The sequence below is a fragment of the Thamnophis sirtalis genome, unplaced genomic scaffold, assembly GCF_051295495.1.
Source record: "Thamnophis sirtalis isolate CommonGarterSnake01/CBP01778 unplaced genomic scaffold, rThaSir2_p1.2 scaffold_11, whole genome shotgun sequence".
Lineage (NCBI taxonomy): Eukaryota > Metazoa > Chordata > Lepidosauria > Squamata > Natricidae > Thamnophis > Thamnophis sirtalis.
Genome location: NW_028261391.1, coordinates 40,014,817 through 40,066,126, shown reverse-complemented (window position 1 = coordinate 40,066,126; position 51,310 = coordinate 40,014,817). Strand labels below are relative to the sequence as shown.

Sequence of the window (51,310 nt, the reverse complement as noted above, 5' to 3'; positions counted from 1 at the left end):
AACTGTTGCAAGCAGGCTTTCCTCTTATTTGTTTGGCCCAGACTACGACAGAAGTGTTAAGGAGATGAAGTACAAATGGGAGAAATCAGATATGCTACTTTTGAATGTAGGGGAAAAACGCTGAATAGAAGTAAGAGGGGGGGGGGAAGCAAGTATTTTAAATAATGAAAAAGGGCGAGTTCCATCCACCAACCCGAAGGGCAGGAGACAAACATGGTTAATGTACAAGCAGTGCAATTATTGTGAACACAAATAATGCCCAAGTAAGCTATCAAGGGCAACAGTTCAGCGGATAAGCCCTCCGTGGAGCGGAAAACAAACCTCCCCGCCTGCCTGCTTCAACTCCGGAGACGGCTTACAACTAACCCTTCCCCTGCAATGGTTGCACAGCTTGTGCGCCGTCGTTAAAGGGCGTGGCCACGACGAGGGGGAGGGAGTTAGATGGTTAAGTCCCGCCTCTGGCTGCCGCTCTCCGCGGGGAGTGGGATGGAGATGATGGCGCCTGCGCCTGGAGTCGTTGTGGGAAACGCGTCGGAAGTTCCCAAGCCAACCTTAGCCAAGAGACCTGAGAAGTCCGATGGTTGTGCGGAGACCATGAAATTGACTCGTAAAGCGGTTCTGTCTCGAGCGAAAGCTACGAGCCTTGCAGGGGTCCGCAAGCTCAATTGCTGGTGAGGAGGAGGAGGAGGAGGTGGCGGCCTTTTATATTAACTGCAGTTTTCGGCGTTCCTCGCCATTGGCCGTGGCGGCTGGGATGCTGGTCGCTGTAGTTTCAGCGAGGACTTGGAAAGCTTCTGCTCCTCGCTTTTGTTTGCTTCGTTGTCTTGCAATGGCCACCGAAAGGTCGAGATAGTCGACCGAGAGGTCTAGTGATGAGAAACGTGTGGCTTGCAGAATTATGATAAAGGCTTTGCCCAGCGAGAAGTGAATTCCTGAAATCGTTGTAGTCTCTCTTCTGATTTCTAAATCCAGAGTGGTTGAAAAGGGAAAGAGTTCCGCCCCAGTAACCATTAAAGCCACTGTGTAAACATTAATTGAAATGGGTATTATATCCCAATTCAGTATTTTTATTTTGTGTTTTGCAGGATTAAAAATCACAATTAATTATCTGTTTATTCATTTTTTTTCATTACTCTTTGCTACTTTTTAGTTCCTAGCCTTCACTTCACCACTTCTCTTTCCCTTGCATCCACTGATCAAGTGTGTGGCATAAAAAAAGATAGTAAAACTTGACTTTGGTCCATCCAAGGAGAAGCTTTGGCCCCCCAAAATAAGTCTCTGTGCTGTGTTTTGCTTCTGGGTTGCCTCCTAATAGTATTCACCCTGCAAACACCCTAACAAATACTTTTTTTTAATTAGATAACATACATGCTTATTACTATATCTCTTATTTTTCTTTTCCTCCTTTTTCTCAACAATAGTAGTTCTTTCACTTCCTTCCAAAAATATTCTGAAGTTATCATTCAGAAATATCCTTCACTTATCCCCACCTGTCGGTTTTGTTTTCTTCTGTCTGAAATATCGTAGATTCCGAATTGTTACATAAGACATTGTAAAATCAGTCAGAATAGAGACTTCTGCTTTCATTCATTCAAATTATATGTTTCCTGGGCATAAGGACTAGAGTGGCTGCTCTGCTGTGGTTACAGCTGTTGTCTGTAGATCCTGTTTCTGTTTAACATCTATCCAGAAATGTGGGGTAATAGCTCTTTCCCATTATCATGCACACACTTGTTGGCTTAGCTACAGTGTGGTTACAAATAGTTTGACTTGCACATAGATAGAAACTCTTTTACAGAATAGATAAATTTCAAAGGCTTTCCAGTTGCATGGAATAGTATATGTACACCTACGAGCACAGACATATTGAAGAGAAGTCAACAAGATGTACACAGCAGGTCATAAGTAGGCTACGCTGTCTTTCACAGGCTTACTAAAAGCACAAAAGGCATTTGTAGAGGGCTCAAATTGTTCTTTCCTATATGGCTTTCCATAGTGTGAATATTGCTGTAGTTAATATACTATTTTATACATCCTTTTTAAATGTGTTCTTCTTTTTCAGGGGAACCCGTATCTCAGATGTAAGTACCATTTCTAAGTTTCTAATATGTAAGAAATGGAAATAATTGTTGGTTGTCTCTCATAATCTGTTCCCAGCAGGGGATTGTAAATGGTTGTCAGCTATTTTCTGACTTGACTGAAATCAAAAGATACTAAATCCAGGGAAGAAGCAAAGACTCATTGGTTGGTACTTTGCCTCTTTCTCTTTGGAAAAGTAGATATTAGAGGGCTGAGGAGCTGGCAGTGGTGTAATTTTGAGCTTTAGCCACACATACCTCATGCTGAAACTGCCTGTGAGAAGAGATATAGGGGGTTGACTCATCATTTGGAGATGTTATATCACTGTGATTTATCTTGCTTGATTGACAGAGAGTTTCAATGGACTCTCAGTTGCACTATATATCTGAACTGTCATTCAGGAAAGCACAAGTCATAATGTATGTTTGTTTGGAACAGGTTCAAGCCCTAGGATATAAAGGATTTTTTTTAAATCTGCTTTTATATTTGAGAGCAGTTTCTTAACCTTACCATTCTTAAGATGCATAGACTTCAATTCCCAGAAGGCCTTAGCCTTCCCCAGCTGATTGGGGAATTCTAGGAGTTAAAGTCCACACATCTTAAAGGTACCAAGGTTCAGAAACATTGTTCTAAGGAATAACTATTCTTGAAATTCTGGAAAATAGCACTCAGTAATAATGTAGGTTTCTTTGAAATAGAAAAACTATAAATTCAACTGATCTCTGTAGATATTTAGATTCAGTGCATTTTGGCCTCAATTGACATAAGAATGTCGTAATATGGAGCTTTTGTTACAGATGCTTAAATACAGTATTTCTAATCAATCAATTAATTACATATATTTGTTCCTTCTCCTTGCAAGACTGAAGTTTTGCTAATATTTTGTTTTCTTTTCTTTTTAATTATCTAGATCTCAATCTGCCATCAGCTTCCTAATGTTGAAGTGGTCACGTTCAGGTGTGTATTAGAAGGGTGGCTGACTAAATAAAAGCCAAGGAAAATCAGTGGTCTTTCTTTCAACGTGGAACCTGAAAAGAAGTCCTTACTATCTCTTAAGCATTCAGGCAATGTGCTTTTTAAATCATTGTGCCTTTATGTATCATTTTTAAGCTTAGCAAAAATTTCAAACTTCTTTAGCAATATCTATACATAATTGTTCAGTAAAAATTCATACAGTGGTATTATTTCATTTTTGGATCATGCATGTGTAGTCTCATGTTTCTACATTATGTGCCTAACCTACCGCTCCAGCTATACTATACTCTCTTTTCTAGGCTTTAAATTTAAGCGACCCCCAGGGGGAGAGCCTTCTCTGTGGGAGCACCTTCCCTCTGGAATGAGCTGCCCCCGGAGCTTTGTATAATCCCCGACCTCCGGTCCTTCCAACGCACCCTAAAAAGTTGGCTTTTCCAGCAAGCCGGCCGGGCCTGAACAAAATAAAATAAATGATTCATTATTGTTAATTTTAATTGAATTTTTAAATGTTATTGTTAATCTTACTTGGGTTTATTTTTTGGATATTCTATCTATTTTTTTTAACTTTTGTAATATGTGTTTTTTTTTAATGTTGTACGCCGCCCTGAGTCCTTTGGGAGAAGGGCGGCATATAAATCAAACAAACAAACAAACAAATTATTGTTATTTTTATTTAATAACACCAGATCACAAGGAAGGAAATTACAGATCTTCATTTTTCATTTCATTAACTGTACATCATTCAAATCATTCTTGAGCACCCTACCTGTTTATCTATTATATATATATATATATTTAGTGTCACAACCCCTGGTATGCTCCAACTATGGGAGGAAGCTAACTGCTTCCATTTCTGTCAATCGGCTCGTCACAAGAGTCCATCACGACAGAAACCCAATATTTTTACTGTTGCCTTTTGTACATTTGTGTTGTATTTTTGCTGATAAATAAATCCCAGTAAGGGTATGGCTAGCTGATGAGAGCTAAATAGCTTGAAATAGATCTATACTAGTCTCCCTTGATTTATTTATCAGCAAAAATACAACACACATATATAGCTTGAAATAGATCTATACTAGTCTCCCTTGATTTATTTATCAGCAAAAATACAATACAATACAATACAACACAACACCACACACACACACACACACACACACACACACACACACATATATTTGCTGTCTATGTGTGTATGTACATATCATTTCAGGAATTTATTTTTGACCCCTCTCTGATCTCTCTCTATAAGTGCACATTATCATAACTCTGTACTTTGTATCCCAGATTTATCTTCTTTCACTTTCTTTCTTTTTTCAATGCATTTTTAGTTACTGACCCAATCTCTACTCCTAGGTTCAGTAATAATAGCACTCAAGACTTGTATTCTCTTAGGAAATGGGTAATTTTGAATATCAGTGTGTACAGTCTGATGCTATAATTCTGGTTTCAAAATGTTGAAAATGTAACAGACAATGTAAATGTAATAATCTGACTATTTTTCTTTGTCCTCTTCTTGTTCATGGTTTCAGATGTTCTATGGAACCATAAGAAAGGGCACAAACACACATTTATCCACCTGCCCAAGATTTTGGTGTTGCACAAAGAATTGTAGTTGTTAATGCTGCCCTTGTTTTTTTCTCTAGTGCAAATAATATCTGCAGTCTGGAACCTTTTAACCAGTGTGAGAAGCTAACTGAGCTTTACCTCAGGAGAAACTGTATTTCAAACCTCCATGAGCTGTTCCACTTGAAAAAACTGCCCCGCCTGAGAATCCTCTGGATGTCTGAGAATCCCTGCTGTGGCTCTGACCACCATCGCTACAGAATGACAGTTCTGCGTAATCTTCCTAGTCTCCAGAAGCTTGACAATAAGAGTGTGTATAGCAGCACATTTCTTGGTGGTAGTGTGTGAAACACTTAAGAATTGTGTGTCAAAATGAGATTTAACTTTGAATTAATATTTCTTTGAACTAATGATGGGAGGGTATTAATTTATTGTTTCATATGAAAACAACTCCTTGCCAAGAACAATTAGATATCCCTTTAATATCCTGATGAGCAACCATTGAGCAGTATGCAGCCCTCCCCAGCTTACCGTCTATAACCCTCAGAGAAAATGAATTTTTTTCAGTCTTTCCTGTGGGGAAGTTTTGGAGCAGGACAAAATGAACGCCACGGAGCTCGCATTATATGGAGCTCAAAAGAATATTAATGTTCTTTCAGTTAACTTATAATTAAGTCCATGCTATTCTTGTCTTGTGTAAATAAATATTTGCTGTTGAAATGCATATTTAAACTTCAGAAAATTAAAAAAAGTGGCAACAAATTCTGGCTCCTCATACTTTATTACTTCTCTAGTTTTATAAAATTTGGGACCCGTTTATTAATGGAAAAGTATTTTTGATAAATTCATTCTTAATATATTCTTAGTTTCAAATATGAAAAAGCAGTTAATTTCTATAGTTATCAATTCACAAAATAGCAGTAGACTTAACTATATTGGAAGAATGGTATATAGGTAAAGGTTTTATAATCAAAGGAGCCTTTCTTCTTGTACTAATAAATACATCGTATAATATATAGGACTATATCAAACATGCTATAAGTTTCAATTTAATATGAAGAGCCCTGAGGATGCAGTGGTTAAAGTGCAGTAATGCAGGCTAACTCTGCCTACAGCCAGGAGTTTGACCCTGACGGGGTTCAAGAGCATGCTGTAAAGCACTATGAGGTGCTATATAAGTGCTATTGCTATGATGAATCTGCTTGGAATACTTTTTATTTTTTAAAAAAATTTTTTATTGCTGTATACTGTTGAGAGTTCTCTGGGGTGGGATGGATTATGAACAGTGTAAGAACAAATAAGTAATACTGCTCCCTCTTTGGCTTTTGTTTGATTTGTATAGTGGTGACAGAGGAAGAACTGTCACATGCACTAGTACAAGGAGAAGAGATAACAGCACCCCCAGTTACAACAGATGTAGACAGCTGCTGCCAATACTCTAACACTGAGTCCAGCACGACAGAGTGTACGACAGAAAATGAACTCATGAACATCAGCACTGAACTTGAGGAGACAAAGTGAGGAGAGTTCTGTTATGTGTTGTTAGCATTTATTTTCTGGACTTAATTTATGAAGAATACTTTGTCCAACATGTGATTCAATCAGGAGTGAAAAATACACTCACTTTTGTAAATCAATAAATTGGAATATGAGAAGGGATTCCATGATTTTTAAGTATGCAGAAACATGTAATTTTTTTGTGCAGCATCTATGTGTTCCTCTTTAAATATAGTTCGTTGCATCTTACATGTTAATAGAACTTTGCATGAAGTCATTCTTTTACTTATATTCTTTCTGTGCAGTAAAATCCGTAAGCAGCTTGGTATGAAGCCTGTTGTTCCGAAAGATACATTTTCACCCAAAGAAGTAGATGGTACCCGCCCAAGATGGGTGAGTAGAAGAGTCTTCACCATCCCAAAAATCTGTATTTTGAATCATATGATGTATTTGTCTTGCACTAAACGTATAAAACTCAAGTAATAATCAGCTTAGCTCAGCTGCATTGTTAACAGTGAAAGAATTGAGAAGACAGCAGCAGAAAATTAATGCTGTCTCTGCAAAGAGGCTGAAGAAACAGTGACCACCTAGTTAGCTGTTGCAAGACAACTCGTTATAAACCCAATGGCATGACAAAGTAACAACAGTAGTGCAATGGAATAGCTGCAAGAAATACCACTTGCCTACAAGCAAGAACTGGTGTAATAGAAGTAAAGAAGAAGTAATAGAAAACGAAGAAACTGAAGTGCTCTGGGACAGACAAGTACCTGCCACATAACATCCCAGATTTAACAATTGTCAATAAGTAAGTCAAAAAAATCCAGACAGTGAACTAGCAGTACTTGGAGACAGCCAAATAGAAGAGAAAAAAACTGAAGAAAATAGCAAAATATAAGGATCTGCAAATACAGGTAGAGTGATTGTGATAAAAGAAAGCAAAGATAGTATCTGTTGTAATAGAGCGCCTTGGGTACAATCCCAAAGCATCTGGAGCACCATACGAATACCATTGGAATGGACAAAATCTTCATTACGGTTGATTGCACAGTCAGACAGATGTTTAGACTGGTTTGGGTATTTTTATCCACCTTCATGTCCTTCCCAAAGACATGGGATAGAGATGTTGTTGTTTGATGGTGTTAAAGTTATTATGGCAGGATGTAAGCCGTTTCAAGTAAACTTGCCCTTTGCAATTGACTGATGGTAATGATGTCAATAACAGTGTTCAAGTGGTACTCAATATTTTTTTGGGGAATTGCACTCTATTACTGTTGGTACCTAGTTTGCTTTCTTTTGCCATACTTGTTCCAATTATATGGTGCCATTGATAAATCTATCTTCTGTGAAATTCAGTTGTATTCCTAGAATAATTTGTTTGAATATGTGAGAACAGATTGGAGGAAAACGGTAAGGTACAGGTAGTCGTCGACTTAAAAGCATTCATTTAATGACCATTTAAAATTAGAACACTACTGAAAAAAGTGATTTATGAACTGCTTTTCACATGACTGTTCCAGCACCCCCCTGGTCATGTGATCAACATTTGCTTACTTGGCCTCTGGTTCATATTTATGATGGATTGCAGAGTCCTTTTCTGACCTTTTGATAAGCAAAGTCAATTGGGAAGCCATAGTGACTTAGCAACCATGTTACTAACTTAACAAGTGCAGTGATTCACTTAACAACTATGGCAAGAAAGGTCATAAAATGGAGCAAAACTCACTTAATTGTCTTTTAGAAACAGACACGTTGGGCTCAATTGTGGTCATAAGTCAAAGACTACCCATAGTAATAATAAGAGGACTAGGTAGCATCTGCACAGTAATTAATTCTATGATCTGCTCTGATTTTGTTTTTTGTCGCCTTGATTAACAGAATAATATCCTCAATGCCATCATGTTACTTCTAGAAGAGCTGGATTCAGAGGGTTTAGAAGTCATCCATCAAACAGTTGGAAACAAACTCCAAGCCTTGCAGAAAAAGGAACTCCATGAGGACCGATAGCACATCCAAGGAACTGTTTCTGGATCAGCAAAATTTCACTAGCTCTACTAGGATCCTTTGTATATTGTTGGACTTCCCATGAGAATGGATGATTTTGTACAGAAAAACAAAACAAGCACATCTTGTGTTGCATGTGCTTAGAACCATGTTTGACAGTAACTTTTTCACCTACAATTTATGTGCCTGCATTTTACAACTATTATTCCACCTTCCACAATGATTGGCAGCAGAGATTCCAAATAAGCAAGTATAGATTATGTCTATTTGTAGACAAAAAAAGGACTTATCATTTGGAAGAGGATGTACTTCATGTCTTGCTAGTACCTTCCTGCTGGAAGAATCATGCCTAGACGTGTTTACCCATGCCTTTGTAAGACCAAACCTGTGATATATCTGACTTGGTTAGACCTGGTGGCCTTCCCTAATATCCCAATATTGGAGCAAGTCTAAGCTTCATGACTCTTCCTTTTCCTCCTCCATTAAATAGTGTTTGACAATCCTGGTCTCAAAACCAGAATTTCATAAGTTAAAATTCATAAAAAGAAAATCATTGAATGTTTAAATTAAAAGCTAGAAGCCAAGTCTTTGCTGTCATCATTTCTCCTCCATTAAGTAACTTGAAATTTATTTGGGGGGGGGGGATATCCCTTGCAACTCAGTTTCACTTACATTCCACTTAAAGGTAAGGTAAAGGTACCCCTTGCACATATGTGTTAGCTGTTCCTGACTCTAGGGGGCGATGCTTATCTCGTTACAAAGCACTGTCTGAAGAAGTCTCTCTGGACATGTGGCCGGCATGACTAAACACCAAAGGCACATGGATCACTCTTACCTTCCCACCAAAGGTGGTTTCTATTTTTTCTAATTGCATTTTTACATGCTTTCAACCTGCTAGGTTGGCGGAAGCTGGGACAAGTAACGGGAGCTCACTCCATTACATGGCATTAGGGATTCGAACCGCCGAACTGCCAACCTTTCTGATCGACAACCTCAGCGTCTTAGCCACTGTGTCCCTACATTCCATTTACATCTTATAAATATGAAGGTTTCTTTCAGTCTATGAAGTAAAGCCTTCTAAAAAATAAAGGCTTCATGGAGGGGAAGAGGATACACCACCACTGTCAGCATTAAACTCTGCTGAGCAAAGTTCAGTATTATTTGAGATAGTGGGTCCTTTAGCCGCTCTAGTCTGTCAAAATATGTCTAGTGCAGGAGACCCACTATGCCATGAAATAAGTAAAAATTCCTTCTATAATATTAACATAGTTTTGATTATTGACTGTGCTTAAAGTTATGTACTTTTTTGCTGATTATTTATAGAACACTGATCCAGATCAGTGTTTATCTCAGGATGTATAGGATTATCTGGCCCTTACTAAAACTTGGTTTGCAACAGGTTCCATTTGTAACTTGGGATTTCTTGCTTCTGTTAAAACATTTATGGGGTGATGTTACAACACATGAAAATAAATTTTACTTTTCAGTCTAAAAATATTAAGTTGGTGGGAAAATGGTGCCTGGTTTTTTTTTTGAGCAGCTTCACCTATTTGATTAAAACTGCTGGCAAAAATATTTGTAAGCTAAGTGACCGAGTGATGTATAGGAAATACCATGTTCTAGTAACACCTAAAAGTTCAGTTTTTCAGATTCTGATGTTTCAATCCTCAATAGTAATTGGGCATCCAGTGTTTTAAGTATGCAAAAAAAAATGCTAAGTCCTTTGGTTTTGTTATGACTAAATGTGTGTATATGTCCTCTCTAGCACATGCTTTAAAGCCAGTGCTTCCTATGATCAGGACTTTAGGATGAACACTTGCATATTGTAAACCATGGGTATCAAACTGGTGACACGTTGCTGTCATGTCACATTTCTTGACGTTTTCCCCATTTGCAGACCTGGGTGGGTGTGGCCTGTGCGTGCCGCATCTAGCCCATGGGTCACCAGTTTGATACCACTATTGTAAAGTTATCTCTGACCATTACAGCTGTGCATCACTTTGTTCTGGAAGCATATAATCTTGTAAAAATTGGTTATATTGCAATATCTCTATTCAAACTTACATAGGAATCAGAATTTTTGCTCAAACTGTGGTAAATAACTATGGCTCATCAAAATAATAGTAATTCAGAGGTTGTGGAGAAGATAGCATTTGTAAAAGTATTAAATAAAAAGACATCTGTTATATTTGAATATTCTCATATAGATAGCAAGGAATTGTTTAGTAGAAAAAACTGGGCAGATACCAACCAACTGCAATGTTTTTCAGAAAAGTGGAATTGCTTTCATTTGAGAACTGAACTATAAAGCGAAAACAGCATATAATTTTGTAAAAATTGGTTATATTGCAATATCTACCATAGAATATTTTACTGTCAAAGAAGTGTGGACACCAAATACACTATATTGCCAAAAGTATTTGCTCACCTGCCTTTACTCGCATATGAACTTAATGTAAGCGACATCCCATTCCTAATCTATAGGGTTCAATATTACGTCGATCCACCCTTTGCAGCTATAACAGCTTCAAATCTTTTGGGAAGGCTGTCCACAAGGTTTAGGAGTGTGTTTATGGGAATTTTTGATCATTCTTCCAGAAGCGCATTGTGAGGTCACACACTGATGTTGGGACGAGTTTATGTGGCCTACCACTTCATGGCTAAGTTGCTCTCGTTCCCAAACCCTTCGAGTTGTAAGCCGCCCTGAGTCCCCCCAGGGAAAAGGGCGGCATATAAATAAACTCTCATAACTCATAACTAAACGCTTCCACATTCTTATAAAACAGCTGACATTTGTCTGTGAAATATTTAGGAGCAAGGAAATTTCACGACTGGATTTGTTGCACAGGTGGCATCTAATCACAGTTCCACACTGGAATTCACTGAGCTCCTGAGAGCAACCCATTCTTTCACAAATGATTGTTAAAAGTCTACATGCCTAGGTACTTGATTTTATACACCTGTGGGCATGGAAGTGATTGGAACACCTGATTCTGATTATTTGGATGGGTGAGTGAATACTTTTGGCAATATGTCATCTAACTATATTTAAGACATAGTTGGTGAAACTTATATTCTCAAAGGTATTATATTCCAGTGAAAAAAGCTTAATGGTCAAACATAAAAGATTGAAATAAGGAAAAACATGAAATATGCCACACATCAATAAAGAAAACAGTTTAATATTCACAATTGTTTCTCAAATCACAAACTTTCAATATTTTCCTTATTTTAATCTTTTATGTTTAACTTCATTAGGCCAAAATTCTTAACAAGGCTTTAGCATGTACACCTGCAGCTTGTCTTTTAGAAAAGCTGTTAGAGCATGGAAATCAGTAATAAGAGCAGTTTTTAATATAGAATGATTCATGTCTAAAAGGATTTTGTCATTTTCAAAGACATTGTCCCAATACACAGACACTTAAGAAAATAACCATGTAGGCACCAGTGTGACTGACATATTTAGATTGAAATATCCAGTGGGGAAGACCAGGCTGTAGTTAGTATTCAGTGGGTGGGTGAACATAGTCCAGTTGCCACCTTTTAGGCTAAAACACACCTTGACATATTTTATGGTAGTGTTCTGAAGATAACAATGAGAAAAGACTATATTGGGAACATATCCTAATAAAATGTAATAGCAATAGGGTATATGACAGAAATGGTGTAGTTAACTATCTAGATGACAGTAGAAAACTCAGGTTGTTTCAGAACATGAGAAGTTTGTATTCCACACATTGTGTCCTAAAGCTGCTAAGAGTGTTTTTGCCAAAGTGTTTAATCATCTAGGAATTATGGTAAATTTATGATGTTTTGCTGTTTTATCACAGCACATTCTTTCCTTATCTTGAGCTACTTATTCTTACACAAGCCCAGCAAAAAAAAAGTCTTGAACTATGCAATGTTTTTTTTTCCTAATTGAAAGAAATTATGGTGTTTAAGTTCCTAGATTATCTTCATGAATGCAAGCCTAAATAAACAATGATATTTTTTCCCCATCAAATCAGGGATAGCACTTGTGTAGACAAGCAACGAAAACCCTCAAGGCAGCCGAGATGAACTTTCCACAGAGTGGAACTGCCTCAATGCCTCGCTTCACGTCATCAGTGCTTTTCATGATGCTATTACAAATAACTCGTTATCCTCAGAAATTGTGCAGTTTGATAACGTTTGACATGAACTCTATTAGTTGTTTAGTGAAGTTTAGTCATCATTTGTTACAGCATGAGCAACTGAACCAAACAGCTTCCCCACCCAACATTTCCCAAAACTGCTTCAACACTAGCTTGCCCAATAACTTTGCTATAATCTTCATAGAACTTCTCATTCTGCTCTATTCTTTATATCCAGGTCCTGAGAAGTGCACTATTGTTTAAAGTATATATTATCTCTCTTTTTCCCCTAGACCCCTTCCTCAAATCTATTACTGTTTAATTCAAATTCTCATAATTTCTTAATTCTCCATGAAGCGAAGTTTTTCAGTTAATAATCAGGTATGTTGTGAGAATTGGCACCTATCTTATTGGATTGAAGATGATTTGAGATGCAAGAGGTTATGTGTTCGTTGCCTTGCAAGGCAGTGTCATATTAACATATGTCAGAGCATGTGTACCCTTGCATTTTCAGCTAGAAGGATCAGATGTAGTAATGGGAAACATCAATTTTTAAGATTGATTTTTTTAACTTCCATTTAAGAAATCAAATAATTGAATTTCGAACAAAGGCAGCATCTTAAATTCAAATGTCTCTTTGTATGAAAATTTATATAGTTATACACTAACTTATATAGTTATAAGCTATCCTGCCTCCTGTCTTATTCAACACTACCTAGAAAAGTTATTCTCAGTGAACAATTAGGTATGAGTAAGACTGGAATTTAAAAACTGTTTAATTTATCACATCTTGCAGATCTGAGGCCAGTCTCCAACCAAAAACACCATTTGAGCATAAACACAGTTGATTCAGTATGTATTTTAATATCTCTACAGGACAGAAAGCAATGCCACATACAAACAGGCAATATAGGACAGTGGATTCACATAAGTGCACCAGAAAGGTAGAGACACAACAGAGTCAAGAGCTGTGCCATCATCACAGACCAGCCAGGGATAGACACATGAGCCAGATAGAAAGAAGAAAGGGATTCTAAGGAAAGTGACGGCATATCAGCAATTTCTGCTGAGCACTTAGAAATGCTACTTTTTCCCAGTCAGCACAAACTACCTCTCCTAATGTTTGCTGCTGTATTGCAAGCAAGTCCCTTCTGCCAAGAAGGATCTTTGCTATGTGTCAATAGTAGGAATTCTTGGTTGTTTTAGAGAATTTTCCCAAGGAGACATTTTGGGAAACTATTTTGTCCAAATTACAGGAAGGCCCTTTCTCAAAATTTGCATTCTTCTTGGCACCAGGCCAATAAGACTCTAAAGTAGCACACTGTCTATTGGCAAGCAGTACATAATTCTTCTAAATACTGTAGGGATGCTTTTAAAACCCTGTGAAATAGGAACACATTCTGTCCGGCATTACATACCCTCTACTTCATGGAGCAACAAAGAGACTTGAGGAAGGATAAGTGAACCCATCCATGCTCCTTAGTGGGCAGGAAAGAATGTAAGAACCTGTGTGGGCATGGAGTAATTCTGCAACAAAGGCAGGCTGTCTTTTGGCCACACTCTTGTTGGCTCATAGTAGCATCAGCTTTGCACTCGAAAGGCATGAGAAGACCAGAAAGGGAGAGAACTACATAGATCAGAGACATGGCTAAGGGAAGACTAGCTAGAATCCTTTCTCGATGCTGAGTGTACGCAGAGTGACATGCTCGATCTTTCCAGTCACATATTCAGTTAGACTGATCTGGTAGTGGGCCAGCATCTTCAGCATAAGGCGTAAATTCAGCCACCACTGCTCCTTAGGAAGCCTATGTCTGCAGAAAAACACACAAATTCTGAATGAATACCAGTCGGGCACAGGTGGTTCAACCACAAAGCGGCTTTGAATATATGCATAACATGTCTCTCTAAAAAACAATCTCAGAATATCTAAGTTATAGGACACAGCTACAAGTTTGACCTGTACATTCCCTCAGGCTGAAGAGAAAAGCAGATATAAATACCTAGAAGTACCACAGCTCACTTTTAGATTCAATATATGTAGTACCATTCTGAGATCTTCAAAAGGAATAATTATGTGTCATGTCTACATCAGCAGACAGAGAGGAAATTGACCAATGCATGAACAAATTATCTGACATCATTCTATATGCCATAATTTCCAGCATATCAGTGTTCCTTCCTCAGAATTTTAGTGATACTCCACCAATACACTTACTCAAAATCGGTGACTTTTTTAAGCTCTGTCACAGGACTAAAGGACACAGTCTTCCTACGCAGGCCAATGACACAAGCAGATTCTGCAGAATTGGCAAATACTCGGCCTAGAGAAACAAGAGTATCTTTACTTGTAATGCAAGAAAATCATCTCATCACATAAATGCCTGTGTTTTACCTGAGGTAATTCTGGATATTGCAAATGACTGAAAGCTTTCTAAGCTATTGTACTGACAAATTTCAAGGAAAATAATTATGTAATTTACCCATTGAAAACAAACTTCATGATAATCATTCTGATAAAACTGATTAATCAATAGCTTTGTTTGAAAGCAAGTATTTCCACAAAATAATTTTCAAGGTGATTAGCATTATACAAAACAGAAGCGATGGGCAGAGATAGGCAGCATGGACAAAGCAAGGAACTGTAAATGCTGAAATACATCCACCCTATATGCCATAAATTTGGATGTACTTCAAGTCCACTTCATCAAAGAATATTATAAATGATAGAGTTCAAAATTTGATTTAAGTTCTTCATTCCCTTTAACTGGAAGCAAGTGGCCAAGCTGTTGCTGGAAATCTCTAGAAAATAGATGGCTAAGAATCAGAGCAACCAATCACAGATAAGTTGCCTCATAATATAACACAACACATTCCCTACAGTAACCATTTGATCATTCTCCTTCAGTGCCCTGCTATTCTTCTAATTAGAAACAAAAACTAAGAAGCAGGCCATTGGGAGTATGCTATTTGTTGCGTATTGTTTCACCTCCTTCTGCCAACAGGTTCTGAGCATCTTCTCGTTACAGGATGCAATGGCATCAACATCTTCTATCACTGAGAGATAATTATGACCCACCTTTGCGGTACACATCCTTCAACTTTTCTGACATCCATAGAACAGCTTTCACACCCAGCTTGGTACCATAGTTGCGGTCAAAGGGGGTTGGAGCACCTCCCTAGAGAGAGATAGGAAAGTGAAAGTAGACCCAAAAGATCAGCCATGCCAATCCTGTTGTAGGAAGAAGCTGAGCTGATGTATAGTTGGCTGGAACCATTTAACCCAGAAGCCATTTTGCAAATATGTTCTACAAAAGTGGGAATTGGTTAAAAGCAGCAAGGTCTAGGCAGGTCCAAGATGGGAAATATCTATTAATAGTATAGCCCTGAACGGAGGAAGCTCTTGCCAAATATGTATTTTTTGATGACAATGGACACCAATTGTTAATAAATTGTGGTGGGCCTGGGATGAAGAGAGTATGGCTCTCCTGATTCTACTTGATCTGCCAGCAGCCTTCAGTGCCATGAATCATGGTATCCTTCTGGATTGCCCATGAAGGCCTGGGATGGAGTTACTACTTAGTAGATGGTTCAGTTTGATAATTGCAGATGAAACAAGAAGTGTTTAATAATTATGGTTTATACCGCATTTTTAACGCCATCATATAAATAGCAGTGTAATCCTCTCGGATTTATTTTTACTGGAACTGTAGGTAAGCATTAGTAAATGCATAAGGACTTCTTTATCAAATAATGTCTGCAATTATTCCCTCCACTAAAATTTTTAATCAATTAGCTTATGCCTCCTCAAAGACATAGGCATTTGCATAATGCAATATCATGAAGTTTAGGTCTACATACCTGTTGGAGATGGCCTAAAACATTGATTCTGCAATCAAATATTCCTTTTCCCTCTGAGGAGTATAGGTTGTACAGGAACTCAGTGGTGTAATGTTCATGGCATTTCTCATTGCTAAAAGAAAGAAATATAATGTAAGCAACTACAATTGAATCTTTTGCAGAAAAAGCAATATATAAAATATTGCCTGGAAAATAATTAAAGATGTTAACTTCTGAATACTAAATTTGTCTCTAGCAAGTTTGGTGTATTTTTGGCTCCTTCTTTCAGCATATCCATGAATATTTCTGCCTTTTTAATTCATAAGAAAGATCTCTGGTGCAGGTTTCCCCCCTTCCTAAACAAGAAAACACAGGGCATTTGTTTGAAAATAGTACTGAATACATGGAACATCAGCAGAATGATTAATTCTTAACTTTCTTAAAACAAGTAAGTTTTCATTTCATTGCTTGTTGGTATTTTTTATAAATTGCTTTATGCTTTACTTTTACTGTTTCTTTTGGGATATGCATGTAATATATAATAAATTACAATATTTTAAATGCTGACATTTGTGTGAATGTCAGAAAAGGTAAAGGCTTTAGAAAGAACCCTTTAAAAACCACAAAATATAAAGAATTATCGTATTTTTCAGAGTATGACGCACCTTTTTCCGTCAAAAAAGAGGCTGAAAATCTGGGTGCATCTTATACACTGAATATAGCATTTTGTGCCTCCTGAAACCCTGCCCCCTTCACCAAAATGGCCATGCAGAGCCTTTAGGCATATAGAGTGCTCCTGGGGGCTGGGGGGGGAAAGAAATGAGTGAAAAACGGACCATTTTTTGCTCAATTTTGCCCAGCCCCCAGGAGCACTCTATAAGCCTCCTAAAGGCTATGCAAGGCCTTTTTTTGTTAAAAAATGGGCCCTTTTCCATGAAAAATGGGCCGTTTTTTCTCATTTTTGGCCCCATCCCCACCCCCCAGAGCACTCTAAAAGCCTCCTAAAGGATATTCATGCCTTTTTTTAAAAAAATGGGCCTGTTTTCGCAAAAACTGCAGAGTACAATTTTTTTTAAAAAAATTGCCTCTTCAAAATCTTTGTGCGTCTTATACTCTGGTGCATGTTATACTCTGAAAAATATGGTAATCATTATTAAATTTTTACCCCATCAATGATATGGGGTGTGTGTATGAAGAACTGCTGCAGCAGTTCGCCACCGCCGTAAAATAATGGAGCCTTCGCTGCTGATTGACAGTTGGATCAATTGGCCGTAATACCGCCAATCAGCTATTCTATGTGGTGAGGATTGCTGCCGCCGTTTGTTGCTGGTGCCAGTGAATGGCAATCCCTGCCACCTAGAACAGCTAATTAGCAGTATTATGGGAGGCTGATCCAACCACCAATCAGCTGCTTGGCAGCAAAGGCTCCAGCATACCCTGGTGGCGGCAGCAGCTCAGCTCAGTTGACCGGTGGTGGCCACAATGGAGCCGAGTCCTGACGAGCCACATGCTGGGGCTGCGATAACATGCTGAAGCTGACCAGGCTGTTTGCTGCAAGAATGCTAGTCATGAATACCGGATGGATGCTGGAAGGCAGAAGCAGATTTTTTCCCCTTGTTTTCTTCCTCTAAAGCTAATGTGTGTCTTATGGTCTGCTGCATCTTATAGTGTGAAAAATACGGTATATGATGGAACTTTTAATCCAACATATTTTCAGGATATCAGAAAGGGAGGGATAACAGCAAGCCCTTATTTAGCAACCACAATTGGGACTAGCAGCTCTGTTATTAAGTAGTCGCTAAATGGAAAATCATCTGACCAGCACTATGCTTATGATTTTACTAGAGTTTTCATTTTTCTCCACACCTCCACCTTTTGGAATGGTCACCCCAGCGCTGGAATAATTAGCAAGAAGAGAATGGGGAATGCATATGAAAAGCAAATACAGTGAGGTGGAGATTCAATTGCACAGGGCAAACAGCTAGTGTACTCCTCACTGTGTGCGGGCAAAGTTAATTGCAAACTTACTTTTTCAACACCTGTTGTAACTTGAAATGGTTGCTGAATGAAGCAGTTGGTAAGCAAGGTGCACTTGTATATTATTAATAAAATAAACCACTTAATATTAACGATGCAATCCACATTAGCTTTTGCACTTGAGAAATTATTTTTTCTCTGCAGCCTACTAGATACCTACAGACCAAAGCCAATTTTTCAGATTTTAAAATTATTAATTTCTCTACAACATTTCAGAGGCTACAGTAATTTCCGTTCTGTTGAATCATTGTTCAGCTATGATTCCACAGAAAGGAAGCCATTCTACGCTGCACTCACTTCCTTCAAAGGAATAATAATACATCAAAGGACTTACAATACATTAAAATACCTTTTAAAAGGTACAAAGTTCCCGCTCTTTCCACACCGTGTTGCAATAGGAATGTGCATCTTCTTTGACAATTCAAAGGACAACACGTCCTTGTTAAAATATTTCTATGACTTACCGGAGTACCAGACCTCTCTGAATTTCTGTTTTCATTTTGTCAGTCAAATGTTCAACATTCGCCTGGCAAGATAAAAATTACAATAGTTTTTATTGAAATATTTTTTGCTGATAAGAATAAAAAAAGTTATTTAGACAAAAAGAGGAAGAAATGACATTTCTGAGCTACACAGAACAAGATTAGATAATAAATAAATGCTTTGTTCTTCTTGGACAGAATGACTAGTTATCAGTGCAACAATTATTATCTCTCAAGTACAGATCCGCCAAAAAAGATAAAGAGAAAAATTTATGATCCTGTTTGTATCTTTGAGCTGAGAATCCAGAAGCCTCTCCTCTCATATATCACTAAGAACATAAGCTACAATGACAACTATGGAATTCTTAACTACCATATATTTCGGAGTATAGGATGCAACTTTTTCCCTCAAAAGAGAGCCTGAAAATCTGGGTGCATCTTATACACTGAATACAGCATTTTTGCCTCCTGAAACTCCGCCCCTTCACCAAAATGGCCGTGCATAGCTTTTAGAAGGTTCTCAGAGAGCTCCTGGGGGGCTGGGGAGGGCAGAAATGAGAGAAAAACGGTCCATTCCCCCCCCCCAAGCACTGTACAAGCCTCCTAAGGGCTATTCATGTCCTTTTTAAAAAAAAAAAAAACCAGGTCCGTTTTTGGGAGGTTTGCAGAGTGCAAAAACCTTTTTAAATTTTCTTCTTCAAAACCTTGCTCTGTCTTATACACCAGCACTTCTTATACTCCAAAAATGCGGTAAATAAATCTAGTTCCAATATTTTCGGCTTACATGGCCCTAGTTCAGAATAAATTATGAAATAATCAAAGTGACTGAAGCACCGACCAGTGGGTCATATCTTGTTTTTCTATACAATTACAATCTCTAATCACAGCTTTATCACAAAAATATGGTTTCAGCCACATATAACTATCATCTGAGATATAAAATGCCTCACAGGCCTAAATAATATAAATTCCATTGATTTTAATCACAGATTTTAATGGCTAGGTTGCCATGTTGATGCTAGATTAGTATGTTCATGTATGTGTCAACTAATAGGGGTGGACACGACCATTTAACAGTCAGTTTAGGCAGGGGCGTTAAAGAACTAGAGAAGGAATTTAAGAAGTCTGTTTTTTCTCATAGATTGTTGAATGCAATCAACATTGTATAGTTGGCATCCATTTCATGATAGGGGCCTGGTGCTATGATCTGGAGTCACTGTATATACCATTATAGTACAGTTGGTAATCTTTTGCAGTAGGGGCTGCATTGTGGAATTATTCTCCCACACCCATTTTCCAAGATCCACAGAGATATTACCAGGCTGGGGAGACATTTTTTTAAAATCCCATTTTATCTTTTTTTATCTTTTACGTTCTGAGAGTGGTTGAAATAAGTGTAAAACAAGAACATTAAGTCTTGCACAGGTTGAATATGCCTGTATTCCCAGTTTTTTTAATTAGAAAAATATGCATTATACTGCAAAACATGTACTGCTGAGAATCAGGAACTGCAAAGTGGGAATCATAACATGCGAAGGGAGGAAAGTGCATATACAGGTAAAACTCGAAAAATTAGAATATCGTGCAAAAGTTCATTTATTTCAGTAATGCAACTTAAAAGGTGAAACTAATGTGAGATAAGACTCATTACATGCAAAGCAAGATAGTTCAAGCCGTGATTTGTCATAATTGTGATGATTATGGCGTACAGCTCATGAAAACCCCAAATCCACCATCTCAGAAAATTAGAATATTACGTGCAATCAATAAAACAAGGATTGTACATAGCACAATATCGGACCTCTGAAAAGTATAAGCATGCATATGTACTTAGTACTTGGTTTGGGCCCCTTTTGCAGCAATTACTGCCTCAATGCGGCATGGCATGGAAGCTATCAGTCTGTGGCACTGCTGAGGTGTTATGGAAGACCAGGATGCTTTAATAGCGGCCTTCAGCTCTTCTGCACTGTTCGGTCTCATGTCTCTCATCTTTCTTTTGGCAATGCCCCATAGATTCTCTATAGAGTTCAGGTCAGACGAGTTTGCTGGCCAATCAAGCACAGTAATCTCATAGTCATTGAACCAGGTTTTGGTGCTTTTGGCAGCGTGGGCAGCTGGAAAATGAAGTCAGCATCCCCATAAAGCTTGTCTGCAGAAGAAAGCATGAAGTGCTCCAAAATCTCCTGGTAGACGGCTGTGTTGACCGTGGTCTTAATGAAGCACAGTGGCCCAAAGTCCTGTTTTCTGATGAGAGCAACTTTTGCATCTCATTTGGAAACCAAGGACCCAGAGTATGGAGGAAAAATGGAGAGGCCAAAGCACAGTAATCCCATGGTGATTGAACCAGTTTTTGCTGCTTTTGGCAAAAGTTGCTCTCATTGAGGCAGTAATTGCTGCAAAAGGGGCCCAAACCAAGTACTGAGTATATATGCATGCTTATACTTTTCAGAGGTCCGATATTGTTCTATGTACAATCCTTGTTTTACTGATTGCATGTAATATTCTAATTTTCTCACATGGTGGATTTGGGGTTTTCATGAGCTGTACGCCATAATCCTCACAATTATGACAAATCATGGCTTGAACTATCTTGCTTTGCATGTAATGAGTCTATCTCATATATTAGTTTCACCTTTTAAGTTGCATTACTGAAATAAATGAACTTTTGCACAATATTCTAATTTTTTGAGTTTCACCTGTATATGAACTGACATATGATATTCTACATTTGCACATAATGTTAGCTACACAATATACAGAAACAACATTTCCATGCATTTTCATCACTTTTCATTTTCTTTAGCAGCACACCTTTAAATCATGAATGGTGAAAGGGTCTTCATAGATGTAAGCAGCATCTGCTCCCACTGCAATTCCGGTCACTGTCGACAGGTAGCCACAATAACCCCCCATAGTCTCCACAATGAAGACACGCCGTTTGGTACCTGAAGCAGACTGTTTGATGCGGTCACAGCTCTAAATGGCAAAAAATGAAGGATGAAAGGGGGGGGGGGAATTACATGTTCAGATATTGAAAAGAATTAAACAGTGACCATGATTATAGGCTGCCAAGTCATGCAACTACACTGATACACAATTGCTTAACAAGAGCAAACCTCGCTTAGATCACAGCACAACATTCCCAAACTCCATAGAAGAAACCGAGATGGATGATCTCATTTATCATCACTACCCTCAGCAAATGTGAGCAGGGAAACATTTTTAGCTGCCCAGTTATGCATCCATTTCTCAAGGATTACCACATTTAATGTAAAGACCATCATACAAACTTGTAAAACTGGTCCAACTTGACTTTTGACTATAACAACTTATGGTCATTTAAATTCTGTGGTCGCAATTATAGTTGTTAAGTCAGGTGCTACAGTACTTGTATGGAGGGTTTTGAAAAACAAAGCCTGTCATTCAGTATTCTACAAAGAGTTTGAATAGAAAAAAACATACAGAGACATAGAATCACAGCAGGTATAATATTATAAAAACTGAGTGAACATGAGTGAAGAATTCATTGGGTAACTAAAGAAATGTTTCTTGCCAGCTTATCTTACTAGTTTCTGTCCTTCCATGCCTTTTGGACACAGAGTCTGAATTCTTTGGCCCAATGCCTGGAATCTGTTTTCTTAAGGTACTTGGTTCTCTTACAGTTACCCAGCTAATACTAAGAACAAGGAAACACTTAACCTCCTTTTCTCTTTAACCCACTGTTTCCTCCTCTTGTGGAGACTGTGATTGAAACTGTGTATAAAGGCAGTGGCTGTGATTTGAGAATAATTAAGGGTCTTACAGATGGCAATCAAGCCACTCATAATTAAGAGTATAATTAAAGTTACAGCAGCACTAAAAAAGTGACCTATGACCATTTTTCATGCTTATGATAGTTGCAGTCTCCCCATGGTCATGTGATAAAAATTCAGATGTTTGGCAACTGGCTCACATTTATGATGGTTGCAGTGTCCCAGGGTCATATGATCATCTTTTGCGACCTTCTGTCAAGCAAAGTCAATGGGGAAACCAGATTCACTTAACAACTGTGTTACTAATTTAACAACCTTAACAATGATTCACTTAAGAATTGTGCAAAAAAGTTGTAAAATGGGGCAAAGCTCACTTAACAACTGTCTCTCAGCAATAATATTTTGGGCTTGTTGCATTAGGTTGATGACAATCTGTAGATTAATCTTTTTCCTTTTTTCATAATACAGTCAAATTCATGATCAAAAGTAATTGTAAGGATATACAATAGAAGTGCTTTCTTCTCACAAGAAATAATTTATTCATGATCATAGTTAACAATAGTTCTTAACTTAATTGGCTTTAAATAGGAATTATAGAACATGCCAATCAGGCAATGTATAACATTTTTGCTACTTAGACAATTATTAAATGGTTGATTTACTGGAGATGAAAAATCTATGAATGGAAATGCTGCAAATAAACTGCCCCTTGAATTGCCCAGAGAGGGAGAGAAACGGGCTTCCTGAAAATAGTTATAATTAGCTTAAACACTTTTAGGAAAATATTTGAAAATATGAGGTATCTGTTGAAAGCTCATAATCCAGTGAATGTCTGGACAGGATTGTCTACAAATTATATTTATGAGTCTCATTATTACACCATGTTCCTCTCACACACACCTGCCATTGATGTAAGGATGTTTACACAACTCATCTGCCAATCTGCCCTAAATCCCTAGAATGTACAGTTGCAATAACCCCAGCCTCACCTCCATGGCAGCATTGACCGCTGTATCAGATCCCAGGCTGAAATCAGTGCCAGGAACGTTGTTACTGATGGTAGCTGGTATTACACACATGATGATACAAAGCTCATCATACTGTCCACGGGCCTCTACCAATTGTAACACTCCTTCATATGCCTGCAAAAGGAAGAATAAATTGTAAGTATAAGCCACAGCAGGGAGCCTAAGAACTGGAGGGCAAAGAGTGTAGGAGAAAGACAACTTTGATTGAAATTGTTTTGAATTATGAGTTTATATTTGGCAGAGGTTACGTTTGAGAAAATTACAGTTGTTGGTAAAAAAGTGATTATGCAGAATAATGATTTCACCAATGTTCATTTAATTTAGGCTTGCATTCTATCCACCCACTATACTAACATTGCTATACTAAATACATCTGTTTAGAAAAGTCTTTTATAAAAAGTATTGAGGTGAAGTGAGGTGAAGAGAGATAGTCTTCATTTAATATTGAAATGACTCAACCAGTTTCTCTGTACCTCAAAGCCTCCAATGACCAGCAAGGCCTGGATGTTAAATTTCCGAACATTTTCAGCAATCTTTTCCATGCATGTCTTTGGAAGAGTTCTGGCAAAACAAAAATAAAGCAAGTTTCAAACAAAGTTTTTTCCAGTAAGAATGTGCATCTGGAAAAGCCACGTTCTGAGATTCTTCACAGTTATTAAGCACAGGTTTATGGAAGTAATTGATGCATTGGCATTTTTCCCCACAAGAGAAAGTATGGAAAATAAAATACTGAAATAATTCAATTCCACATCAAAAAAGCAGGTGCAAGATAAGATTTTGAATCACAAGAAAAGTTCAAAAATAAATTAAATAGCGATAGATTATTCATGGCTTTCATGAAGGCAGGAAAAGGTTGTAGAATTTATTTGAGGTCAAAGACTGACTATGTAACCGGCATATCCTCTAACTGTATGGAGAATTTTATTGGTTTTGACAGCACTAACCGTTTGGTCCCCAACATGGATCCTCCACGGCCCAACCAGCCTGCAACATCATGCCAGCGCAGCTCTTTGACCTGTAAGAGCAAATAATTAAGTTTGTTATGATTTGGTCTACCAACCTCAAATAAATCAAGCAAGACCAGTTTTCTGCATGCAAACCACTGGCAGATTAACATTTTATTGCATGAGAATTATTAACAATAATTCTTTAATCTTTTAAACTGAAATTTTAAAACTCTAATTGGTGCATTCAGAATTCATAAAGTTCCAAAGGAATATTGATGTCTAATTGTTTTTATATCAGAGAAAGAAGACATTCAGGAGGAGGAGTTTCTGAATTGAACAAGACTTACCTGTCCTTTGCTTAAGCCTTCAAACCCATCATTCACCACATACATTGTGTGACCCTGGCAAATCCCAACACGAACAGCTGATCGGACTGCGGCATTCATGCCAGCTGCTGGGGCACCTACATTGAGTATGGCAATGCTGAAATTGCTCTGGTGGAAAGAAAAGACAATTAGAAAGCTATGCAAAACTTGAATAAACTAAAGTGATGGATAAACTTTTAACAGGGATAGGTTTTAAAATAAAAACTGGCTATCTTTCTCAACATCCCTCTAAGTCTTTGCTGCTGAAAGTTCCATGTAGAGTTGAAATTTTTCTGGCAGGTGGTCCCTTTGATTCTTAAATGTTCCTGCAGCCAGATAAAGGATTTCAGCTCCCCTCTTTGCATGAATGGAGACTCCTTCATAGGATGCAGGAATGGAGTTGAAATCTTCAGGATTTCAGCACTGTTCTGCACCCCATTGAAAGGTTTTCTCCTCCCCACCTTCACTTGCAACTTTCTCTGCTGATTTCCCAATTGACTTTCTGGGCAACTTGGCAAAAAAAATTGCAAGGGGTAATCACATGATTGTGGGGTACTTGGCAATTGGCTATACATGTGCCAAGTGTCTAAAGTGTGATCATGTGACTGCAGGAAGAGCGGTATAACTTTATAATGGCAGGAAGCCTCTATGTACCTAATGTACCATTTCCATTGTAGCTTTGAATAGTTATAAACTGAGGACTATCTGTAGTAACAGTTGTCAGTTCTCTGACTAAATATTGAGTACTATCAGTGCCTTTAATTCGGAAAACAGTTATTTTAACTTTTCTTCCACACGTGAATTAAATATTTTCTGAAATAAGAATAATGCAAATCTTGAGTCACTGTCATTAGGGAGAGGGTTCTTTAAATATATACACAGAACATAAATATTGTATTTCTATTTACATTTAGGCATGGCTAAGTGTCAGTAATATACATATATACATGAGCATTACCACCAGTCCTCCTATCTCCAGCACTCAGATAACTCATGGTCTTTTCTTTTCTCACCTTTTTCTCAGCTGGTTTCTGGTGTGCAAGCAATTTATACATTTTCCAATTGTTTTCAAAGCTTCTGTAAAATAATTTTACAATCATACTGGTTACCATGCGGTTGTTGTATTTTTTTCTTTTTAAATTAGCAATTTGTGTATTAAAACACTTAAGGAACAAAATAAATAGCTACATAAAAGAAGAAAGATAGTGGATAAAAAATAAAATATCAATGAATAAACAAACAGCATTTATAATTATACAGTTTAAAATTCATTATTTCATTAATGCATTAATTAATTTTATAGAATTAGTTCATCTTAAGAAATAACTGAACATTTCTATAAATATTTAAATTGGATATTAATACTGATATCCCCACTATTTGTCATTGTTCCAAAAATAGTTGCACAATCATGTAAAGGAAAAAGGGGGAAAATAGAAAAACTAAAAATAAGATTTAAAAGAGAGAAAAATAAGTGAAAACATTAACAAACTACATAATCTAAATTGTTTCCCAATGTACCAGATTATTGCATCAAAATATTTATAAATTCCGAAATTGTTGTAATTCCTCGCTTTACATACATTCTTTTCCCCTTAAAAACTGTATTCAAGAGTATCTGCCTTTTTATGTGATACATGATAAAAAGGTGGCCATTCCTGCTTAAATATAATCAAACATCTGTTCTGATAGATACTGTTAACTTTGCTGTTGCGGTATATTCTCCAAAGTTTGGTTTCCAGACTGAAACTGTTACCAAAAATCTCTTTTAGTTGCTGTGTATCATAGTCTAGTATCTCATAGTCTACCCTTTATCAACCCTTTTTCTTGAAAATCACTTTCACATCTTTAGTGAATTTCACCGCCACGTTGCTGAAAATAGTTTTTTAAGACTGTATTTACATAAGCAATACCCAAGTACATTACTTATATTCTCCACAAATAAAGGTTCTGATTATTTCTTCTCAAGACTCACTGGCCAGGAAGGCCATTTTAAGAATATGGAAACAATTACTACCTGATTTTATTCAGTTTGCAATGTGGCATTTCCTTAATAAGCTATGTCATTTTTAAAAATTCTCTGGCTGATAATCATCTCAATTTTCAGTCTGATTTAGTTGCTTTAAAGATTTCTCAGTGGAAACAGGAAATAGCACACAGCGTGAAGTTCTTTTCTTGGACGTCAAACACTTACTTGAAAGAGTGACAACAGTATAAGTCAAATCATTCAATTTCTAATGTTTAGTCTCTGACGTGCCTTAAGTAACTAAAATAATTCCAAACTCATGCAAGAAACTATGTCATTAAACTCTGGAAATACCACTATTTTCAGGAAATATACAAACTATTTAGGGAAAAATTACTAGAGAGGAAAGGTTCAACCAAATAATCAGTTAGAACTGAGCACGTTGAAGGCTTTGAAATGTAGGCTGGCTATGCCTCTCCAGAAAGAGAAAGGGCAAGAATGAACACCTCACTGAACAACAGGATTCTATATTGCAAAGTAACTTCTTTCCAAGTGGCATCCATGATGCCAATGCAACACTTCTTAGCATCTTTGGCTCTATAAGATTTCATGGATTTGTTTTCTTTGTAACATTTTTGGAAGTTATTTGCTGTTACTTTCTTCCTGATCTTGAGAAAAAGTTACTGATCCAAAGCCACTCAACTGGCTTCTGTGTGTAACACGAAGTTTGGATTTTTCTAATCCTAGTTCAGCACTTAGCCATTAGATGCTAGAGTGCTTTAATAAACAGAGAAGACCAGGTTGTTTTTACAGCATTACAATCTGCAGTATACTAAAGATGTTTTTGTCTTGTCTTTTCTCATTCACACTTCCACAAGCAGAGAAAAGAAATTCACTCTCCTCTCAGACTGAGAGATAGCTCTCACCTGCCTCTGAGCTGGATAGCTTCTTCAAACCTTTTCTCATCCATAGCTTTCTGGACATCCTTGGTCTACAAGAATAAAGAATCATAAGGAGGTTCTTATGAGTCACACACACACAAAAATCAGGTAATACCACATATGCAGTAAGATTATCTGCTCATTCCAATTAAAGAACCAATAAGTTAAGTCCAATCAGAATATATTATCATTTCAGAAAAACATGCAAGGGACAAGAACGATAGTTTGTGGATTGGCAGGAACACATGGAAAAAATGATTTCCTTTTAAATAAGGGATGGGAAATTTTCAGTGTTTTTCAACCGTGGCAACTTTAAGATGTGTGGACTTAACATTTCCAAATTTCTGGCTGGGGAATTCTGGGAATTGACTTAAAGTTGTCAAGGTTGAAAAACTGCTTTTAAACCCTCCAGATTTTGCTGAATAACAACTCTCACAGCCTTCCCCAGTGGACATCCTGGGATAAGCTGCTGGAAATTCAGGGTCACAAATTAATCTCCCCTATTTCAAAGAAAGCCTGAATAAGGCCAAAAAAAAAGACGCAGTCTCCTTCCTGGAATAAAATCAAGCATGATTCATAAGATATGAGTCTGTACTCAAAACTCTAAAACACTACACCCAAATACCACAATTTAAATGACTGTGACAAGTTATGCAAATAAGATAGGCCTGCAAGATATTGCCATTCTTTAAGAAGCATTGTTTTGTCATTTCTTTAAATTAATTGGATTTTGCAGAAACAAAAAATAATACTGGAGTTCACAAAAATGTTATTTGTTCTTATAAAGAAATGAAGATAAGAAAATAATAAGCAACCTTATCCCAGCCTTCATTGCTATTGTCTAATTATTATTCAAGCCTTGACTTTCCCCTGCCTTATGGATGTTGTATTACTGATTCACAGCCTAGGACTCGAGAGAAGTAGTTACCTATTGATATAAATCCTTTGTCTCCTAGTCCCCATTTCCCATGTTTCCCATAAAAGCAATAACATTGTTTTCAATTTTTGTTGTAACTTTTCTCAAGTGAAAACTGAGCTTTTAGATATCTCAGATGCATATTCCACTTACATCAACAGAATTGCCATATATTGTATACATCCTGAGTAGCTAAGACTACCTTTCTCCAACCTGGAGACTTTCAAATATAGAGAAATCTGATTTCCCAGAATTCTAATCAGCAACATGAATTTCAATCTCCTTATCCCCTCCATTTATTTCTCCCCCTTTCCCCTCCAGCAAAAAAAAAAGGCCACAGCATTCTAAAATAAACACATTTGGCTTCTATATTGTACTGTGAAATACTCACCACTTGCACACATTCCATTAGAGGTAGGCGCACTGACTGGTTCCCAGACAGACTCACAACACAGGCTGGAGTATCTGGTGTTGCCTCCAGTAATGCCATCACTGCTTCCATGCCCATTTTGCTGCTCTACGAGTACACAAGTGCATTTGCTGTAAGCAGGTTGGCTCACTATTGATGTCGGATGTTAAGCTGTGAACCAGAGTTTCTTAGTGCTGCAGTGAACAACCAACAACTACTCAGCTTCAAGGCTGAGAAGTGTAGAGGAAACAATATTAAAATAGGAGAAAGGGGTAGGAGAATAAGTGCTGCAATTAAATTATAACGAGCATTGCCATCTTGACAGAGAGAAATCAACTGTTTTATGACTTCTTCCTAATGTGTAGTGAAGGTTCTTCCCTAGCCATGCCATGCTATGTGTCTCAAGGCTAGATGGACCCTCAGTGGTTTATGATGATTTCTAGTTTTTTTAGGTGAAGAGCTTAACCACCAGAAAAATTTGCTTAGTATAGAAAATCTTGGTTTCATGTGACAAAACATATGGAAAAGCAGCAAAGGAAGCTTCAAATATATAGTTATCGCTCCCTGATACACCCAACACAGAATAACATAGAGTGGGCAAGAGCCCAAGGTCAAGGGCAGCTGCTAGATTGTGGAATTGCAAAGCATGCAAGGACAGAAACTCCATTTCTAATATAGGAGAAGATAGCAGTCTTTGAGTTGGGAGTCCATGAAGAATTGGGTATGAAATCTGCAGAAGGGCATCCTGATATTGTGATGGGGATAGAAGTGATAACCTTAAGAACTTGTCTGCTACAGATTTGCTTAATTAGATAGTCAAGGTATTTGGCCAAGAAGAAAATGAGGCTGAAACATGGATTGTATTACTTTTAGCATTGCAATATTGGAAGCTGCCATGGAGAATAGGTGGGTAGTCGATTGGGACTTCAGAAAGCTTGCGGACATGCAATGCCATGTCCAGTCTTAAAAAAACAATGGCTAATGAGTCCACCAAGAAGCTATGGAAACTAAGTGGAGGAAAATAGACATATGAGACCGAAAAAGGGAGTTATATCACTGCAGGTAACTCATACAAATTTTTCCTTCTGAAATCAAGACTCAAGGAAGAGAGTCCAAACTGTGAATCCAGTAGTAGTGGTGGTGCTGAAATTGAAAATAAAGGGAACTGTGGAATTAAAATACCCACCTTATATTGAGCCTTGAGTGGGACTAGAGGACAGTGTCCTGAGAGGTCCTTTATCTCTTTCTCTTTGCTTCTTTTTGTCCTACATTGGAACTGTGTAAGTCTTTTAGCAGATGTGGGCTATTTTTTTCATGATTTTCCTAATGCCAGTGTTAAAAATTACAAAGTCTAGAGGGTTCTCAGAAAGGATCTTAAAATGCCTTCAAGACTGGGTGTGGTAGATACCAGCAACTAATGAGATATGGTAGAAACTTTGCATTAAGACAGAAATTACAATAGCTTAAGAATGTGATGTCCTAAGAAGCCTCCCCCCCCCCCCAATACTCTTAAGGCTATTCCCGAAAATACCCAGCTGTACTAGAAGTAACATGAGGTGTAAGCAGCAAGCTAGCGATTGAGCAGCAGCTGCATACAACTGCCTGCTATGCACAGTGTAGGATTCCCCCTAATAAATTTGGTAAATTGGAAAACATTAAGAAGCATTCTGGGCAGGCATTTACTTCATGAATCACTAAGGTCATCATAAAAAAGAAAGGCTCATTATAGGGACTGATGGGGAAAAACAGCTGTCAAAGTTTTCTCTGCAATCAAATACATCCCCCCCCCCAAGTCACACATTATAAGGCAAGTAATGTCCATGGCACACAGTAATTCTCTCCTGGTTTGTTGAGTTTTGCAGTAAGTCTGGCAACTGTTTCATGACAGTTGTCATCTAAACTATTTTCACCCTTACTGATGTACTACTTCACAGCCATGGAACAACTCCTTCCATAGAGAAGAGAGAGATGGTTAGATAGCTATCCTGGAATGTGACATGTAACTGAAGAAGAGAAATTAGCTTTCCCTGAATATCTGACCTTGGTAGTGCCAGGATATTACTGTCTTTACTTCAGGTTAATACTTGTTCTTGGAATAAGATCAGTAGGCAAGGTTACCCAGCAGGGAACTAGCATTATGTCAGAAAGTGGGTAAGTTCTGCCCATCTAGGAGCACCAAATAAACCGATAGATTGCACAACAAGATCTGGAAAAACCAAACTATTCAACTATTCTTTTTAAAAACTGAAATAGATTATTCCAAAAGGAGAAAACCATGAAGCAGAACACAAAAGGGTAACCCCAGAACTGAGACTTCCTAGTCTAGAGGTTCTTAAGCTGTCATACATGACTCTATGGGAGGTTAAGAACAGATATGAGGGAGATTTCAAATTTGGGGGAACTTAAACAGGCAGCACATTACATGGTCATTACTTAGTCATTCTGTGAAAATATCACACTTACCAAGACACGATCAAATGCAGATGGGGTCCCACCACGCTGAACGTGTCCAAGCACAGTTACACGAGTGTCAAAGCCGAGGCGTTTGACAACCAGCTGATTTAAAAAAGGGGAGGAAAAGATGATGCATTTTGCATTCTTACATTCCCCACCAAGACAATGTGCACTTTCCCTTAAGAAAAACAGAGACTGCTATAGATCAAAAGCTTTTACAAGAGAATCTATATTAAAGCTTCCCAAGTTGAGTTTCTCAACTTTGTACAGAGTTGTATAGCTAAAAAAAAAAATCAAAACACATAATCTATGCAACTATTTCTAGAATTTAGAAGACCCTGAAACAATATTTTTCTCCCTAAATTTTGTTTTCAATGTCTAGTTGTAACCTATTAATTTGTCTCTTACCTCCTTCACGTAGTTAGATGTGATGGGTTTCCCATTGCTGTCTATGGCACCTTCAGCAATTATGATTATATTCAGTCGGGATCCTCTGCTTCGGGCCTATCCAGATAAAAATACAAGAAACCTAACAATTGATGGACTCCAAGGCAAGAGACTTTCACAATCCCAATATTAGCAACCGGGGTTTTTAATCACACAGAAACATAGTCCCTACATGTAGAAAAAAAGGGAGACAAAACTGACTACGTTTAAGTGATCTTGAATTTCCTATACCATAAATCTCAAATCTGGAAGATTTCAACCCTCATCCTACTTTCAACAACTGTATATCTGTTGGGCAGCTTGTAGTAACTCTGCACAGTATTCTAATCCAAGCACGTAAGTATCCCTCAGATTCTATCCAGGCAAACTCTTTATCTGTCAGATGTTCCTTTAAAAAGGTAGGTTTTTTTTAAGGTTGCACTGTAATCCATATTAGCTCAGGGAATATATAATTGAATTAAAGTAGTATTAAAGCCCCTAACATTCTGGAGAAATCTGGAATTCTGCAGAACACTGGAAGGTTTCTCCTTTAGGTCATGCCATACCTTTTCTGGACCATGCCATTCCAGGGACAGGTTTGGCAATTTCCAGAAATACTCCTTCACATGTTCAAGAGGTGTTCTGGGTCCAAAACAGGCTTGTTACTTCTGGAAAATATTGGATCAGCCCTGGAATGGCAAGATATCAGAGGGGGAATAGAATGTTCCAGATTACTTCAGAACATTCTATTCTCAAATCTATGCTTTTTGCACATCCCTATAAATATCAAGGTTTTTTAAAAAAAAAGTAAACTAGGGCAGATCTTTACTATTGTTTCTCAGCATATTCTGCCTTTTTTTTAAAAAAAAAAGCCCAAATTTTTACAATCATATCTTATTTGTATAGGAGCTGTGGTAGCACAGTAGTTAAAATGCAGTATTGCAGGCTAACTCTGCCCACAGCCAGGAGTTCAGTCCTGGTCGATTCAAGGTTGAGACAGTCTTCCATCCTTCTGGGATCAGTAAAATGAGGACCCAGATTGTTGGGGATAATATGCTGACATTTGTAAACTGCTCAGAGAATGCTGTAAGCACTATGGAAAGATATATATGTCTAAGTCCTATTGCTATTATTTCTTATGGAAATTATCTAGGGAAAGGAGTCCACAGTCACTTTTGGAAATGATGCTAGATACTGCTACTTTGCAAACAGATAGCAGTCAGTTTTTATATAAAAATAATCTTGTTTTTTTAAGCCAGGTTGCACAATGAGACTTATGAAGGTATCTGCAAGAAAATTTAATTCCACAAGCTCTGTCTACCATGAGCTAGGTTTGTTTAGTTGAATATCAGATATTACTAATTCTGACCTCACCAAGCCGTTCACACATAAAATCCTCCCAGCCATCCTCAGGCGGTGATTCGGGAATGAAAAGCCAGTCAGCTCCAGAAGCCAGTGCTGAAACTAAAGCTAGGTACCTGGAAAAGGAGAATAATGTCATCTTGTGAATGGTATCTTTGATGTTTTTCAAAGTGAAAGAAATTGCCTGAAGACTAGATGGAGCTTGGGAGGGGGGGGGGATTTCATAATGCACATAAGGGGGTGTTTTTTAGATTCCTCCCCAGCTAGGAAACTGTTAATTCTTTTCTCAGTTCAACAAACAAACAACTCTTACCCACAGTGCCTTCCCATCACTTCCAGCACAAATGTTCTCTGATGACTGAAAACAAAATTAGAAAGCAAGAGTTTATCACCCAGTGCTGTTAGGTGAAGATACCAGTGCTTTACAATAATAAGTTGCTTTTATAATATGAAGAGAGGGGGAAAGGGGACAGAGAAAAATTGAACAAAATAAAGCCCTCAATTTACAGAAAATAAGGATCATTAAGACTAGCCACACCTTGTATGCTTGTGACAATGACAGTGAAGAAAAGATATAAGAAATCTTGTGTTCACCTCTGGGCTGTTGTAGTGATGGCATCAATCACCTCCATGATGCGGTGCAAGGCAGAGTCAGTGCCAATGGTCATATCAGTGCCACAGAAGTCATTGTCAATGGAGCCCACAAGGCCTACGATGTTTAAGTGACGGTATGTCTGAGATATTTCCTCAGTGATTTTTCCTGGATGAAAAATGAACATGGGGTTGTGAGTCTTAAGAATATCCCAAATGAACTGTTTCCAAACACAATTAGATAATGCTTATCCTACTGCAAAGTAAATGGAGATTATTTCAATTAAAATCAGGATATATTTTTTTACTGCATCTTAAACAATACTCTGTTACATTATGTTTTTTGCCTTAATTAACAGCTTGGCTGAAGAAACAGGACAGATATATTATAAAAGAAATAAAATCAGCCTTCATTTCTATGAACTTAGTGAAATCAGTGCTTTTATGACATATAAAGTACTGATTTCACTAAGTTTGTATTGCATTAGAAATGAAGGCTGGTTTTATTTCTGTTATTGTTACTTCCATATACATTTTATGGTACAAAGGCACATAAAAGGAAGCAACTGACTATAAAAAAGAATCAGCTACAAATTCATAGTGTTAAAAGTGAGAAACTTTAAAAATAAGAACAATAACCTATTAAATGAAATAATAAATGTATAAGAATGATAAATGTAAAGAAGAATAACCATTATGTGAATGTATAGTTAAAATGCTATGTAAGAGAATAAAAAAAATAAAAACAATTCTGGGAAAAAAATAAGAACAATCATAAAATCATAGGTTTGGAAAGGATTTTGGAATTCACTTGGCCAGTGGTAGAATCCAGAATTGCAGCATTCCCGACAGTTTGTAAAGTAATTTAGAGTGGACCTTGGAAAAAGCTGAAAGAATTGCTAAGGAGGGTAGGGGGAACAAACATTAAGGAGAGACTTGAAGAAGTTACTACACAGTTTAGACACTGAAACCAATAAACTCAAAACCTTCCCCAACCCTGCAACTCTAAATCATATCTCTGATTTTTCCTACTGAAATGGATTGCATTGTCCTGTTGAAAGCCAACTAAGTAACTAACTAAGTATGGTCCATGGGGGGTCACAAAGAGTCTGATACGACTTATCGAGCAAACAACAAAATTAATACATCAGTTGATACTGCCTTTCATCCTTAGAAACATTGTTTGGTTATGAACTTTTGGCTCTCAATATCCAAGTTCATTTTCAGAGTCAATAACATGAAATGCAGGTCACAGCCTGGCACCAATAGTACGATGTTAGAGCAGATTTATACCTACCTTCTGTGACCAGTTCCTCCAAAAGATCACCCCACTCTGAACGGAAGATATTTGCACCAGTCAGGCTGCCATCCCCTCCAATGACACATAGGTTAGTGATGCCATGCTGTACCAGGTTGTAGGCAGCTTGAAGGCGACCCTCCCGTGTGGTGAAAGCTTTGCAGCGGGCACTGCCAATGATAGTGCCTCCCTTTAAACAGAAAAGAAAGAATAATTATGAACTGAAAAATTAGATGACTGCAGAAATTAACAGGAAAAAATGGTATTGAAAGTGCGTGAGTTCCAATGAGAAACCAATTTTGATGATTTTGAAAGGGAATACGGGGGAAACAAAAAGGCTTTGTGGCTCTAAATTTGAACAGGTTTAAGTTGGTGTATATTTTTGTTTTGAAAGCACAAACCATACATTTATAAAAAGAAAAACATACTTTTTTCATTTTCATATTTTTTAGCATTGTGAAGCATCAATTGCCAGGATTGGTGACAATGGGCAGTCAATCATAAGATACCATTTTTGACATACCATACATTGCAGAGCGGAGTGGAAATATGCTAAATTCTGGAGGAAGTTATTTGCTTCTCTCATATCCCAAGCAGATGGCTTTTGGAATGATAACAGGAAGTTATTATAGTGATATGGGCCACTGAGCAACGTCAGCTCTGATAGTCTTAAACAAGGAAACTAGCATTTGACCTTTCTGTTCAACCCATCACAGATACCTCTTAATTAACCCAATTTTCTGTTGCTATGCCCGAAGAACTTAACAGATTCTGCTACTGTTGCTGCCTGATATTGGGAACATAACTGTCATTGAACAACTATCTTCTGAACAGTTGCCCCCTCAGCTCAGGAAAAGGATAACTCATTTGACGGTTAACATAATAAATATACATCCACTGACTTGAAGTTTTCAACTATTACTTGTAACATAAATAAGGGCCAAGCACACAAAAATTATGCATTTGATTAGTTATAATGCTAGTAAACTGAAGAAGGGAATATGCTGAGGCCAGGAGTGGAACAGCATGTTGTTAGAAGGGTTATTATTTTTAAAATTGGACTGCTATCAAAAACAGTTAAAGCGTGCAAATCAAACTGGCTTAACCATTAAATGTTCTCTTTTAGAGAAGATTTGGGGCACATAAGAAGATTTATATAGCACATAAAAAAAACCATGGTGCAGACATGGCAGCCTTGCTCAAGCCTGTATTTATTAAGTAGCAGAAGCTGCATCAGCAGTAAACAAAGACAAAGAAAGAACCATCCTATAGAAACATGCAACACCAGAATGTTACCTGACAGAAAGGAAACATACCAGTCAAACTGGGAAAGGCTCTAAGAAGAAGGAAAAATACAACACTTTTGTAAGCGAGGTGCGTGGGTCTACCTCAAAGACATTCTGACAGTCAGGTCCATTAAAGAAACAATTCCAGTACAATCCAACCCTTAGCTACTACAGATGCAGTTAATTTTTTTTTTTAATGAAGTCATCTCACAATGTTCGCCAAAGACAAACCTTTCCATTTTTTAATGAGAGATCCAAATTTTGGGTTATGTCACTAGGACAGCAATTTTAAATTGACCTTGTTTAAATAGCAATAGTACTTAGACCCTTGATGGCGAACCTATGGCACACGTGCCGGAAATGGCACGTAGAGCCATCTCTCAGGGCATGCCAGCCATTGCCCACTGCTCTTCCAGGTTCCGAAGCACACAGGCATGCCAGCCAGTTGGTCCTCATGCGTGCATGCATATCAGAAACCGGAAAACCAGGTGACCAGCATACATGTGCACGCTGGAAATCAGAAGCTCAGCTTCCCGACTGCACAGGCACGCCAGGGAACTGCTCTTCCGGTTCCCGGAGCTCCCCCACGCACACACCATGGAGCTGCCCTTTTAGTTTCCAGTGCTCCCCCGCATGTGCACGGACACTCCCATTTTGGCACTGGATGCCAAAAAGGTTTGCCAACACTGACTTAGACTTATATACTGCTTCATAGTGCTTTACAGCCGTCTCTAAGTGGATTACAGAGTCAGCGTATTGTACCCAACAATCTGTGTCCTCATTTCACCGGACACTGAACATCTTACTCAGAAGGATAGAAAGATGAGTCAACCGTAAGCCTTGTCAGGATCGAACTCCTGACAGTAAATAGAGTCAACCTGCAATTCTGCATTCTATGCACTGCGCCACTACCACTCAAAAGTATTGAGCCTGCAATTCCAAGAATCCCAGTGATCCAGCCGAATGACAGTCTCACTAGAAGCTTCTCTGGAAGATGCTAGATGGATTTTGGAAAGTTGAACTAAAACATCTGGCTACCATGGTGAGGATGGGGACATGAACCATTAATCTGCACTATTTAAATGCCTACATTAAGTAGCTGAAGGGGGGGGAATCTGATTTTTAAAAAACTGTAAGACCCATTATATAGCTTCTTTTGCTTAAACTGAAAAAAAGTGAAAAGCCAATGTAGCAGCAGCTCCCAAAATTGAAGAATTACATCATACAAAAATTTACAGTATATGAGACAACATTTTAATTTAGGGTTGAAGAGATAGATCAAAAATATTATCCCCTTATTTTACTATCTTTTAATTGCTCTTGCTCTGCAACAAGCTCAGTCTTTTCCAAAAGTGGGACAAAGGAAAAACCATGAAGAAGATAATAAACAAATAAATATGCAAGAGAATCAGAACTATCACATAAATTGCTCTGAAAGTTGGATGAGAAGAAGCTGTATATCACATGTGCTCAGGAGATCTAGATTGGTACAATCTACATTCCCCAGATCTTCCTAGGAAAATAATCTTTCCTACATAAATTGCAGTAAACTGAATAATTTCATTCAGAAAGGAGCCCTGCAAGATTCAATTAATTATCAAGAACTTCCCAGATAGCAAAGCTGAACAAGCTTTCTGCCTAAGTTCTTGGAGAGCTTCTATTAGCTTGAACCAACATTACTAGCCTAGAATGATTTTACAGCCATGGTCACATACAGAAGTAAATTTAAAGTTCCCAATCTAATAAGATATAATAAGAACATATAGCATCTCAGTGCCTGCAGTGCTTTTGCTCCTTAAGTTTTGTTTAAAAGAATAAACATATGAAAAATGAGATAGCTTTCCATTAAAACTGAATCATGGAAGTTGGAGAGGAAGCATGTTTAATAAATCAGGACTGGAAACCAACTTTAAGCCACTATTCGTTTTTGGCATAAAATTTGTTTTGTGCTTAAATAATTCCTTATTTCAACATAAAGCTGGGCTCTTTTTTGTTTCCCAGATCATGTGATTGTATGAATGAAAGGACTGTGCACACTAGTATCATAGTCCACCATATTAATCAAGCCACAATTCCTGGTCCACAATTATGGGCATTGCTAGATAATATAAGGTAGTTGTTCATTTCTTGCCATCCAGAAGCAAAGAGTCACAATATTATAATGTTTAATAGCATACATTTAGTACTCTACAATGTAATTAGCTGAGCTATAACTGGTTCTCCTGTACTGAATTCATATAAATTAATATAGATTCTTCCTTGAATAGATTCTTTTTTCCCCTAGTAACATGGAAGCTTTGAAAATAAAAGTGATTCATATCCTATTCAGTAAAATTTGAAGGAGCACTGTTATTAATAGAAAGCAAGATATGAGAGAATCGAGGCAGCTCATAGTGATCTGACTGATAAGCACTGAGTACTGGCATAAAAGATAGGAAGACTGAGTCCACTGACTATGTCCTAGTACAGTATCTATTTTTGATTTTTCCTGAAAATGGAAATCGATCATTACACAAATTCAAAAAAATACATTTAATCCAAATTACTCAGCCTTAAGTCAGAACTGTGTATTATCAAAGGCTATATAGCCACAACAGAAATGAACTTGAGACCTGTTTAATTATAGAGTCAGATGTTAAGAAAGATTAGCCTTACCAGCTGAATAATATTGGACACACTGAGCCAATTTGCTTGCTTAATATTTTCTCCTCCTTCGACTAGTCCCTCGTAACCCTGAGAAGGAAAATAGAATGTTTTTGCAAAAACACCACAACTGTACTACCAAGAAAAAAATTAATAAAGTTAATTTGCAACACAGAGAATTATCTGTATCCCAATATCCTTGGTTTTACCTTTTTGTTCAATTTTACTGCAGGTTGCTGCAAGGAGCAAAATTTAAAGCAGGACACATATCAATTTGCTCCACCGTGCATTCTATCTAACTGCTTTTCATAAAATTGCAACCATACAAAAGACTGGTAAAGGGCGGGGGAGGGAGATATCTTGAATTACAATATTATAAAATATAATAAATACACATTATCAAGAAAATATCCAATACAATATAGCAAAGTTCACCCAATGTAATAATGCAGCATGTTGACTGCTGGGAGCTAATGTTTTTACAATGCTACAAGAGAATTGGAAGGCTAGCTGAACTATGAAAAAAAATCATGGAAAATTTGTCTGGAAATAAAAGCAGCTAAGCAAACAAGTAGCCTGTTATCAGAAACAGGGAATGTGTGGCCTAGGTAACATGTTGTTTGGTTCTGATTTGATTAGCATTTGGAGAGCCATATGTTCCTTACCAGTTTAGCTATATTTAGTTTGAATCTTCTCCCTGCCAAAACTGCCTAAATAATTTACATTTATTCTGCATTTATAGTTAGATGCTATGAAGTGTGAAAACATTATTTAACTGGTCAATGATGTTCATCAACCTTTTCTTAACTCTCTTAGATTTTCCTAAACTTCCTGAGTTTATATTGATAGGTCTTTTAGAATTAATTAACTTCTGCACCATTGTAAAAATATTTGTACCAATATTTCCGTTTTCCACTCCTTTGATCCTTTCATTTTCCCAGAAGACTGCAGCAATCTAAAAAACCCATATCCACACAGAGGATTTTTTTTGGGGGGGGGAGATAATAAACAAAAAAGTGAACCTCATATATCAGGAACACTTTAGCTCCAACATATATTCCCATGCGTGTTACAGCTCGAACAGCAGCATTCATACCTAGAAAGATGGAACACAAGTTAAATTATGATCTGGGTCTCTGACAAATTGGTGCAGTATTCTGCTAGTTTATTTTTAAAAAAACCACTCCTCTTCCCAAAAGTAGCATTCTCCAAATGTTGCAATTAGAATTCCCGGAAATAAGCTCAAGACTCTAGAAGACAAAAAGTATTGTAAAAACATTCCTATTCAGGGTTTGGGTTTTCCTTTTGTTTTTTTTGCTAGATATGCTACACAGGGAATTTGCACTTCCCTGTAATTGAACAGAGGCATTGTACTAATTTCAACATACAAGGAATATATATCACTAAATACTCTTGTACGTCAAATGAGCAGTGAAAGAATTGCTTCTTGTGCATATACAGAGTAGCACTTGTATTGTCTGATGTTAGTAATGGATTAAAATTCCTTGGAAAGAAATAAATTACTTTTGTATACAAAAATAAAGTAAACAATAGTAGCCGGTAAGGGAATAAAACAATACACATGAAATTCCACAGAAATTGCACAGCATGGGTTCCTTATGAGTAAAAGATCTGTTTATTGTTAATCATGTAAATATGGTTCTATTTATGCTTAGCTGTTAATAGAAAACGTCAAAAGTGGGTTGCATACGTCTTTCATTTGGAAGAACATAAGAGAAAAGAAACTCTAAAAGAAACTCAAAAAATAAAGTTCAGAAAATCAGATCCAACTTTCATTTTTTTTAAAAAAAAATCTGTCATTACTAACAGAGAAAGTTTTTCCTCCCATCCATTCCAACTGCAGAGTTCTTAACTAGAGCAAAAGTAACGATATTTAGAGTAGGTAGCAGAAATGCAATGATGAAAAAGATACCATTTGCAACTCAGATACCATTAATATTGGACCTGGTAAGTTTAAGTGAAATTGAGATGCATAACATAATATCTATGAACATCACATGCTATTTCTTAAATCATCAGCAAAATAGTGAAACTTGCTGTCTATATGCTACCTTTCATTAGCATTATCAGATTTGGACTGCAAAAATCCAGACAACCATTAAATGGCAGCAAAGCCTTTAGGGTTTTCTGTATCTCTTTGCTGCCATCTCAAGGTCATCTGGATATTTTTAATCCAGATCTGGCAATCCTACTTTCATGAAATGGAGATGAGCACCGCCTCCTAGAGTCGGGAACGACTAGCACATATATGCGAGGGACCTTTACCTTTAATACGTCCACTGCTTTACAAACCAAACAAATAGTAACTTTAGCAGAGATTCATCCAACAGCAATGATAGGCAACACTATTTGTAATGCAGGTACAAATTGCTTTGCCTTTGATCCTTGTGCCAGTGCCCTTAGGTTAACATTTCTTTATGTTCTCTGTGTATAGCTTGTAACCAAGCATCCCTTGGCTGGTGAATCATATTAAGACTGAGGTTTATGAATGGGTCAAATTCTAGATAACTAACGAACTTGTCACATTGAGCTATATCTTGTTACATTGTTAAGTGTGCTCTCAAAACAGTAAGCAAAAAGAAAGCAATACTATTAAAAAGCATTCTGCTTAGGTTGAGTACTAGTATTATGTAGGCTGGTTTTTTTAACAGTGGTATATGGAAAAACAACATTTTTGTTTCAATAGTTTTAATTACTAGTGTACTGGAACTATTTTTTTAAAAAAATATTGTAAGCTATTTTAAGATTTTTAATGAAGCGCAGAAGGAGAGAAGGAATATAGAGACACCTACCTATTGCTATCTATAAACATTTAATCCATCACATCTAAGATCACAGGAGTAGGTTCTTCTAAAAGATTTACCCATGTGAATCAACATATTTTTGTTTCTTTTGGCCAAACAATATTTTCTTATCCTCAGCATGAATCTCAGAATCCAACTGAATCCAAAAAGAAAGGGGAAAAAATAACTTATTGGCCCAGCCAATAAGGTCACATACTAGCTACTCTAATCAACTATAGAAGATTAGGTTAATATGGTTGCTGCATTAGTCACAGAACCAAAATAACAATGAACGTAACAATAATTTACAGAATTCCCTAAAGTCCAATCACAAAATAAATGAATCCAATGTGGTCTTTAGTTTTATATAGGAATTGGTTTAATCATTTGCTTTATCTCATTCAAGACTCCTTTAAAGAATTGTGTGATCAAACCTTTACTGGAGCTAAGACTGCCAAAGAGATGGTCAGCTGTTTTCACAGATAATGAAAATTAAGTCTGAACTCTGCTCTGCTGCTTGCTCTGCTTACAACTGCCTATTTGCTGCTTCTGTTTTTTTTAGTTTGTTACAAGGAAGTTCAAGCTCGTGTGGATAGGTTGCGAGTTTCACATTCTGCTTTATTGCATTTCTGCATTGGTTCTGAAATTGTTTGGTTGTATGACATCAATAGTGGAGCTGACTATTAGAACAAAAATCCTCATGTTGTCCTTTACTTGATCATAAGGGAATTAAATCAAATCTCACAACTTTCCTGATTATACCCAGCCCTTTTTCTCTTTCACTGCCAAGAAGGTAGTAGAAAACTTGAACAATTTTCAGGACATAGTGAAGGCTTAGATGTGGATGAATAATTTGTAACTCAACTCAGGCAGATGAATCACTGCATGCAAGAATGAATAAATAGCCTGTTCTAGATGGAGTGACACCCTTGGATCTACGATCAAAATCTAAAGCTTTCTGAAACCAGCAATGTTCCAGTCAGATAAGCTGACTAGGAGTCCATTTATGTAACTTTGATTGCTGCCTGACTCACATTTCTTTCTAATGAAGGTAGCTCTTACTACTGGTACTGGGGTCATGATAACTGAATCATTACTTCCTTTTATTCAATATTGAATTGAAGAGAAGGGTATACAGGTTTTTTTTTTACAAGGGAAAGATCATATTTGATCTTCACATGCTGTGTCAAGAAAAAGAGCATAATCAGATCAAAGAAGTGGAAGAGACTGAGATGAAAAGATTAAATTAAAATTTTATTTAAATCACTGTTAATAATTATCCCAAGACTTAATACTTTCCCCTTTAGTTACATTGCAAATTATAAAACAGCAACCTCTAGAAAAGCTCTTGAGTGGCATTCTAGGTTTTGAGGAGCTGCACAGAACAGAATGGAATGGAAGAGAAGAGTAAGAGAACAGAACAGAATAACAGAGTTGGAAGGGACCTTGGAGGTCTTCTAGTCCAACATCCTGCCTAGGCAGGAAACCCTATACCATTCCAGACAAATGGCTGTCCAACATCTTCTTAAAGACTTCTAGTGTTGGGACATTCACAACTTCTGGAAGCATGTTTTTCCACTGATTAATTGTTCTAACTGTCAGGAAATTTCTCCTTAGTTCTAAGTTGCTTCTCTCCTTGATTTGTTTTTATCCATTGCTTCTTGTCCTACTCTCAGGTGCTTTGGAGAATAGCTTGACTTCTTCTTTTAGAAGCCCCTGAGATATTGGAACACTGCTATCATGTCTCCCCTAGTCCTTATTTTCATTAAACTAGGCATACCCAGTTCCTGCAACCATTATGTTTTAGCTTCCAGTCCCCTAATCTTCTTTGTTGCTCTTTTCTACACTCTTTCTAGAGTCTTATAATCTTTTTTACATCATGATGACCAAAACTGGATGCAGTATTCCAGGTTTGGCCTTACCAAGGCATTATAAAGTGGTATTAACACTTCACATAATCTTGATTTTATCCCTCTGTTCATGCAGCCTAGAACTGTGTTGGCTTTTTTGGCAGCTGCTGCACACTATGTGCACATCTGATCCAGAAACCCCTATGTATGTCACACAATGAATATCCGTGGCACGACATAACCGCGGTAGACTAAAGCACGCCGACAACACCACAATGTCAAAAGCGCGATGTCAAAAGCGCGCCCACAACAGCGCGCCGACAACAGCGCGCCCACAGAAGCGCGATTTCACTTAAGGTAAGGTTTAGGGTTAGGTTTAGGGTTAGGTTTAGGGTTAGGTTTAGCGTAGGTTTAGCGTTAGGTTTAGGGTTAGGTTTAGGTTTATTTTTAGGGTTATGTTACAGCGCGCTTCTGTCAGCACGCTGTTGTCTGCGCGCTGTTGTCGCGCAGTTTTGACGGTGCGGTTTTGTCACTGCGGTTTAGTCACACGCGCTTTAGTCTACCGCGGTTTTGTAGTGGAACCTGAATATCAGGTATGTTGGTGGGTAGATAGAACTAAAGCAGCCAACCAATTGTGGAGCTTCCCCTAAGAGAATTAGACAAGTCCATTATTTGCCCATTTAAAGTAAGCTGTTTGAAAGTAAGCACATGTAACATTGTGTTTGATTTAAAACGCTGTCAGGTCTGCTGCTTAATCTTGTTACTTTTAAACTATAAACTTACCCAAAGTCTACTTCTATACAAACTATTTTCTATAAAATGTCTAAAAAAATAACCAAACAATGAAATTAGAGAATGGGAATGGAAGATGATTTGGAAGATACTTGCCACTTTCCTATCTCCTCAACAATATGCTGCAAACCCTACTGGGACAGAAATGCTGATATAATTCATAATAAAAACACCCCTTGTTTGAAAGGGCAACATATATTTTATACCATATTAATAAAAGCTGGTTCAACCTACGGTTGCAATTCTGTCCTTAACTGGTTTGCTTTAGTAGACTTCCTTTAAAATAGGTTGCTGTTTTAAGCTCCATAGTTGGTTGTCCTTAACACTAGAACACTTCCATGTAATATGGAAACAATGTCAATTACAGAGATTAGGAGGCATGTCATACAAAAGGAAAGGGAAAAGAGAGAACTTTGTCTAGCAGTAATTCTGATTGTCATAACTTCTGGAAACATAGCATGCATTCCCCTGGTAAAAGGAGGAAATTGATATTACAAAGATTTTCCCTATCTCCAGGCCCATTTTGTACCTACAACAGTACCCCATAGAGAAGAGCTTTGACGAAAGAGGTACCAAGGGAGGCAACCATTACTAAAGAAAATAGCTCAGCTGGATTCTTCTCAATTTCTTCCCCTCACTATTGAGAAAAGTCTTAAAAGTTTGTTCACTGATTTTAAAATAATATGTTTTATTTACAATGTTGATAAAACTTTGATTTTATTCAGTTTAGTGCTTTTTGGATAGAATGGACAAAACTCTTCTAAAGCACCCAGCCGGATAAACAAGTGGCCTTTATGTTTCTCGACGCACAAAAGGCTTTTGATCGGGTAAATTGGAAGTTTATGTTGTCACAATTAGAAAATATGAAGTTTGGAGAAAACTTCTTAAATGCAGTTCGGGCAATTTATGTACAACAAACTGCGACATTATTGGTAAATGGAGAAGAGGCGGGCGATATTGAGATTGGTAAAGGCACAAGACAAGGATGCCCATTATCCCCCCCTACTGTTTATCCTTACATTAGAACCCCTTCTTAGAATAGTGAGGAGTGATATACAAATTAAAGGGTTACGAGCTAAAGCTCAGGAATTCAAGGTCCAGGCTTTTGCCGACGACCTTGTTTTTATTCTGGATGATCCTATGGCTTCTGGGATACAACTTTTACGTAAAATAGAGGAGTACGGTATGATAGCGGGACTACGTATAAATAAAGAGAAGACAAAACTGTTAATTAAGAATATGACTTTGAATCAGAAAGGGAAGTACAAAGCCTGCTAGGAATTAACATGGCACATAAAATACAATACTTGGGAATTTGGCTCATGGAGAGATGTTCCTCTATCAAAGTAAATAACTATATGAAATTACTACAACAGGTATCTAAGGACATGACTAATTGGAGTGGTAAACAACTATGTTTGTTGGGCAGGATTGCGACAGTTAAGACACATGTACTACCGAAATTTTTGTTTTTGTTTCAAACGGCACTAACTAAATTGGACAATTTTTTTTTAAATCCTTGGAGACAATAGTGGCTCGATTTATATGGCAAGGCAAGAAAGCACGAATCAAAGCCCAAATGTTGCAAAAACGTAAAGAACTGGGAGGCTTCGGAGTACCCAACTGGGAAGCATATTATAATGCAGCAATTATGACATGGGTAAAGGATTGGGTGACGTTGAATAGAAGGCGCCTATTGGCTATAGAGGGACACGACCTCCCCCAGGGATGGCACGCCTCCCTCTGGCAAAAAAGAGATACACCCATAGGTACTTCATGGTACATTATATTCGGAAGATTTTGATGGGGGTGTGGGAAAAGATGAGGAAAAAATACTATCTTAGGGTTCCGTGTTGGTTGGCACCGTTAGAGGCCTTAATGCATCCCAGTGTATTTAATTGGACAAGAAACATAACATATAAAGACATTATGACAGAAGATGGCAACATGAAAACAAAGATGGAATTAGAGCAGCAGGGCAGGAATCTGGAATGGTGGGAATATTTACAGATTAGAAATAGGTTTAAAAGCAATAAGGTACGGTTTGGGATCTACCCAAACCCTCAGGGGCTAGATAAGATTTTGTTTTGTGGAGATAAGAAAATGTTATCAAAGATTTATCAGTTTTTGACTTGTCAAGATGCTAAAGAAGAGATGGATAAAAGCCTTCTAATAACATGGGAGAGAAACTTTGGTTATGAGATTGAAATGGGCAAATGTGGGATCTATGGAGTAAGACTATTAAACTTACAATATCTATAGCATTTAAAGAAAAAATATACAAGATGTCTTATAGATGGTACCTCCCCCCCAACGAGGTTAGCCAAAATGTTTCCTGGGTTATCTCCACTGTGTTGGACATGTGGAAGAAGGGATGGCACATTCTACCATATTTGGTGGTCTTGTACTGAGGCCACGAAATACTGGAGAAGGATTCAAAAATGGCTAAAAGAGGTTACTGGGGCAAGCATGGAATAGAAACCTGAGAATTTTTTACTAAGCATACAACCAGAAAACATGAGTAAATCTATATGGTATTTGAGCCTACATATAATTGTGGCTGCAAGAATAACCTATGCACAATTTTGGAAATCTACTACCATACCGCCGGAAGATGCCATAATTAAAAAGATCTATGAATGTGCAGAAATGGACAGAATGACGGGTTGGATGAGGGACAAAGGAGAAACAGAACATTATCTTAGCTGGAATCTATGATATATGTGGGCGACAAGGAGAACAGCAGGGACTTAAAACGGGGAAAGTTAAATAGCAGTTGTTAACAGTGGGAACTAAAAGTGAACATGGGTATTGTAATAGATCCCTGAACTTTGTAACGAGAAGATGTTGCTTAGAGACTAAACAATGAGGAAGGAAAAAAAAGTTGAGCTGTGAATGACTGTCACCGCGGGGAGGGGGGTTGTATGTTTAAAACTGTATTTGTATTTGTATGTTTTATCTTTAAAAAAAAACTCTTCTAAAGCACCCAGCTAATTGATGTGAATTACATCAGTAGCATAATTACATACATGTTGAAATTTTAGATATACTTTATCAGTGTCTGTCTGTCTATCTGTCTATCTATCTTATTAAAGTAATATGAATTACAGACATTTAGCTTCAAAAGACACCTCTTACCTAGTTAATCCACAAAACTGAGATTTTACATTGTTTTAAAAAGCCTGTGCTATATAAAAGTTTGGCTTCTTATCCTGAAAGAATAAATAAAAAAGATTAAGCGGCTATAATTTATAGGAAGTACTTTGTAGGCAAAATCTATTGTAATTTTTCATTCTACAGTTGACAGTTTGTTTCATTATAACTGAGAAGAAAGATTACATTGTAGAAAACTAGAACAAAGTAAAGGTTACGTAAGGGTGATAGCTGTTGTGGAATAAAACATACACATATATTAGGCAGACCCATCAAATTTCATTTTTCTAAGACTCATCTGAGAAAGAGACAAGATCCAGGAATGATAGTTTATTGCAACTAAATTGATTCTGTCATTACTGTAGATTATACTTCTTCCAACTCTCTATGCTACACTGTTGATTTATACTATTGTAGCACTGATATGATTGAAAATTTAAAATTGGAAACCCATTATAAAGGGGGTTTGGTTATTTTTAACATACACTAAAAGTTTTGAATTAAATTTTTATAATGAAACATCTTAAGCATCATTGATTAATCCAACAAATAACCACTTTTTCAACTGAGTATGCAGCCTTATTTTCAATTTTAACTGGCCTGCATGAGTTTTTGTCATAACAAGGACAGTATTTTAATGGCTGCAAGCAAAAAAAAATCAATAATACTTTCTGAATTTCCCTTTTTGTCAAGGACATTACAACATACAACAATGTCACACATATTCTTCACGATATATTCAATATAGATTCTGTCTATGGCATTCTATCCCTTTGAGCCAAGGTGGCGCAGTGGTTAAATGCAGCACTGCAGGCTACTGCTAGATCAGCAGTTCAGCGGTTCAAATCTCACCGGCTCAGGGTTGACTCAGCCTTCCATCCTTCCGAGGTGGGTAAAATGAGGACCCAGATTGTTGGGGGCAATATGCTGACTCTCTGTAAACCACTTAGAGAGGGCTGAAAGCCCTATGAAGCGGTATATAAGTCTACTGCTATTGCTATTGCTATTGAAGGACTAAAGGTATTGATCTAGAAATAATAATTGCTTGTCTATTCAATTTCTCTATATAATATAATATCATTAGTCAATATAGACAATGAACTACAAATCCAGCTTTAGTGTGCATATTACCAGCTTTAACAAGTAACCATCACTTAACTTTAAAGATATTCAGGCAGGAATAGTTCTCATCTAGGCCTCCCAAATCATGTCAGAGATCAAATGCCATTAATGGGAAATGAAAACTTTTCTGTTGACATGTCCCAGTTGTCTAGTGAGGAGACCTGCTTCAAGAAAAACTCATTGGATCAAGAGTTCAATGTTATCTAGTTTGGTAATGAAATGGTTGCAAGGAAACAACCAAGCTCAGGGAATACCAAAGACCCCACAATATTTATACACATCTCTGTACAATAAGCCATTTTCTAATTCTGGAACACCCCCTCCCTCCAAATGGCTTTACTGATTATTCTCTAAAATCCTATTCCTAATATAGAAGCAAATGATACAATTTGTATTTCATGTACAAGGTACTCTGCATGAACATTCTTTGCTGCCTACTAGTAGTATGTTAGGGCTGCATTATTAAGAAGACACTGGGGAGATGATGAATGACAGAAATTTAACAGGATCGATGCTTTGATTAAAATGCAACACAGTGATGATATGCCATTTGAGGTTGCAAAATTCCAGATGAAGACTAATGACAAAAAAAGGAGTCATCCCCATCTTTTTGCTATGTATCACCTAGTAGTCGTCGCTTAGATTTTTGCAGCCCAGTTCGGGAAGCCTTAAAAATGTGAATAGTGGGATGGAGAAATTTTGGTTTGCTCATCACGGAGGAAATTCCCTTCTGCGAATGTGCTGCTGCTTGCGTCAAACAAGCACGGTCGTCACAGATTCGAGGCTCTGGCTACGGCTAGTAGTTCCAACGAGGCACCGCTAACCTCCGCTTCCCGCACGATGAGGGCAGATGCCTCCGCCAACCTCCGGGGCGGCTTTATGCCGCGGGCGCCTAGCAAAACCAGGCTTTGGGAGGGAGGCGGAGCAGGAACTCCCTGGTAAAGGAGATTTCTGCAACAGGCCCTCAAGGGCGGACTTTGCTTAGGGGTTTTCGACTCTTAACCTCCATAGGGCAGAGGCTCTACGGCTCAGACTGTGCTCAGTGCTAACCGTACTCATTTACACGTTGCATCCGGCCGCACGTGTCTCGCACATACCCCCACAGTTGGCGTTTTTGAGCCGGCTCGACTTAAGGGGACCGGTGCGACTGACCTTGTGCGTCGCCGCCGCTGGTGAGCACAGCCAACGCTACACCGGCGCCCGCCATGCGTAGCTTCTCTAGGTCCAGCCCCGTTGAGCTTAGATCGGTTCCCGCCATTTTTCCAAGCCTTATCCGGGGTGCCAATATATATATGTATATTATATATCTAAAGATAAATCACGAGCAGCAGCAGCAGCGCTCCAGGAATCGCGGCTTCGAGAAGCTCCGCCCTCTCGGTTGGTCTTGGCCGATGACTTCGTCCCGGGGGAGGAGCTACCTGGCCAGCGCAGGCGCTGTGGTGGAAACGTAAATCACTGTCAATTTGTCTGCACCAGGTGTTGTTTTGTCCTGAGCTGCAAGTGATGAAATTGGTTGGTGGTAGTGATCAGCAGGCTCCTACTGGGATTTGCTGCTCCCTAAATTAATTTAGGTTCGATGGAGAAGACGTGGAATCTCAAATTCTTCCAAGGATGGCCCTCAAATGCTTGGTATTGTACACCCCTCTAAGTTGCTTTCCACTTCTCTTCTTAACACTGCCCAATACATTTATTTTCCTACTCCAATCCACTCATATCATATACACAAATCTGTGAGTTTGCTGTTTGTTGTGCCAGACTTGTTTATTGTGGTGTTTATTGTGATCAAGGTTGATAGGTTCTTCAATACTAGACCCGCTCTTGACTAGTACCCAGAATTTAATAAGAGAAATATGTAGTTGAACCGATTAGGAACACTGACCTTAATGAAATAAAATTCAATATTCAAAGAAGTGACAATTCACATACCAAATCCCTCACGGTTATATTTGACTTTAAGAAAGGGAACTTATCGAAATTGAAAATACCAGTGGGGAAAAAAATCAAAAGGGCAAACTCACTTCACAAAGACTTGGCAGTTTTTACAACCACTATAATACAGTTTTAGACCCAATATATATCCTTAAATTATGAAAATGGCTGGAAAGTCCAAGAAGAGGTCTGTAACCATTGCAAACTTTTCAGTAAGGAAAGGAATAAAAGACCAGGTCCTCTTGTGGATGAGCAACTGGATAAATAGGAATTTGAAATAGACATTTCTCATAATAGAGGAATGCAACTAGGCATTGCATAATAGAGGAATGCAACTAGGCGTTGCATAATAGAGGAATGCAACTAGGCGTCCCACTACAGGACAGAACCCTTGGGGTTCTGTCCTGTAGTGGGACTTTTTAACATATTTTATAAGTGATCAGGCATGACTAGTTGAATAGTCAAATTTGCTAAATGGTGACATTGTTCTTAGTAGTAAATGGTAAGGGGTAAGGGGTAAGGGGCCTGCAAAGGGGTCTGCAAAGAGCCTCGGAGAGATCTCTTCGACATTAGAAAATAGGCATCAAAATGACAGATATCATTCATTCTGAGCAAGTGAAGCATGATGGACATTGATGTCAAATATCCTAACTGCTTACACAAACCACTGGGCTCAGAGCTAGCAATAAGT

General features: G+C 37.7%; 2 protein-coding genes across 2 annotated transcripts; one reads left to right on the top strand and one right to left on the bottom strand.

Annotated features, from left to right (window-relative positions):
• Positions 1 to 480: 480 nt before the first annotated feature.
• On the top strand, positions 481 to 8,702 carry CFAP410 (cilia and flagella associated protein 410). The gene is made up of 7 exons (XM_087725575.1): positions 481 to 671; positions 2,063 to 2,081; positions 2,990 to 3,036; positions 4,701 to 4,930; positions 5,963 to 6,137; positions 6,423 to 6,510; positions 7,993 to 8,702. Exons 1-7 carry the CDS (start codon positions 487 to 489, stop codon positions 8,119 to 8,121), a joined length of 873 nt encoding a protein of 290 aa, XP_087581701.1. The 5' UTR covers positions 481 to 486; the 3' UTR covers positions 8,122 to 8,702.
• Positions 8,703 to 13,074: 4,372 nt separating this feature from the next.
• PFKL (phosphofructokinase, liver type) lies at positions 13,075 to 50,070 on the bottom strand. The gene is made up of 22 exons (XM_014051785.2): positions 49,843 to 50,070; positions 39,992 to 40,065; positions 38,982 to 39,059; positions 35,041 to 35,230; positions 33,747 to 33,912; positions 33,466 to 33,510; positions 33,160 to 33,268; positions 31,773 to 31,868; positions 31,374 to 31,466; positions 28,893 to 29,018; positions 27,571 to 27,635; positions 25,692 to 25,755; positions 24,661 to 24,807; positions 24,311 to 24,381; positions 23,840 to 23,927; positions 23,328 to 23,480; positions 21,398 to 21,562; positions 18,569 to 18,630; positions 16,089 to 16,200; positions 15,307 to 15,406; positions 14,446 to 14,551; positions 13,075 to 14,041 (listed from the first exon to the last, which is right to left on the bottom strand). Exons 1-22 carry the CDS (start codon positions 49,946 to 49,948, stop codon positions 13,894 to 13,896), a joined length of 2,364 nt encoding a protein of 787 aa, XP_013907260.2. The 5' UTR covers positions 49,949 to 50,070; the 3' UTR covers positions 13,075 to 13,893.
• Positions 50,071 to 51,310: the final 1,240 nt, after the last annotated feature.

Coding starts and splice junctions, on each gene's coding strand:
- CFAP410 (XM_087725575.1), top strand. CDS start 487: ATGGAGATGATGGCGCCTGCGCCTGGAGTCGTTGTGGGAAACGCGTCG. Junction 3,037..4,700: donor GTTGAAGTGGTCACGTTCAG/GTGTGTATTAGA, acceptor TTTTTTCTCTAG/TGCAAATAATATCTGCAGTC. Junction 6,511..7,992: donor ATGGTACCCGCCCAAGATGG/GTGAGTAGAAGA, acceptor CTTGATTAACAG/AATAATATCCTCAATGCCAT.
- PFKL (XM_014051785.2), bottom strand. CDS start 49,948: ATGGCGGGAACCGATCTAAGCTCAACGGGGCTGGACCTAGAGAAGCTA. Junction 33,269..33,465: donor GTGATGGGAAGGCACTGTGG/GTAAGAGTTGTT, acceptor CTCCTTTTCCAG/GTACCTAGCTTTAGTTTCAG. Junction 31,869..33,159: donor TGTGTGAACGGCTTGGTGAG/GTCAGAATTAGT, acceptor TTATCTGGATAG/GCCCGAAGCAGAGGATCCCG.